This window comes from Rhinolophus sinicus, chromosome 14 (genome assembly GCF_057876585.1).
Source record: "Rhinolophus sinicus isolate RSI-liver-muscle chromosome 14, RSI-T2T, whole genome shotgun sequence".
Classification (NCBI taxonomy): domain Eukaryota; kingdom Metazoa; phylum Chordata; class Mammalia; order Chiroptera; family Rhinolophidae; genus Rhinolophus; species Rhinolophus sinicus.
Window position 1 is genome coordinate 73,195,900 of NC_142514.1, and position 72,089 is coordinate 73,267,988.

A 72,089-nucleotide genomic window follows, 5' to 3' on the forward strand; every position below is an offset into this window, starting at 1 on the left:
TTTCAAAATGAAAACAACTTTACAGTTTTTTTTGTAATGATGGTAATGGTGATTTTTTTAATAGAAATTCAAACAACAAAAGTCACACAGAAGACTATCCAACATGTTACATTTTTAATGGATAAGGAAACATCAAAAAGCCATAAAAATAGCCATTATTCTCCATAAATCTAGAAAATCATCCATTTCCAAATTATGTGGGGGTAAAGGAAAACTAGGGCACATCAGTGTGTAGGAAGAAAAGAGGGACTAGAAAATTAAATGAATTCTATTCATAAGTCTATATGAACTTCACCATCCATTAAAAATATCTATCACATATGGCTGTTAAAAGAATTAATTGATGAAGAATATGTAAAGTTCTTACAAACTGAGAGGCACTAAGGAAACATTAGTTCTTTTTTCTCACCTTCTTTTTCACAACCAAGAAACAGACATTCTACCCAAGATTCTTGAGTAACTTTTCAAGCCGAACTTCCAAATCTTGTATTTTAAAAAAGGTTAGGGCAACAAGCATATGCGAAAATGCTCAACATAATTATTCATCAGAAAAATACAAATGAAGATGAGGTATCACTAACAACCAGCAGAATAACTAAAATTAAGAACACAGAGTGTTAAGGAGAATACAAACTCATTTGAATTGTTAGTGGGACTGTTAATTGGTACAATGACCTTGAAAAATATTTAGCAGCACCTGTATTCTTCATATGCTATGATCTGCAACTCCACTGCTGAGTAAATCAGGTATAAAAACATAAATTCCATATATTTCAGTTATATAAAATTCAAAAAAGAGGTAAAACAGAATAATGGCTCACCTCGGGGTACATACTGAATGCAGGGTGGGGTGGGAGCCTTCTAGAAATATTCTACATCTTAATATGTGTAGTGGTGAATGAAGTGCATACAATTTGTAAAAATTCATTCAGATCTTCACTTAATATCTGTGCATGCTGATATATATATATATATATATATATAGAGAGAGAGAGAGAGAGAGATAGATAGATAGATATATACATACATACATACATACATATATATGTATCTATATATATGCTATAACTCAATTAACACAATAAAGCAGTTTATTTTTCAGTGTTTCTATCATAATATATGTTTATTTTTATCAGAATTCTCAATATTAATATTGTATTTGATCCATTTTTTTAAGTGTTTGCTCTGTATTTAGCAACTTTTTCTTTCTTAAAAGTTTCAGTACATAAGTATTATTTTCAAGGGACATTTAGTACCATACTTGCAAAGCGTACTTGTAAGTGGTAATTTTTCACATAGGCCAGACAAACAAGGGTGAGATCCTTCATAGTGCTAAGAGCCAAGGTTGCTGAAATTTAAATTAAACCAGAGAGTTATTTCTACTAAGACTTCACCTGGACCACCAATAACAAAGTCAGACAGATCACAGGAAGTACTCAGTGGAACCAGAGTTGACATAAAGAGTTTTCCATTTTCTATTTAATGAATATGACAGTATTTTTCTCCTCCTTCAATCTCACTTTTCACTTTCAAATGATTCTTTTTTTTTTTTTTTTTTTTTAAGACTTGATGTTTTTAAAGCAGTGTTAGGTTTATAACCAAATTGAAAGAAGGTAGAGATTTCCCATATACCACCCTGCCTCTCACATACACAGCCTTCCCCATTCCCCACCAGAGTGGGACATGCATTACAATTCATGAACCTACATTGACACATCATCACCCGAAGTCCATAGTTTACATTACAGTTCACTCTTGTTTTTATACATTCTATGGGTTTGGACAAATTTGTAATAACACATATCCATTATTATAATATTATACATTTTCACTGCCCTAAAAACCCTCTATGCTACTCTATTCATCTCTCTCTCCCCACCCCACCCTGCCCATGACCTCTGGCTACCACCGATCTTTTATGTCGCCATCATGTGGCCTTTTCTAGAATGTCATAGAGATTGAATCATACAGTATTTTGTCTTTTCAGATTGGCTTCTTTCACTTAGAAACTTACACTTAACTTTCCTCTATGTCTTTTCATACCTTGGTAGTTCATTTCCTTTTAGTGCTGAATAATATTCTATTGTCTGGATGGACCACAGTTTATTTATCCATGCACCTGCTGAAGCGTATCTTGGTTCCCTCCAAGTTTGGAGAATTATGAATAAAAGCTGTTATAAGCATCTGTGTACTAGTTTGGGTGTAGACATAAGTTTTCAACTCCTTTGGTTTAGTTGTGTAAGAAACAGCCAAATTGTTTTCCAAAGTGACTGCACTATTCTGCATTCCCACCGGCATGTTTGCTCCGCTCTGATTGAGCTCTGGTGGCTCCGCTAAATGATTCTTAATCGGAGGAAATTTATATATATTTTACATCTTCTTAAATAACCTGGATCTCTTTTTAAAAATACATTTTGTTCCTTTTTGCTTTGCTTTTCTAATCAGTAAAGCATGAACTTCACTAGTATTGATCATGATTTGAGGACCATGTTTATTTTTACCCTGCAATCATTTCATGTCCCCCCTCCTACCCCCCCAGGGAATCAATTCAATATGAAGATTATAAAGAGAGGGCAATCTCACTTTTGTCAAAAACAACATTTAAGAAAAATGAAAAAGGAAATAAAACAAATAATTCAGAAATAAAGCATTAAGGGAGACCATCTCTTTTCCTGACTTTTATAGTTCTAACGCCTTGGATTTGAACATTAACTCAGCAGGGGCGTTCTCTGCGGATGGCACATGCTGTCATTCTCCACAACAAATACTAGACATCCAGGAGGAAGGAATGATTGCAGCCTAACTTAAGAAAGAGAGATAGAGACTCATACAGCACAAACAAAGCCAATCGATACTACTTGGAATTAAAAAGAGCTGTTAGTTTTATTTTTGAAGCACAGTCTCTGGATCCTGGTAAATTCTGACCACGGCCAATCAACACAGCAGCTTGCTAAGGGAATAGTGTTTTTCCTGTCCAGACTCTCATTCTACTCTGAATCTCCAATTAATTCAAGGTCAAATGTCAGGACTCTATTTTCTCAAACACCCAGAATCATAAACAGCTTTAGCCTCGGATGGTTAGAAGACTCCTGAAAGTTTTGAAGAATGAGAACACATGGTCATTTAGGTTTCAAAGGTAGCTTGGACTCTTGCTCACCTTATTTTATTGTTGTGTTTTGTGGGTTTTTTTGTGTGTTTTTTTTCCTTTAACTAGTCTGTATCTGCCGAACACATTAGCCCACTGAGCTCTTCAGATTGAACTGTGACCTGAGACCTCACTCCACTTTAAAACAGACCACTCTCATGTGAGGGAAGTCCAGATCTGCCTCTAGCTTGCAAACGATATACGCTCGCCTCCTTCTCACTCTTTGCCTACTACTGTTCATGTGCAAGTTACAAAAGCCAGAGCAATCTCCAGCCTCCATCAAGGGCAGAGCTCCAATTTAGGAGTAATGGCTAGAGTAGGTGTTATTTGTACCCCATGTCAAGCAGTGATTGTTCACATCTGGCTGCAAGCTGAATAGGGCTTTAGATTATTCAGAGCAGTTCAGAAAAAAACTGGTGGTAAAGGGAGTGGGGGATGAGGATGGTGGTTGTGACTTATCTTGTGGTTTTCAGGCAAGTAATGAAGTCACCTTATTAATAATAAAAAAAAACACAATCAAATATGTTCCCTTTAATACAAAGTGGTCACGTGGACATATACCCATACATACCCAGGCCCTAAATTCAAAAGAATTAGCCTGTTAAAGTATCAAAGTAGAATAGGCATTCTTGCCTGTAAGCTTTTCTGAGAATGGTATTGATTATGATTCAACAAAGAGGCTGCCACTCACGCATGTGCACATACGGTCACAGACGTTAATTTCAGCTATGATTTTGCCCTCCATCTATTTTTTTAGGGAAGCAATCATATGAAAAATCTTATTTTTCCACTCTTTTTTCGCCTTTTCTTCTTCTTTGGCTATTTTGTGTAATATAAACAAAGAGTGCATGTTTAGGACTCCAATTCTTATTTATACAGGAGAATTAGAATGAAGCTGCAAATAAAAGCTGTGTGAATACTGATGGAGAGACTCTGAGACATCCTGGCTACTTCTTTTTCTTGAAAGAAATCTCCTGGGGTGAAAAGCACACACAACATCAGCTGCTATTCAAATATTTCATCTCATGCACTGCTGCAGAGCTGCATAAAAATGTATGCTGAGTACCTACCATCCATGTGACAGAGATATAGAAATTTGGATTACAATTATTAATAGAAAGAACCTAAAAAATATTCACACATGGGAGGTTAGACACAAACATGAAAAATTAAAGTAACATATAAAATATAATTTAAAACTAACAAAACAGTTTGTTCTCCAATGAACATAAACATCTGTTTAGGGTTTTTGTTTTCCCTGTAATGTTCCCTGCTACCTCTTCCAATATTAATTTGCAAAACTGAGTCAGTCCTAGAGCAAAATATACCAAAAAAAAAGTGTGAATTGCCCTGTCATTCCTTTAATATCATACAATGAGATAATGTAAATTAATCAGATAAGGAGATGATTAAACATGTCTTTAAAAAAAAAAAAACTACACAACTGAACATCAAAGAAACAATGCAGAAAAGATTATTTTTAAGCTGTCATCTTGGCAGCTGCACTTTAATTCATTCTCAGGTAGGACCTTGCACAATACATAAGAAAACACATGAACAAAAGATGTAAATGGTGGTGTTCTGATGTACAAGATTGCTTTGGATACTTGTCATCTCCTGCAAAGCAGCAGCCCTCAGCTAAAACACAAAAGATTCAGTTAGCGTAGTAGGCCCTTTATTTCCTTTTAGTCTATTTTATTTTATTTTATTTCATTTTATTTATGAGCAATCAGCACTAAGAATAAGGATTTTACAGGAACACACACAGTCCTGAACTAGAGATTATTTCCATATTCAGTGTCTGACTTTTTTAGATGCTATTCACAGCAGTATGGTAAAATTAATCTGTTCTCTGATATTGAAAAAAAAAAACGATTTCAATCAAAACAATTAATCTTTAAGATGACAACTGGAATAGTCCTTCATTCCCCAGGGCACTTTTTTTCTTTTAACTTTAGTGCGTCTTTTGGAGATCAGCATCAGTCATTATGCGGTGATCTCCCTTTCTTGCCATCTGCATGTTTTGCAGAAGCCAAATGAGTGTTTTGCTCTAAAACTTGGTTTTTAGATTTGTGAGTCCAGGTGATAAGCCTACAAAATGTACTTTGTATTCCATTACATTGGAGTGCCACAGTAGATCATGACTTCTGGTGCTCACACCTTTGGATAGTGCCTTCTCCTTAAATCTGGGCTGAGTCTGAAATTTGCTTTAACCAACAGAATACTGTGGAAGTGGTGCTGTCCCAATTTCAGGTCTGGCAGCTTCTGCTTTGCATTTCTGAGAGCCCCGGGTGCATGTAAGAAGTATGGCTACTCTGCTAGAGAGACTGAGTGGTGAGGCCATGTGGAGAGGACACACAGAGAAGCAGAAAGGGTAAGACTACCGGAAGAGAAATGATAAACCCAACTGTCAGAGAAAACGGAAGTCCGAGACATATGACCCTGGCTGAGCCATTTTGAGCCACAAAATACCCGAGGCATGTGACTGAACAATCCATTTGTATACTGCAACCCCAACATACTGTTTCCCTGTTCCACCATGAGAAATAACAAAATGGTTGTTTCAAGCCAATAAGTTTTAGAGTAGTTTGTTCATAGCAGTTCATAACCAAATATTTCTATTGCCTTGACTATGTTTGTGTTTTTAAAAATTAAATAAAATGTTTCACAACTAATTACACACAGGACTCTTTCCAATTACGATACTCTGTCTTTCTATAGCATTCCCAGTTTCTGCTTGCTCTCCTTGATTGAGAGTCACTAAGAGGCAGATTAGAGTAAAATGAGGGGAAAGAACTCTTTAATGGCTTCATGTCTTTAAAAGAAAATGAGTTCATGTGATTAGCTGGAGAAGCTTCCTATTTTCTTTCTAAGTAAAGATACTTTTAATATTTGTTCTTTTATTTTTACTTTTAGGCAAAGGAGAATAATTTCCTGATTGTGAAAATCCCTAAATGAGACTGGGAGAAAGAAAAACAAAAAAGACCTGAACTCAATAAAATGCATCCCGATCTAGAAAACAGAAATTCCCTAGATGTCTTTGATCTTCCTGAGTTTCGAGTGAGCACCTAGATGATATTTTATTTATTCATTTCATCTATTCATTCATTATGCATTAAACAAACTTGCAAACAAGTCCACAATGTGTTAGAAATACTATTTTTCTATCAGCTTCCTTTTTTAAAACCTCTTAATAAGTAGTAAATTTAGGGTGATAAAGTTCAAGAATAATCTACTTCTCCTAGATCTCTTGAAATCAGTTAGATTTTTAAAAAATTCATCAGAATTAAGACATTAATTTCTATTTTTTTTGTTTTTATTTTAGTATTTAATATAGAACTATTCAGAAAAAATAAGCATAAAAAACTGATGTATAGATGGATACATAAGTGAACTTATGAATAAATGATGGTGAATTAACCAGAGCATAGGAAGGTTCAATGCAACACATATATTTCATATTCAATATTTATTCAGGTTTCTCTTTAGAAGATAAAGTAGAACCATATTTGGAAGGCAAGAAGAATGTTAATTAAGTTCTGGAATTTTCAAAAGGTCAAGAATTTCTTGCGCTTCTGTGAACAACTTACAACTGCTCAAAAATAAAATCCTGACTTGGTGTTGAATTTAGTTCTCCCAAGTAAAATAATGATGACTCAATCTCTTGATTTTAAAAGAGAACTGGAATTTGAGTAGACTTGAAAATAAAGTAAGAAGAGCCAAAATTATTCCTAGTTGTCTGGGAAGGGAGATGGTTGCAGAGATGCCCGAAGTACTCCTTCCCTTTTAGGTACTGCATAGTCACTGCTGAGTATGATTCATGCACCCTTTGAATGCAGGAAACTTGAGTGCAGGAAAGTACCATATTTTGCCATGTATAATTCCCACCCATGCTTTTGGCCCAAATTTTCAGGTGAAAAAACAAAATATTTTGCTTTATTATTTTTTAATTCAAAATTTTATTTGTCTACATTTAGGTACTTGCTTTTTGTATTATAAAGGAATTTTAGCATTTATTTTTTAACATATTATGGTACAAGAAATTTTACGTAACAAATAATTACAAAACACAAGAACAAATACAAGGTACAAGAAATTTTGTGTACCAGTAACAAATTTATGATACTTATGCATCATAGAAGGCCAAGAACTCTTCGTCATTGTAAGTTCATCATAAGTTCAACAAAACCAATGATCATATTCCAGGGTGTTATTTTGCATACAGATATTGTTATTGATTTCTTGAGTTATACTTTTAACTCATAAGCATAAATCAAAGAATTAAAAACATTTATATACATAAGCAATTAGTACTGCCCATGTATCATGTGCATCCTTCTTTTTCCCCTCACAAATTTTGGCAAAAAAGGGCACATTATACATGGCAAAATATGGTAAGTAGAGACAACTCAGACTAAGAAGCTTGTCAGCCCTATCTCTACCTGACAGATTCTAGCACTTCTCATTAGGGTCCATTTTACTAGTTTCTATGAAAATTAGACATTGATGGCAGTACATAGAAGCAGGAAAAAATTAATTAATGACTGTAAATGTGTCCCATCCACATTCAAAATAAATTTACTCTCTCCAAAAACCCACAAAACTTCATCTCATCAGCATATAGTCTTAGGCTTGAAGTCCAGATTCTCATCACCTATATCAGACCCAGGTGTAGATGAGGTTCACCAGGCATAGGTCTTCTTGATTTTAAGATATGTGAACAAATGAGATGAATTATCTCTCCCTCATAGGCCCAACACAGAATTGTAAACCAGGGACAGGACAATCATAATTGACACCCTCATTCAAAACTAGGGAATATGGGAGGCACACAGAAATTATTGGTCCAAAGAAATTCTGAAATCTAGTAGGGTAAACATAAATAGTTCCTTGAAAGGGCTCAGTTATGCTGCCTGGAAGAATTTCTCTATGGCTATTGATTCCACCCTCTAATCTGTCCTATTTGCATATGGGTAGCTTTCTTAACCTACTTCCCTACAATAGAAAGCTGAACATACAAAGGTCTCTGTTAATTTTGAACTGTGTTTTTCCTTTTCAATCCATATTGGCAATGCTTCTGTTAGTACAATTATCTTAAAAGCTTTGTAGGTTCCCAATGCATTTTATTGGAGTCCATCCCATTACTAGATAAAATAGATAAAAGATACAACAAGAAATCACTTCAGTGAAATCACATGGTGTCACAAATGTTCCTATATCATCTTTTCTTACCGCCAAATAGTATTCCATTGTGTATATATACCACAAGTGATATGTGGTATATAAACCAAAAACAACAAAAAAACAAGACAAACAAATGTGAAACAGAAACTCATAGACACAAACAATAGTTTATTGGTTACCAGAGGGTAAGGGTGGTGGGGGGTGGGAGATGAGGGTAAGGGGGTCAAATATATGGTGATGGAAGGAGAACTGACTCTGGGTGGTGAACACACAATGGGATTTATAGATGATGTAATACAGAATTGTACACCTGAAATCTATGTAATTTTACTAACAATTGTCACCCCAATAAATTAAAAAAAAAAAAAAATCTCCAAAAACACTTCCTCTGCAATTTTGGCTGTGGGATAATATTCTAGGATTATTAAAAGTCCTCTTTTTCTACCTGAGGAGTTATATAGGGTACATCCTTAAGAGTCTCAGAAACCTCATTGTCCAACGGACAGGGTCTAGGAAACATGCCCTAAAGTACTAAGGACCTAACAAAGGGTTTTAAGACATGACCTTAACCCAGATGCCACATTTTCCTGGCAGCAACCTGATTTGACCTTTGCCCTCAGGCCATTTATTATTTTGAGAATTATTCAACAGTTGAAAAAGCTGAGAATGAGAAACAGCTTTATATTTGAATGAAACAAATCCAGGCTTCCTTATACTTATTTTTAAGTTTGCTTGAAAACTAAAATTTCCTTCTTAATGGATATGATTCCTCCTATCTTTATCAGAGTTGAGTAAAGAAGCAAGTTTTCCCTTTGAACATTCCACCTGGAAATCTCTATAGCCAAGATCCACGAGTTTCTTAAGTATCCTTTTTATCATCGACCTCACTACATAGATGGAAGACTCCTTTTTCTGCCAATCCCATTTTCTCCAACCATCAACAGCAATTCCCTCCCTAATTTTCCCAGCCTACAGTAAAAGTCTCCACTTGAAGCCTTTCAGAGTTCTGCCTGTCACTTAATTCCAAAACCAATTAATGCCACATGATCTCGTTTTTTGTTATAGCAACACTCCACTTACAGGTACCAATTTTTGTTTTCAATTTCTATTGTTGCCTGAAAAACAACCCCAAAAGTTAACAACAGTTTATTATTTCTCACAATTGTCAGTTGATTTAATAGTTTTTCTGTTTTCCCTCATGTTGACTGATGCAGGTTTAAAATGCCCTCACTTGTAAGACAAGTTGATGATGGCTGGCTGTTGGCTGCCCAGCAGAGGCGGTCTGCTGGAGGCCTTCGGTCTCTTCACTGACTGGGTTCCTTAGTTTCTTCCAGGTACTCCATGTGCTTACCTTGAATTTGCTCACACATGTGGGTGTCAGGATAGTTAGACTTCTTGTATAGTGGCTGGTTTCCAAGAACACAAATTAAAAGTTGCAAGACCATCTTAAGACTCAGGTCCAGAACTGACTCAACATCATTCTCTTCTCATTCTATTGTTTAAAACAAGTCACAAGTCCAGCCCACATTCATGCAAAGGAAATTCATACCAGGAGGTATAATTCGCAGGGGGCCAAGAAATTGAGTCTACCACAATGAAATTCAGTTACCTTGTTACAAGAGAACTATAGGACAGTGGTCTTTAAAGAGTGGTCCCTGGAGCAGTATCATCAGCATGACTGAGGAACTTTTTCCAAACATAAATTCTAGGGCTGCTCCCCTGATCTACTGAATCAGAAATTTGGGGAATAGGCTCACAAATCTTTGTTCATCAAGCCTTCCAGGTGATACTGACCCAGACAAAAGTTTGAGAATTCAAGGGTGAATTTTATATATATATATATATATATATATATATATATATATATATATATAGAGAGAGAGAGAGAGAGAGAGAGAGAGAGAGAGAGAGAGAGAGAGAGACAGACAGACAGACAGACAGACATATAGATAGATAGATAGATGATAGATAGAGATAGATAGATAGCTGATAGATAGATAGATGATAGATAGATGATAGATAGATGATAGATAGATAGATAGATAGATAGATAGATAGATAGATAGATAGATAGATAGATAGATCACACACACACACACACACACACACACACGGTGCCAAAAAATGTATACACATTTTAAGAAAGGGAAAAACTGTGTTAATTGTAATACTCAACATACACCAATAACAAAAGATGAACAGAAGTCACATTTGACTTCTGCAATTACAAGAGGTGCTCAAAGTGGTTACCATCAGCCGCCAGACACTTCTGATTACAGAAAAGTACTGCTCAAGCATAGATAACATCTCGTCAAATGTGTATACATTTTTTGGCACCCCCAGTATATGTATATGTATGTACATATGTGTGTATGTTTGTGTATATATGTATGTATGTATACCCTTGTGTGTGTGTATCTGTATTTTTGTCTTATGTGGAAAATGTTAAAGCATAACCAACTGGTTAACTCTGAATGTGAATTAGTTAACTCAAGTTTTTAATATAATATCAGTTATAAAAAGGTCAGTTTTGCTAACAGTATTCTGTGACTGTTAGTATAAACCATCCTCTGTAATTTGAAAATGGCAGAGAATTTATTGCAATTATCCTTGTCTCTACCCACAAACACACATGTATTTCCTTCGTTTATGGCTTTTTGCTCTTTTGTTGTGGTTGCTGGTTTTTTGTAATAATACTTTATGTTTGAATGATAAATATTGTCATAAACAGTTATTTATTCCCAGGGATACAAGGAAGGAGGCAGACAGGGTAAAGAAGGAAACTAGTATACATAATAAATGCTGTCAAAGCCAAGAACAATTTTTCTGCAAAATTATTTTTGAAAACAATCTGGAATTGTACACTTAAGATAAAGATACTGAGTCAGTAGGGAATTTGAATCTTGTCCAAGGACATTTGGTAGAGAAAAGATTATACTTATGTATTGATCATTCTCTATACAGTCCACTGAGATGTAGCACGTGCTATAACTCCAGGCTGCTCCATAATTTTCCAGAGTATTCAGGTGTTTGCAAAATGAGCCTCTCAAAATATCACAACTGGAAATGGCCTATTGAACTCCATTAATTGATTAAATTCTACATGCCATTAGAGCAGCACATGTTGGATTGCCAATAAAAATGAATCATGGGAAGTGGGTGGTTGGGGATGAGAAGGCAAAAATAGAAAGGATTCAGATACCTTACTGGAACCATAAGAAACTCGTAGTGCTGATCTCTGAGCAAAAGTTCTAAGATCAAGTGATATTTGTAGCCTTAGATATTTAATTAGAATATTAATGAGAACAGTGGTGATAATAAAAGCCTTGACTATATTTTATTACAGCAAATGCTTATAGAGTATATTATATGTTCCAAGCACTGTTCTACATAACAGAATTCCAATATCAATCTTGTGCTGTGGGTAATATCATTATCCAGATTTTACAAACAGGGAAACAAAGTCAAATAGCAAAGCTAGAATCTGAACTCTGACAGACTTGCTGCAGAATTTGTAATCCTCTCCACAGCACAAAATGGACTCTTTACATTCAATTTATACTCTCACTTAGAAAATATTTGGTTATGTACCAATGTGGTAAAATTTTAAAGAAGTTATAGTTTCACCCTTTGAAATTGAAGTAAGGGCTAACACCATAGATCAAATAATAAACTTCTCTAAGCACAACTGCTTACTTTTAAAAGGTCTTGAACACACTCCATCTTATTTGATTCACTAAATCCTCAGAATGAATCTAATTTTACCATATTAAAAAAAAAATAATCAAGGTGTAGAAAGGTTAAATAACTTCGACACTTCATACAATCGTTAGGCCATAGCCAGAACCTTTTACTGGTATACTAAAGTCAAGTCCTGTATGTTTCCTGGAAACCCCAGAAATTCTCAAAAGTCAAGTAACAATTCACAAAGAAAGAGAAGCAATGGGATTATAACCAAATCCTCAGCCTTACTTATACATCTGAACAGCAAAATTCCCATGACATATAGTTATTATAATAAGTGGATGGGGGAGGGGGATTCACATAGTGTGAGGGATATAAATGATAAACGTCTAAGTTTTGCTTTGTCTTGTGCACCTGAAACTAATTAAAAAAAAAATAAAATAAAAAAAATGCAGCATGAATTTTTATTTTACTTTATTTTTAAATAAATTTCCAAGTTATACTTCAAATACAACTCTTGCTCTTGCATTTTGATCTCTTTCTTTGAGTAGGAGAGACAGAAATGGCGTTAGAGCTGGACAGGTCCTGCTGTGTGGGTACACACAGGCAAGCATGCAATTTTAAATTTCCCAAGCATGTCTCAGCAGACAAGTGGTTGATAGTCATACCTATGGAGAATGGCATAGTTTTTCTTTCTTCAGAATGTGTGGATATGCACCTACCTAATGATAGGTAACCCTTGGTGGCTTTGCCTCCTGGGTTGTCCATACTTCTAATAAATCCCTAAGTTCCACGGCCCCATTCCCATTCTGCCTCTCTTCAACATACTTTCTAAACAGTCATTAAGTGTAAGAAAACTTAGAGCAAAAAGACAGAAGGAAGAGAAGCGTGCACACAAATAAAAGACTGAGTGTTCAGAGAAAGCATACAGCAGAAGGAAAAACTGAAAATCAGGAAGCAAGGCAGGAGATAGATAAGTAAAACTTGGTGGATGGGGCTGGAAGAAATGACAGAGCTTGAGAAGATTCATATTACATGGCAGCAAAGGAGACAGACCGAAGTGCCTACTCTCACTGGACTCAACCCACTGTTTATTGGTAAGACCCACCATGGTCAGCTTAACCCTTAGCTGGAGGTAAGTGGAGACTTACTACCATTTGTTTTGTGAATGCATGTCTGTAATTTCTGTGACCTAGGCATTCAGGGCAAAAATTGCTTCCATTTTTTTTCCCATTTCATGCATCATTTCAGAGCTGTGTAATCACTATGTAGAAACTGTGGGTGCCAATTTTAACAAGTAGAAAAACAAGAATCATAAAGCCTGTATTGCCTTCATCTGCTACTCTCATTTCCAAACTAGGGACTGGAAGGTAACAAGAACAACTAAAGTACAACAGTGGATCCTGTGTTTGCATAAGTGTCCTGTTTTAACTGTGTCCTGTTTTAACTAAGAGGCAACTGCATAATCCCTTCAGAGAATCAGATTGCGGGTTGGCAGGCCTCCGGAGCCAGAACACCTGCGTGGTGGAGACGAACGATGCTCTGTGAAGGGTGCCAGCCATGGCCTTTCCACATCACATGCTGAGCATCTGACTAAGAATATCAGTTGTTTCTGAGGGACAGTTGCTTACAGAAAATGACTACAGCTCTGTTGAGACCATTTCTCTCTGCTTTTCTCTCTGAGTCTGACTACCCTCTTTCATACTTTACCCTAGCTTGTGTGGCTTTTGGGCAAAGCCTCAGACAATTTATAAATGTTAAATCAGAAGGCATAATCTATTAGTCCCTGAAACATTAGGAGGGCTGTATGAATAATAGATATTGGACGGCACTCCAATATCTATTGGAGTCATTTTGCTGAGAGTCAAATATTCCTAAGCATGCTAAGCATACGGTGTTTCCTGTGGTTTCAAACCATTGCCTTATGTGGTGGGGGTCTTTTCTATCCTTCTTCTCTTAGCTCTTAGTACACGCCTGGCAGAACTAACAAATGAACTGACAAAGAACTGAATCTAATTTATGCAAATATGACTAGATCTGGACTTTCATTTTGCTTTTAAAATTCACCTCATTAGATAACTTTCAGAATGTATACTATTCTTAAGTCCTTCCTTCCTTCCTTCCTTCCTTCCTTCCTTCCTTCCTTCCTTCTTTCCTTCCTTCCTTTTTTCCTTCTTTCCTTTCTCTTTAATGTAGTATAAGAAGACAAATTCTTAGGTAATGGACTTGATTCTGCTTATGAGAATATAGTACTTACTTTTCGAAGGCACATTAGGCCATTGTGTCCTAACTGACACATATCTTTAAAAAATGTGCATTGCCTTAAAAAATAAGGAAATCTTGCTATTTCAGACAACATGGATGCAATTGGATGTGTTATGCTTAGTGAAATAAGCCAGAAAAACAAATAGTACTATCTGGTATAACTGATCTGTGGAATCGAAAAAAAAGTTGAACTCATAGAAACAGTGTAGAATGGTGGTTGCCAGGGGCTGGAAGTGAGGGAAATATGGAAAGGATGTAAAGGGTACATACTTTCAGTTACTAGAATAGGTCTGAAGAGCTAATGTAAAACATGGTGACTATAGCTGATAATACTGTATTGTATAATTGAAATTTACTGAGAGAGTAAAATTTAAATGTGTTCACTGAAAAAACGATAAATACATCAGTGATTAATGTGTTATTTAACTTGATTGTGAGAATCCTTTCATAATGTGTGTATATATATATATATATATATATATATATATATATATATACACACACACACACATATCAAATCATCACATTGTATACTTTAAATATCTTACAATTTTATTTGTCAATTATATCTCAATAATGCTGAAAAATTTTTAAATAAAATAACAAAAACTGTGCATTTTCTTCCTAGTGGCAATTTATCTTCACCTTATTGACCTTATGGAAAAAGATGATTATATCATGCTGATTCTCCACTCGGGGTCTAAACCAAAATTTTAGTTTTGAGAGGGTCTTGCATAAGTAATTTTTCAGAAGTTTTAGAGTCTTCCAACTATAAATCAGCCTGAGATAAGAATCTAAACAAAACAATACCCATGAAGATTGCTAAAGCTAGCACCCACTGTTAAACATTAACTGGGTGTCGTTAGTTGTCCAATCAGCTATGCATCCTCACAGCTCCTAACAAACTTATCCTTGAACCTGAGTATTAGAAAAGAACATCCTACTAGATATTGTATGCCAAACTGAATTAAATGTATTCCTTTATGGAAAATTCTCAATTAGGGAAAGAAAATTCATTAGATCTGATAAATAGCTCAATTGACATACATTATATCAATTGAGTTTCAAGATATTCTCTTAGTTGCAGGTGATCTCAAACTGGAGTTTATCATTTATCCACCTCAAAATATTAGTGTTAAATTAATTAAGAATAAAATTTTTCTTCTTTCAAATAAATTTTTAAGCCCATACAACAGTGAAATTACCCCCACATTTTATGCAGAATATAATATTCAAAAATTTTTTTAAAATCTAATTTCATAGTTTTGGGCTGATCTTTAGAAGTTGTGACAGAAATTCATGTGACCTACCTTTTGTTGCATTATCATTCCTTGTGGAAATGTTCATGTCCATCACTACCCCCCCACAGCATTTCCATTTTCCTTCCAACCACTTCACTGAATTTCATTTACCTTATTATGCTTCCATACTTAACATTTATCATAAGACTTAAGATGAATCAAAATGAGGAAATGATGAGGGGAAATGGTGAAGCTTCTTGTTTTTGGAAACACTGGTCAATTATCGCTGTAAAGAGAGAGGTTGGGAAGTTAAGGAGATTTGGGACTGAAACTCAAATGATTATGTTACTTTCACAAGAATATATAGAAAAATTTACCAGTGGCTTATACAACATTACCTTCAACTATTTTCCACTCAGTGGGAGCTTTAAATGGTTGGTTGTGTATGATAAAAATAGCAAAAAAAAATTGAATCATAAGAACTGAAACTCGTAACACTGCATCAGTGTTTTGAAACTCCAGCTTGTCTTCTTTCTGGTGCAAAGCAAGATTTTATTTTACAGTTTTGAATATGAGATTAATGCTAGGAGATTATGCTTTTAATCTCACCAGCTTTTACTTGTCATGAAAATCCTTTAAGACACACTGGTTCAAAGGACATTTCTTTAGAAACACCAGCGACCAGATCAATCATAGCTTATTTAATGATACGATAAGTATTATTTTGATGTTTTAAATATAGATAGGAAGAAATAAAATCTTTAATGTCTATGGCACTTTCTATTCTGGATAGAATTCAGTAAATTTGGTATCTGGAATACTAATCAGAATATTTGCTACCCATGAAAACATCAAGTCAGCCATGGAAATGCCTGTCTTATTAACTGTGAAAACTGAAACACAGAGGGAAAATATAATCTGTTTTAAATATATTCTAGCATGCAGAGAAGTGGAATGTATTTGGAAGGTCATAACTGGCATATCCCCTTGCTGTTTTCTAGGACGTGTTTATGTAGAATTAACAGCTGCAAGATGAGGCACAGAAAGAACTAGTGACCTGGTATTCTTGTTTGGAGAGCCTGGAAGATAGATATTTAAATACAACATTTTATTTGTATTGCTAGGTACTAAGGCAATATCTTTTTTTTTTTTTAATAGTTTTTCTCCAGAAATATGCAAAAGGTTACAATTAACCTTTCTCACTAGAGAAGTGTGTAAAATTTTCCACTCTTGAACCTACAGCATATGTATGTCTCAAAGATTTAAAAAAAATAAAATAAAATAAAAAAATTAGCAAACCACAAACACATGTGCATACACTGGGAAAATTGGATTGCTTCTCTAAATTGAATGAATAGATGCATTTATTGACTTCTGAGTCCCCATTTGAATATAAACGTATGAGAAGTAATCATTAAAAAACAAACAAACAAAGAAAAAAAAAAAAAAAACCCTGCAAAAATGGAATTGGGTTGAATTTAAGACCACCAAGCAGTCAGGTCCTGCTACTGCTGTGGAACTTAATTGGGGAAACTCATTTTTTGGTCTTTTTTTAAGCCCTAAAACTCTATAATGTACACCCTCTCACTGACTGACATAGCTGTCTTTCTGGAGTAAGTTATTCCACTCTATCAATCAGAAAAGGAATATTTGAGATTTTGAAATTTTATCACAATTTTTCATAAAAATAAGTATGTCAGAAAAAATGTTGGCTCTCTGCAGTCTTTCTGGTTTTACATTTGGGTGTCCATTGAGATACAAATCATCCAGTGAAGATGACCCAAAGCTTTGAACTCCCGTAATACTATATGATCCATTAACATTAAGAGTGAACTGCTACATGCCTCTATAATATTTGAGAGTCACATTTTGTCAGTGCTTTTTCTTTTTAAATGTTTTACAGCTTCTTGATGACAGAAACTTTAATTCCTCTATGAACATCAGGAAAGCTCTGTTGTAGATATATTTGGCAATTTCCCATTTCCCCTGTTTGTGGTCACGCGCTTGTCAGTTTCTTTTTCCTTTTTCTCCCTTCATCAAAGTTAGGCCTTCTGAGACTCCATCCAACTATGCCGATGCTTAATCTCACCTACCAAGGGCACATACTTGTTGAAGTAGTTTATGTGAAAGTGCTAGTGGGTACAAGCATTTCCCTCCCAAAGTTATATTTGCAAGGAATATAGAGCTCCCCATGCTGAAAGTAAAGAAATGATGCTTTAATGATAGAAGAGCACAGCAAATACAAATTACTCTGAAAAAGAGTTCTCAGAAACCTAAAATCATTGAGCAATTAAGTGTAAAGTAGGCCAGGAGCATGGTCAGAGTTACAAGTATGTTATAGAAGTAAGTTGAGTGCTATAAGGAGTGAAACTGCCAGGTGGGCAGTTAGAATCCAGGCTGACATTTGACAAAACAGATGTTCAGACAATCAGATTATGAATTATCTAACTGTAGAAATTTGACTTACCCAAGATGACATGGTGTGTTTTGGACCCAGTGAGATTGTAGGTCTACTAGTACCAATCCAGAACTCATTTTTCAAGGTTCTATTTCTTGAGGCCACAGTTTTCTGTCATGTAGACAAAGATATTCAGTCAATACATACTTATTGACTAAACAATCAATTTTATTATCACTAATTTTATTCTACATACTGTTCCAGATATATGAATTTCTCCACACTGAGAATATATCATATAGTATTATAGCAGGCCAGTCTGTCTCAGTGATTGTTTAGAGAGGAATAGATACATAGATAGATAGATAGATAGATAGATAGATAGATAGATAGATAGATAGATAGATACAGTATTTTTAAAACAGATAATATACTTTATCCTAAACTAAACTCTATATGGGACAGGGACATATAAAACATGCAAGAGTAGAGCTTGTACGATAAAAAGAAGAAAGGTGTGCAGGACACATAGTCTCTTCAATTAGTACTTCCTACACAGCTTTTAGAATTAGATGGCCCAAAATTGGGCCATCCATTGTTTTGGCCAATCAACCCCATTTACAAATAAAGGGCACTAAAGTTCTTACTATTTACAGATGCAAAAGTTGGACAGTGAAGAAGGCTGATAAAAAAAAGTTGATTCATTTGAAATATAGAATTGCAAGAGAGCTCTACAGATACCCTGGACCACTGGAAATACAAACAAGTGGAGCCTAGAGAAAAGTACACCTAAAACATTGCTGGAGGCCAAAATGACAAAACTGAAGCTGTCCTACTTTGGGTACATGATAAGAAAGCAGGATTCTTTGAAAAAGACAAAATGCTAGGGAAAAGAAAAGGGAGCAGAAAAGAGAAAAAGCAAATATGACATGGATTGACTTCACACAAGAAGCCACAGGCAGGAGTCTACAGGAGCTGAGCAGGGCTATTGAGGACAGGATATTATAGATGTCACTCATTCGTAGAGTCACCAGGAATTAGGGAAGACTCACTAGCAGGTAGCAAATGCAAGGCCTTGGACTGACCTACCTAAATCCTCACAGGAACTTCTAAACCTGGGGTAGAAAGTCACCTCCCCTGACTTTGACCTAGTGTTCTTTCCAGTTCTTTATTCTGCTTGTTCACATACCTCTGAATTTAGCTCTTTTTTTTCCCCCTTTTTGTTTATTTACGTACTTGCTTTTGGTTTAGGTGTTTACTAGACATTGATAAGCTACAACACTATAATTTTTTATTTAGTACTTTTTCCAGTCTTTATTATTGTCTCTAAAATCTAGTTCATGCTGTTACTAAGAAACATGTGATCAAATATAGAACAAAATAAATTCACCAAGTTTAGTTGATTTGATCAAAAGTTCAAACTAATGTGGCTTAATTAATCACAACAAACCATGGAGTCACAGTCAATTTTGAAGATAAAAATGTTAGAAAAGCAATTTACTTAAAATGCTCTATACCTGATTTCATTGTTTTATAAGATTATGGTCAATAATGGCAAAGGGGTTTTTTGTTTGTTTGTTTTTGACTAATTAAAAGCTGCAATACGTTGGTGGTTTTCTAATGCAGGATCCACTAACAATAAAAATACAGAAGGACCTGCTATATCTTAAGTAAATTTTAAAGAAAGAAAATGGTGGACATAGGTGGAAAACATAGAACTTTTTTAACTACAGTAGTAATTAAAAGAACAAAAAGGCCTGGTCTTTTTTTGTTGCTAGAAACAAAACAAAACAAAACAAAAATACTTTTTAATTACTAGAAGTAGCCTCCAAAAGAGTTGATGTTCACCTTTCCAAAATAAAGGTTTGAGTTAAAATCCTCTCCTCTCACCTGAATGAATTCAGATTTGATACTCGCATTTTAGGTGTTGTTGTGAAACATCAAAGACGTAAGCACAGCATTACTTTAAATTATTAGCACATATAATTTATCACTAAGCTTTTGTTATGTCATTATAATCAAGAAGTTGGTTACCTTTTTCGGTCATTAGAAAAGAAGTAATAGGATTCATCATAATACACAATAATAGATATTTGAGAATTAAAAGTTCAGTAAAATAAATTGAAATTTTACCATTTTCAGAAAGCCGCTATATATACCAGGGGTGCTAAAAAAAAATGTATATACATGACATGTATTCATCTTTTGTTATTGGTATATATTGAGTATTACAATTTTAATACAGTTTTTTTCCTTTCTTAAAATGTGTATACATTTTTTTGGCACCCTCTCTGTGTGTGCATGGGTGTGTGAACACATATACATATATCCATATATGTGTATATATTTGCTATAAACTATGTTCTTCAAGTGGCAACTAATCAAAATAATTAAGTTGGAATCAAATGAACTAAATGCAGTTCTTGGACTCAATGAGTCAATCATTAATGAGTACAAGATGATACTAGTAGGCTCAGGGGTATAAGAGGTTGGTCTTAGATCTCAGCTCTATTGGTGTGACTCTGGACTAGTTACTGAATTCTCTAACTCATGGTTTCCTCACTTATATAGGTGAAGACACTATTAACTAATTCATAAAGTCACTATGAGTGTATGAAGTGCATTCTTGATGTAATAAGGGATATTGATATTCATCACCACAATTTACAAAGAATTTTGTTTCAAAAGTAATGACTACTACCTCTAAAGTAGACTACAAGATACTAAGTACTTTACTCAATCATTTAATTTGAATTTCAAAACAACCCATGAAGTAGTATGATAGAGTATATACCGTGTTTCCCATGAAAATAAGACCTAGTATTATATTATATTATATTATATTATATTATATTATATCATATTATTATATTATACTGGTCTTATTTTAATATAAGACCTTATAAAGGTTTGAGTTAAAATAAGATCAGGTCTTATATTAATTTTTGCTCCAAAAGACACATTAGAGCTGATGGTCTGGCTGGGTCTTATTTTCGGGGAAACACGGTATAATTTTATGTATTTTATTTTTACAAATTAAAGATCTTGATTACTATGAATAGCAAAACTAAATACATACTGAATCACCCATAGTGAAAGGCCTGCCCAAAGGCCTTTTCTTGTTGTTCCTGGTGTGCTCACATGCATATACATGTGTGTAGGAAAAATTACAGAAAATCCAGAGAAACAAAAAAACACATTGACCTAAATCCCACTACCCTCACATAACCAACCATCTATAATGTTATTGCATTAAATTTCATCCCTTTCCCTATGCATATCATTATTACAACTAGTTGTCATACTAAGGTTAGGTGGTAACAATGCTTTCATCTTATAGAATGTGGAGGCTCAAAGAAGATAAAGGACTTGCTGAAGCGCATGGCATTACTTGGCAGTCTTCTGTGGTCCTGTTTCTATGCACTTAACCACACTCCATCATCCACCCAAGACCAAGTGATAGCCAAGTCAGAGGGTCAAGGCCAAGGGCCAGGCACAGTGACACACATTAACTGAGCTGGCAAGGAAGCACTCTGCTAGAATAAGTTTTCTTCCACACCCCAACCCATTAGACATTTCTCCAATAAATACTGGAATGGGATCAATTCCCACAGGCTTAGAAATGGAGTGTGTCTCCCAGTACTTTTGCCCAACAGCAGGAGTACAGCGTGAATATAGCTGGTCACAGTCTAAGGCCATTACACATGCAGTCTGACCACCAATCACTGAGGCAACATTTTTTAAAAGGCCACTGCTGTGAAATGGAACATGAGAGCAGTAACACTTTGATTCTCATGGAAAACAACTCAGTAAACACCCCATCATATTTCACAGCAAATATGTTCCACCCACTCGCACAGAACCCCTGTCTGCTCTCCCCGGGTTACTTACTGGCTTTGAAGAAATTAAATAAAAATAACAACAAACTTTCTTTCTGTCCTTCTTTCTTTCTTTCCTTCTTTTGAAATCCCCGTATGACTAGGGTTTCTTTTAATATCTCTAGCCCCATTAAACCTAGTAATATTTAATGGAAAAACAGCCACTCCCATTTCTGGAAAAGGTAAAACTCAATTCACTAAATAATGCTTTCAAGCCACCAGGGGGAAAAAAATCAAGGTTATTACTAGAAAGTCAGGCAAGTCCCTTTGTATTTATTCCAACAGCTGCTTAACAGGAATGGAGGCCAAGTAAGAAACGTTAAGGTAAATATTCCAATTTAGTAGAGTTATCCTGGGGTCAGAAATGGGTTACGCACTTTGGGGGATGGTGTTACATCTACCCTTAGAAGGCAATTTTTAATGTAAAAAGTTAAGCCCCTGGTTTTACAGACCTGAATATGTTTTAGACACAGAAAAATGTGACCATTTTATGTTTGCATTACACCAGCTACATTAAGAATCTTACTCAGTGTCCCATGAAAATCAGGGGCCTGGACCCTTTGCTAACTGCTTACTCCTGACTCCCTGTACCTCTAAGCCCACTTGCAGGCTGAAAGTCTATGTCACTAAATAATATGTTTACCATCACGGCGAGTCTATGCTGATTGCACAGATGATCTATAGTTATTTATCCTTCTCCATTTAAAAATCATCCTACCGGTCTATTTAAGAATTGTATTTTGAAGACACAGAAGTGGTGTCTGAACATAACAATGGATTTCTTCCTCCCTCACCTCAATAAATACAATTGTAAACAACCAAAGCAATCATTACTAGAAAAAGGGTTGTTTTTGGCAGAAAAAAAAATCAATTTAATTATACGAGATGTGTCTTGTGTTTTAATTGTTGTTAAGTATAGTGCATTATTGACAGTCCCCTGGATCTCAGTTTATGAGCTTTTACATTACTCAGATAACTTGCTGGGGAGAAAAGAAAAAAAAAAAATCCATCATGTTACTTGAAAGAACTGAAGCGGCATTGTGCCCGAGTCATTAGGCCCTTGACTGCGCTCATAATGATGAATGCATCATTTTTCTTGCTTGAAACTTTGGTAACAAGTAGCACAGCCAAGTCTTTTCCAGCACTGTTATTCTGTTTTAAAAAACACTGACATTTTCTTAAACAGACATAATTTACAATTTTAAGGAGCACAACAGGGCCTTGGTGTTTGAGGGCCAGAAGGCAAACAACACTCCTTTCAGTTCTATTTTTTTTCAAAAGGGGATCTCGTGCTTAGTGAGTTCACTATAGCTTAAGGCCAGAGAGACAGAGCAGAGGGAGAACAGAGCACCTCTGCAGCATGTGAAGGTCATGACTAACCGGTCACATTACAGTAAGGGTCAGAGCAAGACAGAGAGGAGGAGGAGAGAACAGGGCGCACCCAGCACCACAGCCGGGAGGCATCACCGCTGCACCATTCCCTCCAGGATAGACGGGGCGGCAAGTCCTTCGTACCAGCCCTGCGAGGGAAGCAGCGGTCCTGCAGATAGATGCTTCTGCATTTCAGAACTCTAACAGGCTCTTCTATACATTTCACACAAAGGGAGTCATGCCAGGGCCCATGTGCCGGGATCAATAGCAGTAGCCATGTTCGATTTCCAGCGGGGTCAGCTCAGCCCAAGGAGATAAATGGAAGCATACGCAGGATGCGGCAGGTCTGTTGTTCGGATGAGCCCTTAGAACCTAAGGTTACGTGTAAAGATTAAAACTCCCAAGGAGTTATTTCTGAGATGATCCATGTGTTTCAGTGCCCTTGGTGAAGCTTCTCTTTCTGTATTTCCTAATAATCCTTTATTAAACAGCTGTGTTTTATGGCTGGAGAAAATGACATCTGTGAAGGCATAAGTATATGCTTGTGTGTGTCCCTGGCATATGTACAAGCTATCTGTGTGTGCGTATCATATATGTGTATATGCATGTGTGTCTATACATGTATATTTGCAAATATATACACACACATTCCCGTGCCTCATTTCCCTATGACAGCATTTTTACATTTTTCTTGATGTATACATGCTATTAATTTACAATATCCCAACAAACAGAAATTCAGAATCCAGAATGATGCTTCCACCACACGGTATGTGGCCCTTCATCCGTTCTTCAAATATCTCTTAAACTCCTACCATATTCCAGGCGTTATTCTGAAAACTGATACACAGAGTAGACACCTTCCACTGAGTCACTCAGAGCCTTTTAAATGCATTAGATCCACAAACAATTATAAACCAGCATATGAATTCAACCAAAATGTAAATGAAGGGAACAAGACGTAGTGGTAGAATTAAGGAGAGAGTGAGCACCTTTGTTGGGTAAGAATCAGGGAAGAATTCCCCTTGTGGTGGGGAGACATCTGTTTTGGGTTGTGGAAGGAAAGCTCACCAGCAACAAGGGGAAGAAAACCAGTCTAGGCAGCAGGATGGGCAAATGAAGGGCACAGACATAGGTGACCCTGTGTACCTTGTCCAGTTAGCATATGAAAGGGCAAGGCATTTTAGGCTGGATAGGGAGATAGGAAATAACATGTCATGATGTGCCCTGTACTACAAGTTTAAAAGCATGGCTTTTGTCCTGAAAACCATTACCCAAATGTCTCTGTGGAAACCAGTACTATAGATATTTAGTAGGTAAAACTTGTAGTAGGTAAAACTTGTAAAGGGATTTCACGGTGATATACATTTTTAAAAATTCTGGATTGAACAAGTTTCTTCACTGCAGAGTTCTTCAGAATCATTACTGCTCTGAACTATGAATGCATATGGACTGTCCAAGAGGAGATTTTGGTATCAACTTTTAAAGATATATTTGGCCATTTATTTATTGGTTAATGTTTCTTTTTGATTCCATGTCCTTTAGGAAATACTAATGTAAATGCTGTATAGGCAGTAAAATGTTTTAAACAACAGAGCAAGAGAGAGATCTTATCAGTCTTGTATTCTGACATTTTTGACATCCTCTGGTGACAATGTGAAAGGACTAGCCCCGGCAGCAAGGGGATTAATGAAGAGGTTAGTAATCAAGAATAATTTCCTCATCTAAGGCAGCAAGGGAATAGAGACAGGAAGCAAAGATTAGTGTCAGGAATAATCGTTTCTAGAATCATCTTTACCTGTGGCTTCGTATCATACATATTTATTTAGATATGAATCTTATGGGAAATGAATCGCAACTCAGAAAACTATAGTGTGTTCTACACGTATCCTGAAGATCAGTGATATAATTAACTCATTGTTAGTTTCTGTTGTATCAACCTATTTTTTTCTAAAAAACTGGATTCGGGTCAAGAAACCTATCCTGTAGTAGAGTATCAGGGAACAAAAGGGGAATGACCACCCTTCCCAATCTCAGTGGAGAGATCAGTGAGCCCCGACAACGCAGAATCCCAGAGCTAGAGTCCACTGAGTCCAAAGAACGGGTCAGTATACCTGAGAGGTGAGCCGAGAAGCCTTCTAGTGCAGACAGAGTCGCCAGAGGTCACCAAACCCAGAGTGGAGTGGATTAGGAAACAGAGGGGTAGGACAGCTCCATATAAAACCAGGAGCACCCAAGTTGTGGAATAAAAAAGGCAAATGGGGCCAGAGGTGAGAGGCAAAAAACAGATTTCATATTTCTTATGTAATATCCTTGAAAAAATGTGAATCTGCTGTCACTGTATATAAATTCCAAACATCTTCCTGTATTTCTCATGTAGGTATAATTCCTCAAATGATCAAAGGCAAGGAGAGGTTTTTGAGTGTGAAATTGGAAGAAGCTGTGGGGAGAGAGGTAGAAAAGGAAAAAAATAAACAATAGATTTTAGCAATGTCCATAAAATGAACCCAAGCAAGTGACGTGTCCTGTTGCACACACTGCTCACCCCATCAGGCCTTTTATTTCCATTTTAAACCAAAAATGTAGCTTAACAAATTCATAAATCTTGCAAGACAGCCTGATATTTAGAAATTTATAGCTCCTTTTCTCTGATTTGCAAGATTATGAGAATCTTCATAAATACATTGCGGGTTTATCTGAACCAAGTGTCAGAAGCCCTGCTCTACACACTAAGTATTTTGCTATTTTCTTCAGGGATTTTGCTCCTTTCCTGCTGCCTAGATGGGTCTGTTTGATCTGAAGGCCTTGTGGACACATGAGAAGCATCTCGCTTTTCCTTTCTTGCTCTTGGTCTATCTCTTGCCTGTTAAGATTTGGGGGAATTTGAATTTAAATGAGAATTTAAGAAGTGGCTGAAGCTGGTGCGAGCTGGAGTTATTCATGGGAATGTCAGTACTGAATAAGTTCACCGGATCAAAGCCACGGTCTGTTCCACCGGAGCTTTTGAAAACTATTTAGAACAAAACAAGTGGAAGAAAAATCCGCCTTGTGCCAGACAGCAGGCTGCTGCTTAAACACACATCAAGGCAAAGCCGTAATGCTTACAGTTGCCCAGATACTGGGCCAAGAGCCGCAGACTCTTTCTGAATAATTTTTTATCCTTTCCTTCCCAAAAGGAATGAGGTCGCCAACCAAAAAGTTACACCTGATCCTCTCAGTTTCCTTTGAAGATGCTCGCTTACCCCATTTATGTTGTCATCCATGAAAGCTGCAGAGTGGAGCAGTTTAGGATGGGGGTGGGGGGGATTAGGAATGTATTTGAACTGGGAGCAAAAGGCTTGATAACTGAGTTTTGTTTTCATCAATGAAGGCAGCACAATAGAATGGAAGCTGTAAGGGAGATTCAACCAAGAGCATCTGTGACTGGCTGGCTATTCACTCTGCCGCTTTGCTTTTATTTGTCAAGTGTTTGCAAATGGTTTTCTCTGCCACAGTAATCTGGGGAGTCTTCTGGTCACCTGGTTAGCAGAAAATCCAAGAAGGTTATAGAAGGTGTTCCTTCTCGGTGTCTTGCAGGTTAAATGTAGACTATAAAACCCCATACGTTGTGTTCTGCTGCGATGCAGCTTTGGGTAAGTAAAATTAATAACTAGTTCTATAATGCAACAGTGGCTGGAATGAAGTCAGTGAAATGTAGAAGTCAACTTGGTTTATATGTGATTCCTGCCTTCCCACCCCCGGGTATGGTTGGGTGTAAAATAATAGAAGTGGAATTACAATCTTTAGGAGGAAAGGAGAAAAACAAACAAACAAACAAACAAACAAAACAAAACAGAAAAACAGCAGTTCAGCTGTTGTGATCTTAGCAGGAGCCTTTTCAACTGTATTTGAGAAGCTCTGCCACCCTTTGGGCATTTAACTCAAGCTGCCTTGCACTGCGCACCTCCCTCGCCCATCTTAATGGCAGTCCTACCATCCCAGACCTCTAATGTCTCTTTAATTAAAGTGTTGCCATATTCTTACTGTAATCTCTTTTGCTTATTTTTAACATCCACTGTGGAAGCTTCTAGCAATGCTGAGCTATCTGCCTGGGCCATCTGAATTAACTCCACAGATACAAATCATTACTTTGTTTTGTTAGTGCTTTGATTACAAAAATTGTTAGACTAATCTGTTTCCCTAAACTCCATTATTTTTAATGTGCAATTTTTTAAGGAAACCATATTGCATTATGAAAAAATGCAATATGCTGTATTCTTATTCCACTTAATGTGTTACCACCTTTACATTCATTGTCATTAAAATAATCAAAAAACGTAACTTTGGAGTGAATGCTGTATCTCAGGTACTATGCTAAGCACTTTACACACATTATTTTATTTAATCTTTGTAGATCAACATCATGAAAGAACCAGAAATCTTAAGGAATTTCTCCAAGATCACTCTGTTTGAGTAAATGGTAAAGCCAGGATTCAGAACAGGCCAGGGGACTATGTTATAAATGATCTACGAAGAAAAGTGTCAACTTTGGATTTGGTTAAAGTAAAACTCATGATAAAACAAATTTTGAATGTGGAAAATACTTCATTGCTCTTCAAAATATGATCTGCATATTAGCAGCATCAGCATCACCTCAGAATCTGTTAAAAATGCAATTTCTCAGGCCTTGCCCAGACCTACTGAACCATACATAATTTTATCACTATCTTGTTCACTTCTCAACCTTGGAAACATGAAAGGACATGAAGTTATTCATAGGAGTTGTGAATTCAAAGGAGCAGCAGGCACTGTCTGTAGAATAAATATGTGTGTTGAGAATTTAATTTTTGTAAAAATGTGAAGATACTTTTGAGGCATTTCAGTACAAAGCTATATGACAATAGTTCAGGATCTAAACAAATGTTTTTATATTACTCTTTATACTTTCTCATAAAACAGCTGCTAGCAGTATTAGTGTATGAAGACACATGGAATTTTTTTTTTTATTAAAAAGAATCTTTATAGTTATAAAGTTAGAAAAAAGAAAAAAAAAAAAAAAACTGATTAGTTCAAACTCCCACCTAAAGCTGAAATTTCCTTTTCAATATCCCTGACGAGTGGTCCCTCAGTTTGTATTAGAGGATTGTTACTGAGAAGAACCTTATTTCTCCTCAGTCCACTCATTCATATATTTTAGAAGATCTAACGTTTACAAGTTCTTTCAATATTGAAAAATCGTACCTCATTATATTAATTTCAGCTTCTAGAGCTAAAGAAAGTGAGGAGCCCAATCTCACATCATTTCTTCAAATATTTGAAGACATAGCATGTTTTCTCTGACCTAAACATTATAATTAGCTCCTTCAACTTTTACTGGTTTGACGTAATTTCCAGATCCTGAGAGTTTCCTTTCTTTTCATTTTTGTGCTATAAACTATTGTACCAAAAAACAACTCAGTACTTGAAATAGGATCTTTGCCAGCACAGGTAAAGCTGTTTCCATCCTTGTTTGGGTGATACATGTCTATGAAGGCAAAATAAGTCACAATGCAGAGTATTTCTTTTAAAATTAAAATCAACCAAATATGCCTTTAACTGCTGCAAAGTTGGATCCTCAGTTTCCTCCCAATTGCATAGTTGATTTGATATTTTTTAAACCTAAACATGGGAATTTCCATTCGTCCCAATATATTTCACCTTGTGAGGGTCTATTATTTCAAAACTGAAATATTCCTTCCATTTTGATCATGTCCCCATGTATTAGCTTTCTCTAAACGTTTTGCTCCCTAAAAAATAAAAATAAAAATGAAATGACTTCCTGCTCATGCATTTTTTATTAAATCCTTCAAATGACTGACTATTCTCTGAACACTCACAAACAAATCATCTGAGAGTCCATTCTAGAATTTGTCAGGAATCAAAGAGGAGATTGCCAACCTGCGATCTCCTGATCCGTATGTCCTTACTGTTTAGATGCCAGTCTTCTGGCACTTTACCAGTTCTTCATAACTCTGCAGAGATTATAAGTAACGGCTCTGTGATAACATCTGGAAATTATTTCAATATTCTGGAATAATCTAAACCTGAAGACAGGAACTCTTTTAAAGCAAAGAGATGTTCTTTAAGTATCTCTCTCATCTATCTTTAGAAGCAATTCCCTTTGTACCATCTTTATTATACCCATTTTCAATTTGAGGATCACTCTTTTGTGAAGACACAAGAAAATCACAGTAAACTTTGCTTTTAAAATATCATTTGTTAATATGATGTAACATGTTCTTTCCTTACATCCTCTTTGCTCTAAATATACATTACAGAGTGCTTGTAGTTATCCTTAACATTTTTATACATGTCTTGAATTTTTCCTTCTTGACATTATTCACACTGCTCTGTGCCATGTCTCCTTACCCATCTGTGGTCATGGGCCCCTTTTGTATACATCACCTCATTCCTGAAGAACCTCTTCATCTCAGAACACTAAGATTACACTTTGGGGCGGGGGGGGGGGGCTGGTATTTTAACTTGAAAATCAACCAAATATCCTTTAATTACTATAAAAATGAATTCTCAACATTCTCCCACAGGAACTTAAAGTCGACATATCCAAGATGGAAGTGAGTATCTTTTTCTCCATCACTACTTACTGTCTTGTAATTCTCATCCTGGTTAATGGCACCACAGTCTAAGCAGTTAACCAAGGCAGAAACCAGGAGTGATCTCTTCGTTCATTTTCCCCCTGGTGCTCTACATTCAATCATTCAGCAAATCCTTCTAATTATCCCTTAGCATTTCTCTCAAATTCATCTCTTTCCCTCCATCAACTCTGCCACTGTTAGTTTAAGCCTGTAGCACCCTTTTCCAGAGAATATTGCAATCATCTCTTTGGTGATGTGTTCAATTGCAAATGAATTATTCTGTAAACTTTCCTCCACATTGTCAATATGGTAATCTTCCTAACAGACATTGAATATGGTATCTACACCGCTCAGAATCCGTAAAGGGCATCTCATTGCATACAGAATAAAATCCAAATTGGATTTTATCTTTGCCTTGAATCTCCACCCACCTGATATCTTTGCAAAAAGTTTCTTTTCATTCTTCAAAGTTTAGTTAAATCAACCTATCTCTCTCAATGATGTTTTTTATGATTCAACAAAACTGAATTTTTTTTCTCCTTCCTTTGCACCATCAGTGAGCCATGCAGATACTTCTGTTATACTACTTATTAAACTGTATGATAAGTATTTGTTTTCACTTAATCACAGAAGGTAGGATCATGGCTTGTTCATATCTGAATCCAGTCCCCATACACATATACCAGTGCGGTAGGTAGAATAATGGCCTCACAAATATATACATGTCCTAATCCCCAGAACCTGTGGATACCGTGTATTATATAGCAAATGGGAATTAAGGCTGCTAATCATCCAACCCTGAGAAAAGGGAGATCTGCTTATTTACTTGGTGGGCCAAAGTAATCACAGGGGTCTTTAAAAGTGGAAGATAGAAGCAGAAGAAGAGGTCAGAGGATGCCATGCGAGAAGGACTCAGCCTGCTCTTGTTGTCTTGGAAGAAAGAGGAAGGGGCCACAAGTCCAGGAATACAGGTGGATCTAGAAGCTGGAAAAGTTGAGGATGTAGATCATTTTCTGTAGCCTTCAGAAAGAAACACAGCCCTGCCAACACCTTGGTTTTAGTTAGTGAGACCTGTGTAGGACTATTGAACTGCAGAACTGTAAGATAATAAATTTGAGTTGCTTTAAGCACTAGGTTTTGGGTAATTTGTTACAGCAGCAATAGGAAACTAATACATGTAGCACCTGCCACAGAGCCAGAGTTTGAGACATATTTATACCATGTTTCCCCGAAAATAAGACTGGGTCTTATATTAATTTTTGCTCCAAAAGATGCATTAGGGCGTATTTTCAGGGGATGTCTCATTTTTTCATGTACAACAATCTACGTTTATTCAAATACAGTCATGTCATCATCTTCTGGAACATCATCATAATGTACTAAATGCATCCATCTGGCTGACGATCTTAACTGGGGCTTATTTTTGGGGTAGGTCTTATTTTCGAGGAAACATGGTAGAGTGACTGCAAGTTTTCCTAAAAACCTCAGGTCACTAAACCTAATCATGTAGAATGTAGAGTTAGGGATCTTCTCAGATTTCAAAGAATACTCTGATGTTTTTCTTTTCTTTCTTCTTTTAAAAATATGTTTTAATCTTGATGGTTTTTTTTTTTTATTAGTTTCAGGTGTACAAAGCAATGTAATAGTTAGACATTTCACCCCTCACAAAGTGATAACCCCTCTTCCCCAATCTATTCTGATGTTTTTCTTAATAAAGACATATATTCCAAATGTACTACTGCTCTTCCAGGCCCTGGAAGATCTTCAAGGAGAGCTAATGCATGCCTTTAATTTTTGCAGGTCAAATAATTAGCCTTCCTTAGCCTACATCATTGGTTCTCAAAGTGTGGATCCTGGAAGAGCAGTATCACCTGGAAATTTATTAGAAACAAACATTCTCAAGGCCCCATACAGACCTATTGATTTCATCAGAAATTCTGGGAGTGGGGTCAAGTACTCTTAGGTTGAACAAGTCCTCTAGATGATTCTAACACAGTCTAAAGTTTGGGACCCACTATCCTATATGTAAGCTATATCATTGTTTTATTTTGTTGCTGCTTGGTTTGGTTTTTATTTTAGGCTTTTTTTGTTTGTTTGTTTGTTTTTGCGTTTAGTTTTGTTTCAAATAATGATATATGATACATGAAGAATTCATGAAATATCAACCCACATTATTGCAGAGATGTTAAATCTTTACCCAGCAGCCTGGAAAGCCTCAACTACATAAACTTTACAAGTAAGTTGGCAAACTGATTTTAGATGGATTTTTTGCCAACGTGGGTAATTTTCAGCCTGAGAAAGTATTATTTTGTATGATAGATCAAAAGCATTTTAGATATTAAATTACTATTAACATATTGAATATACATACATAACTTTTTAGTTAGAATAAGGAAAATAAGTATTTTTTATGCATATTTTACATCAACTTTGGGCTCTTATAAATCTCATTTCAGTTTTACTTCTTCATTTCCTTAGAATTTCTTGAGTTAGAAAAGTAAAGATGTGTTCCATGTTTTGAGTTCACTATAAGAAAGAATACTCTATATTAAGGTTGCCTTTCTGGAAGAAATAGTTAATTACATTTCCCAGGAACGCTGAGAATTCTTGGCTCTGGTTACCCAAGTTTTCTATGTGGCTGAGGGCTGAACCCCACTACCACAGTGGGGGGCACTTATAATAAGAGCCATGTTAAGTGGGCATGACACTTCCAAAATTTCTAGAGAGATTAGTGTTTGTTTTCCTTCGGGCTAAAGACTTAATTTATTTAGTTATGCACTAACTTCATGGATCTACAACTTGGAGTAGAAAAGCTAAAAGTGATTACATTCAGTGAAATGGACAAATATACCAGAATAAGAAATCCTATTAAAATTTTGTGTGTATTCCCCAAGGCATGAAATGGTATAATTATCATAATATACTACCTCTCTCATATTGCTGTGAAGTATAAAACACAGCAACTTACCTAACTTTAATTAGCTGTATTTAGTATTTTTTATGGCCCCTGAACATGGTGCTCAGATTACCATATATTAGCATATAATTTGCATACACACCTCAAGGTATTTGGTTTTATTGCTATTACCTTTTGTGGGGCCCTATTTCAGTAATGACTTTAATGGAATATAAAAAAGAGATTTCTGACTCAATTCACGTTACAATCTTGGGAGTTTTAGAATGGAGAGTTCCATGTTTAATATAAAATTCTTCAAAAAAAAATTGCTGTTCTTTCATAATGTAGTCAATCGGCCTAGGTACTTATCTGGCAAGTTCCTGATAGGTGCCCCAATGAAAGCATTTACTTTCATTCTCAGCTCAATAAATATATATTTTATAAGTAAGGTTTGGGGTATAAATCGCTTCATGTTTGCTTTAAAGAAAGTTGCACACGTGATTTAATGAATCTTACCAGTCTATCAGCAGCTAAAGGCCCAGAGAAAGAAAAATAACAGCTGCAGCTAGAGAATTTGAAGAAAGGTCAGAGGTCAGTGCCTGCATCTGCATTCACTGGGAGACAGAGAGGAAAAATAAAGGGTCTCTCTTTGTTGCAAGTCAGCACTATTTTAGAAAGTGCAGATACTGACTTAATTACCAATGTTCCCGTTTGCTCTGGGGTGCTTTGGCGGGCTATAAATCAATACCTAAGGTCACATTGCTAAAAGCATGAAAAAAATCATCAGCCTTTCTCATGCTTGGGAGCGTTGTTTTGTGCTTCTTCATCAGCTTTACTACAGTTCGATATCGCATGGAAACAGGTCTGGAGTCGTTACAGAGGGAACCAGAATTATGAAAACTGATGTGTAAAGCAGGCCTTTTGGACTCCAGGCAACCCTTCAACTGTGTCAAATCTCCTGCCATTACTTGATTGTTGATTTAGTTTATTTTTAATCCTTCTACCCAATTCTTAAGACTGATTGCATAAATAAATTGTGCTGTGAATTATATGCCAATTTGGAAAAAAGCTAACAATTGTTGTTTTTCAATTCCAAAATAATTTCAGTGTAATGTGTTGGGTGTTCTTATACATTTTTATTCATTTTTCTGTCAACATGCTCTAAAAATTCCTACATCTGATTTTGACAAGTAGGGGGGAATGTTGCTCTGTTTGTTTAAAATGGAGGTTAGTTCTTTTATTAACTGTCTTTGTTAAACAAGAGAGAGTACAACACCTGGCAGAGAAAACATGCTATTTCTATGTAATATGCAAAGTAAAAATAGTTGTTTCAAGGTAAGATGGTCTTAAAATAACTCACTTTGATGGTCTACAAGAGTCAAAAAGAAATCCCTTTTCAATTTGTATGCATCAAAGGAACTCTATCTGAGAGGTAGCTAAGGTTGGTTCACAGTCTAGCTGTATTTGCTTGGGATGATGACATCATGATTTTGACCATTCAGTAACAGGATCCATCATGGATCAGATCATCCACGCAGCAGGGTGATTTGGTTATTAAGATAAATGAAATAAACACATGATTTTACTGGGTACAAATGAACCACATAATAGATGTAACATCTTTAAATATTGAAGTTTTATGGCGTGGTCCATACATTTAGAGTATCTATAATGGTTTAATTTTCAATGTGCATTATATTTCTTAAATATTGGTTGGAAGTAGGTAAGGTGCAGATTATGGATATATGAAAATAATGCCAATAATTCCTGCAAACCATCCCCATTGCTCTACGGTTTTCTTCACAATAAAAAAATTAAAATTAAAAATAATTCTGATTTTTTTTTCAGAACTGTTTAACTTGATCCAAATTTCTATTTAACTTATAGCATCTAGACTGGCCCTTATGAAGTTTCTTGCTTCTAAAGATCTCCAATTTAAAGAGTTGTACAATACGTATAAATGTCATCTGATCAGTATTTCATTGAATCATATAATTTTGAGCAGGCATATCCCTTAGAAGTCATGTAGTTGAACTTCCTTTTTTAACTAGAGACAAAAGAAAGGGGCCATTTCATTTTGCTGTGAGGACTCAGCTGAAAAGAATAGTACTATTTGTAGTAATTTGTTAGCAAGGAAATTTTCCAAAAAGTAAGAAGTACTAAGGTGTAGGGTGGCAAGTGTTTACTTATCTAATTATCTCTACAAAGTGTTCCACTGATCATGTAAAATCTGCTACCATTCCCAGAGTGGACAAAAGGAGATTTAACTTAAAATGAAATGGTAGCATACACTGTAATAGCAACTTTTATTTTCCCAGACTTCACCATCAGAGAAATGTGAAGTTGAAAGAAGAGTTTCATTTGCTATTCTCATGAAAATGGGAAATAGATGGAAAAGGCTGTTCATTCTATTGCCACAGAGAATTCTCCAGAATGAGTACACATATTATTATAACTGCTCAGATTGTAAAACCCAAGTCATAATTGAAGGTAGTGTCTGCCCTAAATACTGAGGGCAATCTGCCCCTGGCATCTAACTACCCATCCTGCCTTTAGGGATCCATTGAGCATATGCACATTCCATCAGCCAGAGTCTGCCAGCACATAATGCCTCTCTAGGGTTTCACCATTACCTGATTTGAATGCTGAGAAGATGCTCATAATTGCTTATTATGACATTAGACAAGAAATTCAAGTCCCATTTGATTGTAATGAGTTTGTAGAGTCTCTGCCTTTTGTGGGTCCAATCACATACAGAATTGAACTTAAGGCATCTATATTGAAACAGAATTACACTTGAACAATTGAGCATGAGGCTTGGACCTTGTTCATTTAAATTTTATTCTATTACTTTCTCCAGTCTGTTGATAGAAACAAAAATAATATCAATTATAAAATCTTTCAGCAGAGACACTCAAACTTCTCTCCAAACTGGCATTCATTTTCCAAGATTACCTCTGAAGCAATTCAGACTTACTGCCTTCGCTTTGCAGAGAACCAAATGAAATGGTAAAAAAAGATAAAAAATACTTCTTTAAAATGACATGAGGGTAAATGGCAGAATCGCTCAATTTTACATGTAGTTTAAAACTTCATAGAAAAAAGTAAATATGTTATGTCATGAGCAGGTGTGTGCATTGAAAACACCTATTTAAAGTTAGGTGAAACACCTCTGGTTATTTGAGTGTAGAAAAGTGTTAAAGAAATTGCCAGTAAACAGCCTCTATCCTCTTTTTGCAGGAGGAAATTCAAAGAAGCTCTATCAAGATAATCCAGAGCATGGCTACAAGAAAACTGACACACAAAACAAAATGTAACAGGATCACATGTGATTTCCAAGTGAAAAACTAGGAACCATTTGAAGTGCCTAGGATTTCATCGTTCTGTGCTTTGATAAAGTGTCAGCACTTCCCATTTACTCACAGTTGTAACCAGATGGCTGAAGGAAGGAAACACGATGAATTGGATTCTAATGGAAGCACATTGAGACCCCAGGGCTTTCCATTCAAAACCAAAGCTGAAACTATCCAGAACGTTTCAAGGTTAGATGTCACAGGGAAACAACTAGCAACGTGCAGGTACATTTGCGATCTTAAAGTATGCAGGCAGAAGTAGTATTCATTGTTTGCCCAGTAGAATGGATTTTTTAAATATACATTTTAAAATGCTACTGTGGCTATTCTGAAAATGACACTAACTTCTATTAATCTCAAACTGGCTCTGAGTTATTAAATAAACATCTGATTGCCAGAAAAACTATGAGTCGGGGTTCTCTTTTTGAGGAAACTCTAATAAGCATTTTTACAAAATACGTGTTTCTCTATCTCTCCTACAAACTTTAGCTGGTCATTTCACTCTTAAATGGAATGCTTTGGTGTAAAAAGTAAAGTAATTGGACCAGAAATGGAATACAGTTCTAGTTTTTTATCTGTCTCCAATTAACTTATAACCTTAGGCAAACCGTTCAATCTCTTAATTTGGTTTGATTTACACACATATGAAGCACCCAGCTTTCAAGTTCAGTGAAATGTTTACCAATATGCTCCGTGTAACTTGGCTAGCTTTGCAATGCCAGGTTGAATATATGCAAAGTTACTTTTCTAGTACCACCACTTTTTTAAATTTAATAACAATGATTCAAACCAACCAGCATCAAGTCAATAGTGTATTGAGTACCAACTCTTTGCCATCCACCAAGCTAAAATGCTAGAAATACAAAGATAAATAAATGGAGCTGCCATGTAGGAATTCAAAGCTTGACAAGGGAACTACCCACTCCCCAACCCTAACAAATACAGAGCACCTGCAATACTCATTTCACAAAGCTGTTTTGCAAGCAAAGGGACTGGACCACACTCTTGTTTTCTCCACTTTCATCAGTCACGAACTTGGCAAGTCAATGCACATCTCTTAAACCTGTTTTCTCACCAGCACAAGAGTAATAATAGCAGTACGTAGCTCATGTTGTTGATATGAGGCTTAAAGGTCACAATTCAAATAAAATAATGGGTTCCACACCTGACAGCAAGCACTAAATAAACGTTAAATATTAATTATTATAACAATCAAAGAGATACGTGTAAAACGTTTACATAATGTAGAGAGGAATATCTAAAATGTTGTTTGATAATAATATAAAAGGGTTCACATGTTATGCTGTTATAAATAAGACAATGAAAATTGTTATGGGCTGAATTGTATTCCCCTGCCCAAATTTGTAAGTTGAAACTGTAATCCTCAGTACTTAGAATGTGACTATATTTGAAGACAGGGCCTATAAAGAGGTATTTTAAGGTTAAATGAGGTCATATGGGTGGGTCCTAATCAAATCTGACTGGTGTCCTTAGAAGACGAAGAAATTAGGACACACAGACACCAGGGATGTGCACACCCAGCAAAGAGACCCTATGAGGACACAGAGAGAAGATGGCCATCTGCAAGCCAAGGAGGGAGGCCTCAGGGGACACCAAACATGCCAACACCTTGATCTTGGACTTCCCAGAACTCCAGAACTGTGAGGAAATAAATTTATGTTGTTTAAGCCACCCAGTTTGTGGTACTTTGTTATGGCAGTCAGAGTAAACTAATACAAAAAAGAAAGCATGTTAAATAATATAAATAAGTGCTCACACAACACTGATTAAAATGATATGTACATGTTGTCTTAAATATATTAGCTTCTGACCACGTTTGCTTTTTAAAATTAGTTTTTTAAATAAAAATAGTAAATGTACAGGGTAAGAAACACCCAAACAACTAAAGAGTGTAAGATAAAAAGTTGCCTGTCCCTCTTTACTTCTATTTGAAATGGATAATTAATGTCATCAGTATATTTCTGGCCTGTATGTATGTGTGTGTGTGTGTGTGTGTGTGTGTGTGTGTATACATATATAACATATGTATGTATGTGTACATATACACATAGCAGGAATGTTTTATGAGATATATAAATGACCAATAGTTCATATACTCTCAAGTGTGTACCACACTTAATCCAGGGTCCTCTTTCATCCATCACCACCAAAGAAGAAAAATATCCACATCATTCCAGAAACCTGAGCCAATTATAAGCAGGACATCCACAGTGGTTTTTCAGATGGAACATGTGATACAACACCCAATACAGAGTCTCATGAACAGTTGAGCTCAACAAGTATCTGTTCATATGCTTGATTAATGATGCCACATATAATAAATTTTATAAAACTCCATGTACATGGTTTCATTGAATATAATGAATTCTAAGTTTTGATCAGATCTATCTGTAAGCAGTTAGAACTTGAAATGATATTTATAGTATCAGGGATTTGGCTAAACACTCCTTCTGGTCACCTCATTTAGTTCATTTGACATATATTCATTCCTTCATTAACTCAGCAACAAAAACAAACAAACAAACAAACAAAAAAGCTTGCCTTTAATTTTGTGCTGCTCCACAAGTGTCGGAGAATCTAAAAGTGAAAATGAACTTTACCTGACAGACAAAATCTTTGAACCAAAAGAATAATCCAGATTCAATTACAGGTTTCCTCCATTTCCAGAAGATTCTCTTCAGATTCCTAAGAAATAGCAGAAAGGTACAAGAATTATGGAGATTTTGTTTAATATATATAACTCCTGCATGAAGTGACTGTATTACATTGGGCGACTCCTTTATTCTGTCTTCCTTCTATGTTTGTAAGTGGGAATAATACTGTCTCAGGTTCCTAGTAATAAGTGATCTCTTACAAGTCTGTGTATTAGCTGGCTGATTCTTTTGCTCATTCTGCCTGAGTTCTCTCAGGAGGCTACATTCAGCTGATGTGTCCTCTGGGGACTGGCCTCACCTGACCTCACCTGGGCTCACTTGAGTCACCTGGACCTTCCTCTCTCTGTCTGACAGTTGATTGGGGCTTTCAAATCTGTGATTCTCTTTTTTTCCTTGTGGCTTCTCATCCTCCAGTACCTGGTGGCAAAACTCTTCCATGAAGGTGAAGGTTTTATTTAAAAATGTCTTATTTGATATTTTGATAATTGTTCCTTATGATTTGGCTTTGCCTTTTAATTTTATGGGTAAATAGTTGGGGCAGGTCTGGTTATTGAAATACCTTAAGTAAGTTATCGAAATATCTTAAGCATGATCAATAGACTCCCTTCAGGAAGGGTGAAAGAACAAAGTTAAATACATAGGAATATATAGGAAGGACGAAAGCCTGTTAGCAAATTACCACAAAGACTTATTTTATAATACGACATGAAGTTCAAGAAAGTCATTCAGAATATTACGGTGCCAGCCTCCTCTAACTGTATGCCCCAGTGTAGATACTTCAAGAGGAACTGTCAGTTAGTGAAAATAGACATGCTATGGGTCGACCGTAACTCTAAAATAATCACCAACTATCCATGCATTTCTTGGCCATTGTTTTCATTTAAACCAGCACAAATTACAAACAGCAGTACTTGATAATAAGCCAAAAATAACATTTCCTGAATTTCCATCAGCTTTCAGTAGGCATGCATGCAATTACAACAGGTCTTACTTCATGTTGGTACACCATTCCATAGTTTACCAATATCGGACTAATATGCTGGGCAGGCTGATTCTTTTATTAAGTGATAACTACCAAAGTTTGACTACCTGGGATTGTTGGTGACATCTCATAAATATTTGCAAGTGGCTATTTTGCTCAATTTATATTTTTATCTGAAATAGGCATATGTAGCTCATTTGATGACCATGTTTCTAAGAAACTGAATCATTATAAATCATGATGACACAGCCCTTTTTATGGAGAGGGGACATATCTTTTTGTGGAGTTGCTATCTCTCTGTTAGGTGAGCTGGAAATTTAAAATGAGAGATATAGAAAAAAAATTACATTAAAAAAAGTTACATAACACATACTTACATTCAAAAATTATTTGTTGTTTATTTAAAATTCAAGTTTAAATAGGCACTGTGTTCCTATCTGGACACTTACCATCTATAAACTTGAAGATAGAAGATTATATATATATATATATATATATATATATATATATATATATATATATATATATATATAAACCAGCACTTCTTTATTGCCCAGGACATTCTTGGTTTTAGCCCTGAAAGTTCCACATCCAGAGGACCCCACTCCCCAGCCTTTTAAATCAGGATGGTCCGTCACTTTATCATCTATCTGATAAACTTTGACTCTTCAAAGACAGTGCCTGTGTTTCTATTATTATATTTTTGTATCCCCAGTGTTAGCCCCGCATCTGTACATACATAGTAAATACATAGTAAAAGCTTCTTGAATGAATGAATGAATGAATGAATGAATGAATGAATGAGAGCATAAGATAAGTTTATCAGAGGGCAAAGAAAGAGGGAAGAAGAGAAGGTCAACTCAATGGCTAAAATAAACAGCAGATCTTTGGCAGAGCAGAGTAATGGAACTGGTTAGTCAGATCACAGAGGGGTAACTTCTACCCCGCTGCACCTCAAAATCCTCTAGAAAGCATTTTAAAAATACTGATTCTTAGGCTTTACCAATTGAACGAAGTGGCTAGAGATATGGACCTGGCATAATATTTTTTTTTAAAACCTCCTCCAGGTAGTTCTAAAGTTAAGTCAGGGTTTAGAATCACTGGTTTAGAATCACAAGGCAGGCAAAAACCTGCGGTGGAAGGAATCTGGAAAAAACAAACTATACAATTAAAAGATGTTGAGAGGTAGTGTGATTCTAACATGCTTCTTAATAACCTCACTTGGATAAGTATCTTACTTTTATGGTTGTTCCTGCTGCTGCTTCTGATACATAATTATCCTCCCACTTATGTGAGTTCTTGGCTAATTTCTAGGGGAGAAGAAGCTGGGAGTCAGAATAATGTTGTGGCTGAAAGTCTCTACGATCTAATGGGGATGGCGAATCTGTCTTCATACAGTTGTTGAGAAAAATAAATAGCATCCAAGGCCAGGTAAAGAAAATAGTGAACGTTAGAAATTTTGCTAACATATCCAGGATACAGACTTGCTACTGGCAGGCTAAATAAATGTGTACCGCACGTGACCTTCAAAACCATTGATCTTAGAGGTTATAAACAATACCCAACTGACCCATTGGTCTGTGTCTTCAGATTAAGAGATCCTGCCATGCATATTCCCTTTTGTAGTGCATTGCTGCCAATAAGGAAGACTACTTTGAAAATATATATATTGAACCAGGTTATATGTGATCATTAATCATAGGCTCGCCACAGGACTATTGTCATAAATACTGCATCTGCATAAAATTCCCTGCTGAAATTACCTTGCCATCTTTCCAGCCTTCTGTGGAAAAGCAGACATATTTGGAGGAAAAGGGAAATACAAAGGCACAGAGAAAGGAAACAAAGAACAGGAAGTGTGCTGCCTTTTACATTTTATATTAAATTACTTCAATTTTTAACAATTATTTAAAATTATTTTAAATTTTATTCACAACCATTTAAAATGCTTTTAAATATGCTAGCACTATTTGATGATGATATTACACATGATACTTTCACTTAATTTTTTTATATTTTTGTATTTTTCTGCTGCTATGTATGTCTTCATAGGGCAATTCCATATTTTATGACTCTGGTAACATACAAAACAACAAATAGAAAATTAAGTACAGGTTCTGGGCAGGGGACCAGAAGCTGAAGCTTCATTAAAATATCACAGTAAATTTACTCGGGTCCACCAGCATCATATTTGGAGATGTAAACATTATTTCTTTCTTCCTGTTTATTGTTTTTAAAATGGCATTAAATTATATAGGAATATAAAATTCCAATAATACAGAATGGCAAAAATAAAAATTGAAAGGATTTTGTCATTGCCGCACATGTTATTCTCTGAGGTTATTGCTTTCAGCACTTAGTACATGAAATGTACCCATTTCTAAGTGCTTTCACATAGTACTTTGAAATTTATTTTCTTTTTAAGCTCTCATATATACACATATTTTTTTCAAGTGTTCAGATAAGTACATGCATGCTGTTAACCCTTGATTATCAAAGGATGTCATTTCAGTTGGTGGGTTCCCTGGGTCTTTCCCTTATTTATCTTCTCCTTTAAACGCGTCCTTGATTCGGGGAACTAAAGTCTGTTAATACCACTAAACAATGATAAAAATGGGCAACTCAGGAATCAGAGCTAAGTTTGAATCCCTGCTCAGCAATTTAATAATTATATAACTTAATGATTAACTATCTATATTAAACTATTTTGAATTCCCCTTAACTACTTAACAATTTTCACGTTCTCAATTCAAAACCAGGATAATGAGAACCAGCTAACGAGGTTATGGCAAGAATGAAATGAGATGGTACATGCAAACAGCTCAGCGCATCCTGGAACATCACATGTGCGATAAACATGGAAAACTGTTATTACAGCCCCTGCCAGGTCATCCTTACCATAGCCGGGTTCGTTTTCATTATCAGGGAGTGGCTAAAGAATGGGAGGTTATACAAAACTAAATATGATTTTTCACTATTTACTAGTAACTAGCCCTGTGCCTTTTGATGGAAAAGTTAAAAATTATTGACTATGGTAAAACTTAGGGTGCCCTGTGGAAAATTGTCTGCCAGGTAACCTCCAAGTACACCAGCTTGCATGATGCTGTCCTCAGGGTCACAGAACAGAGAGGCTCATAGACTAAATGATCACACAGCTTATTAAATCAATTTAAAACATACAGTAAGAGCAAAGGGAAGCAACAGGGTGTTGATAATTTCGGGAGAGTGTGCATGTGGGACAGAAGGGCCGCCCTACCTGAATCCTACTGTGTTTCCCCAAAAAGACCAGGTCTTATATTAAGATTTGCTCCAAAGATGCAGTCGGCCTATGTTCAGGAGATGTCATCCTGAAAACTCGTGCTAGAGCTTATTTTCCGGTTAGATTTTTTTTTCGGGGAAACACGGTAGGTAGGCGATATTCATATGTCCTGTTTCTCTACCACATCAGCCTTCTTTGTGGACATAGCTGCAAGGAGTAGAGCAGAGGTTTGTGCCAAGGGGCTCAGCAGATGGAAGATGCCTGGAGCCAATACACACTTGTATTTCCAAAAGACACAGGGCAAGTCTATCTGGCCAATAGCTGTATCTTGCCAATTAGCCTAATGATCAGCTATAATGTATCTGTATTTCTCAGACAGAGGACACTTGGGGCCAGAATGCGTGTCACCCACGGGTGGTTGATTTAAGACCTCATGAATATTTATCGCCTCCTTGGCTCTCCCATCCCTTCCTGTCCTCCTTCAGCACACATGAGCTTACTGACTTTATCTGTCTAATGTATCTTCCAAGTTACTTTCTCCTTTCCATATTTATTTACCCTTCTAACTTGTTTTCCTTATTTTCTACAGAAGAATTGACTATTCTTAAATCACAGAGAAACCCTCATTTACAGGATTAATACTATTGCAGTAGAGTGGAGTTGTAACTGCTCTCAAACCAGTTCACCTGGATTCAAATCCCAGCTCCGTCACTTATTAGCTGTGTAAACATAAGTTTCTTCATCTTTCTGTGCTTCAGTTTTCTTCTTTGGAAAATGTGGATGATGACGATGACGATACTAATAATATCTACCTGATAAGGTGGTTGTATTAATTAAATGAGTTATTCAACTAAAGTGTTTGGAAGAGTGCCTGGCACTTAGTGAAGACTCAGTAAGTATCAGCTCTTGTGATTTCTAGCCCTTTGGACAGAATGTTCTTGGCTGAAGGCCTGACCTGAGGGATGGGAGGCAATGTGTTTACGAGGGGAAAAAAAATAAGTCTTTCCACTTACAGAGAGCTTGCAAATTACAAAGAATGTTCAAGTAAATGAGCATTTTAAGATTTCAAAACAACTCTATAAACAGGTACCATGAGCTCCATTTTACAGACCATGAACCTGAAGTTCAGGGGGTGAATGGCTTACTCAGAGGCACATGGTTATGTTCTATGAATAAATGGTCATGATTTGAATCCAGGTCTCCCAAGTCTGCTTTTAGCACTCTGTCCACCTCAAGTCAGCACTCTGTCCACCCAAGGGGCCGGCAATAATCTCCCCTGCCTGAAAAGTAAAGGTCCTCCCTTCCCACTACTTCATTCCTCCACATACATAGGCTAAGGTATGTAAACTACCCAGTCAATGGGAAAACTTAAAAATTGCTTTTCCTCAACTCATAACATAGTGATTGATTTACATTATTGCATAAATGCCTTATAACTAGTTATCTAAAATCATGTCCTGGGGTAAATTATCAATAGTTGATACAGTTGGGAGGTTATAAGGGTGGAGAAGATGGGTTCCAGAAAGGGCAGTCTGATTTTATCATTTGTCCTAGGATTGCTATAAATGGTTTTATGTAAAAAGGTATCAATGTCTTATTTTTAGGTGTAATGTATAACACCGTGCACTGTCATATTTAAAACTTGATTGTAATTCAATCTCTTTATTTAAAAATAGTTTAACAAATTAAACAAAATATAGGCACAACAGAGAAAATATTTATATATCTCTTTAATCCACTTGCACAGATACAAGCGTAGGCCTGGGAAAAACTTCAAGTTTTCACCTTGTCTCTCCCCTTGCCCTCTGTAGAGACATTGTATTGAGTCAATTGTCAGCAACTGCAATTAGTGGGGAAAATATATTAACATAAAGAAATGCTGAGCAAGTAAAAGAAAACCAAGTGGAAGATAATAAAATGACTGTTGACAGAGGACAGAATTCAGTGTGCACACCAGCCCCACCCCATCCCTCAGCTCAACACCCACCCCGACACACAAAGAGCAAAGCAAAATTAAACTACCTACCAAACCGTACTCCCATTCTCTGACATTTGACCAACTTGGAAAATGTCTGCATATCAGAAGGATTGTCTTTTCTGTACTTACAAAGTGCATTCTTTTAAATGCCCTGGTGGATTCAAGGATTATTTATTTTAAAATTTCAAATTGTTAAACGCACCCTGACAGACAGAGCCCCATGTTAACTGGGCTCCTGTACCATCCATATTCCAGTCATTAAGTATTTGTGTGAGGAAGTGAAATGGACTTATCTCCTCAGGAATTTTAAGGTCTTTACAATTTAATAAGTTACGTTAAATGGAAAAATAAATGGACACTTTAATTTGTAGAAAACTGCCCCACTTTCTTTTAGTCATAACAATAGCGCTGAGGGTGTTGTGAGGAACAATGCATCATTTCCAGAGGACCTCTATTGTGGGAAGGGCGAGTCCAGTTGAGGCTAGCACTGACTGACGGCAATGGGGTCTTCCTGGGTCTTGTAGCGAGGTGAGAATTTAGGAATTTAGGAACTTGGTCATCAACTTCTCTCAGCATCCTGAAACTACTTGCCCTTCAAATATTTTTGATGTGTTTTCCTATTCCTGAATTCCTGAGCAAACTTTAGGTCGTACTTTCTCTTCTGTCAATATTAATAAACCTCTAACCTAAAATAATCATGTTTCTTTGTTTATTTACTTTTTTTTTTTTTTTTTTTTTTTTTAGTGCTTTATGTTATGGTGCTATATATGCATATCAGTAAGGGTTCAATCAGAGAAGCAGAACCAATAGAAGATATATATTAAGAGATTTATTGCAAGGAATTGGCTCACGTAATTGTGTGCCCTGAAATCCATAGGGCATGCCACTGGAAAGGGCAGATTTGAACTCTTGGGCATGTACAGAAGGTGAAATTCCACAGGTAGAATTTCTCCCTCACTTCTGCTTTTGAGGCCTATACTGATTGAATCAGGCCCATCTGATTATCTCCCTTAATTAAAATCAACTGATTATGGACCTTAATCATATCTACCAAGGACCTTCACAACAATAACTAGATTAGTTTTTAGTTGAATAACTGACAACTATAGCCTAGCCAAGTAGACACATCAAATAGACCATCACAAAATATATGTGCCAGGCACTATTCTAAGGAGTTCATATATTAACTCATTTATTAACCTCACAGCAATCCAGGAGGAAATTGAAGCACAGAGTAGTGGAGTAAATTGTTCAAGATTAGGTATAACAATACTGAACCCATGTTCGAGCCCAGGTGGTCTGCTTCCAGAGACTATGTGTCAACCACGCCTTTACTAATTTTCTTTGGAGTAAATCTTCCCAGGTACTTTTAACAATATTTTCTAGAATGTTCAATGTTGTTGGTCAAGGGCAAATTGTTTTTCCTATCAAAATTTCTCTTATCATACTCCAGAATACATTTCAATTCTTTTGTTTGCAATGTTATTTTTCTTTAGGGTCATAATGTTTCTGAGAATTAGGGTTGTAATTACCCTCATAATTTTTAATTATATATATATATATAATTATTAATTATATATACATATTTATACATATAAATTTATCTAGTAATAAGTAATTTTGTTTAACCCTCATTGACTATCAGGGTTATCTATTGTATAATGTTTATATCTATTGTATAAGCCATTTCATAGATGGCACCACAAAGCCTCAATTAATTAAAAGGTGTTCCGAAACTGTCAGACTTAGCAGCAGAGCTAGAAATGTTACTTAATCTGCTCAAAAACAATTGATTCTATGAATCAGATCAAGTTTCTGTTTGTTGCTCGGGAATGGAAGTGGGCAGAGGAAACAACGAGAATTTAGAAAGAAAAAAAGAAAGAAAAAGAGAGGCAACTGGGACCTAAGTTCACAAATGGTCTGTAAATTATTTGAGAATGTAATCATTTTATAAAGAATTTTTTTTCCATGACTAATTGCTCAGAAGAAAAATCTTTCAAGGTTCAGTGGCAGTTTGAAGAAAATGTTGATAGCCATGCTTGCCATGCTTTTCCAAGCTGTCCAGGGTGTGAGGGGATGGGCTATACTTGTCTGTCCTGCTAAACTTCACAAGCCCACAAGGAAAAGACCTGAGCAGGCAGGTGTGAGCACTCCTGAATATGCTTACCAACCAGAGAGAAATGCTTTTACACACTGCCGCGTTGACGGCTGTTGAAAATCCCGGCAACCTCCCAGCTGTCTCACCCTGGGGTGCACACACAACTGAGGAGTCTTGTTTGCGGGAAGACTTGCCACCTCCTCTGCCGCTCACTGAATCCTCACCAAGGAACACTTCATTCTTTGGATTGCTGCTTTAGGAGATTGAAGAATAAAATAAAACTGCCACGGTGAAGGGACGGGTTGTTACTTACAAAATTCCTACCACTAAATAGCCTCTTGCTTGCTTTTTATTTCTTTCTTTCAAAATTACTTCATATTGTTAAATAGTTTAAATAGAAAAATCTAAAGTAACATATCTATATAACTACCACTGAGTTTAAACAAATGTTAGCATATTTTGGCTTATTTGCTTTAAAATGTTTGAAAGATATAAACAATTACAGAATCAGCTAAAGACTTACTCCCTATCTTTTCCTATCTATGTTCCCTAGACATTACTATTACCTTGAAGTTGCTGTGTATCATTCTTTCCCACATTTCTGTGCTCATACTATCGCTCAATCTGTCAGTTAGTCTATCCATCTATCATCTATCTGTTCACATGATTCTGAGTTTTAACTCTTTATATTTTCCATTTAAAGTTTTCATTATGTTGAGTTAAATGAAAAAAAACTTAGTAATCTAATAGAAAAGGCATCAAATTTATAGCTTAATTACAGGAGAATTCCTTTTTTATGATGACATTGAAACTTCCCCTCTTCAAACAGTACACCCTCTGTTATGTAGGCTTTCTCTTCTGACCCTCAATAAAGTCTCATAACTAATTGTTATGAACTTGTATATCTACTGTTGGATTTATTTCCATATGCTTCTATGTTTTTCTATTTAACAATTACCTTTTAACTGGTTATTTTATGGTTATTTTGAAATAACCATAGATTTACAAGAAGTTGCAAAAATAGTTCAGAGAGGTCTTGTGTACCCACCACCCAGTTGCCCACACTAGTAATATCTTCCACGACTATCAACCAATAGCGAAACCAGGAAATTGACATTTGTTCAATTGCAGACCTCATTTAGATTTCGCCAGTTGCACATCATGCACTCCTCTGTGTGTGTGTGTGTGTGTGTGTGTGTGTGTGTGTTCCTCTATGCAATATTATCACTTGTGTAGATTCATGTAACCACCACCACCGCAGTGAAGATGTGAGTTTAGAACTGTTCTATTACCAAATAGATCCATTGTTCTATCCCTTTGTAATGATAAACTATTCCCCTATCCTAACAACTGACAATCACTACTGTGTTTTCTATAAAATTTTGTCATTTTTAATGTATGCAATCATTTGGAGATTGGTTTTGTTCACCAGTGTAATTCCCTTGAAATCTAGTTTTCATGTATATCAATACTTTATCCCTTTTTATTGTTAAGTAGTATTTCATGGTGAGAATGTACCACCGTTTGTTTAACCATTCACACACTGCAGGACATTTGTGTTGTTTCCAGTTTAAAGTTATTATGAATAAAGCCACTATGAATATTTGAGTACATGTTTTTGTATGAACATAAGTTTTATTCCTCTGAAAGAAATGCTCAGGAGTACAATGCTACGTTACGTGGTAGTCACACATATAATTTTTAAGAAACTTCCATTCTCTTTGAAGTGACTGTTCCATTTACCATCTCACCAACAAGTCATGAGAGACTCGGTTTCTCCACATCCTCACCAGCATTTGCTTTTTTCACTTTTTCTTTTATTTCAGCCATTCTGACAGGTGTGAGGTTATCTCATTGTGGTTTTAATTTGCATTTCTCCAACAGTTAATGATGTTGAACATCCTTTCATGTGCTTAGTTACCACTGTACATCCTCTTAAGTGAAATAATTTATCCATAGATTTTATGCTTTCTAGTTAGATTGTTTGTTTTAGTGATTAGTTTTCAGATTTTAAAAATGTATTTAGATATAGGCCATTTGTCAGATATGTGGTTTGCAAGTATTTTCTGTAGCTTGTCTTTTCATTCTCCTCACAGGGTCTTTTACAATGAAAAAAGGTTTTTTATTGTTTAAATTTGGGTGGGATTCAACTTATCAATTTCTCCTCTTATGGAGGCGAACAACACTCTGTCTAGCTCTAGTTCTCAAAAATTTTCTCCTATTTTTTTCTAACCATTTCATAGTTTTATATTTTAAATTTAATAAGGTGTGAGGTTTAGGCGGAAGTTCGTTTTTGTTGTTGTTGTTCTGGATGTCCAATAGCTCTAGAATCATTTATTGAGAAAGCTATCTTTTGTCCATTGAATATCTTTTGAATTTTTGTCAAAAATTAGCTAAGTACATTTTTCTGTGGGCCTATTTCTGGGCTACCTAGTTCCATTGCCAGATGGGTCTATCCCTTTATTAATACTACAGTGTCTTGATTACTGTAGCTATGTAGTAAGCCTTAACATTGCATAGGTGATTCTTCCCACTTTGTTCTTCTTTTTCAAAATAATGTTAGCTCTTCTAGGTTCTGTGCCTTTCCACATAAAGTTTAAAAATAAGGTTCTCTATGTTCACAACAACCTTGCAGGGATATTGAGAGGAACTGTGTTCAATCTATAAAACATGCTGGGAAGAACTGACATGTTTACCATGTTGAGTCTTCCAGTCCATTAACGCCATATGCCTCTCCATTTCTTTAGGTCTTCTTTAATTTCTTTCATAATCTTTTTTCTTTTTTGACAGACTGGCTGTACTAAAATTGACTGTTTTTGTCCTATTCTTCTGACAGACATTGGGCACCCAAGATCTTCTACCTATATTACAGGCAGGCAGTGTGTTTATGGTGGAAGAGTCACAAAAACAATGCAAATTTTTAGGATGGTGGCAGCAATTATTATTTATTTTGAACTCCATCTTGAGCAAGTTACATAATCTGTTTTTTCATTTCCTCTTTTGTAAAGTGGAGGTCATAATAAAGTTTCCCACCAAGGATTGTTGTGAAGATTAAATGAGACTATACATTTAACACTTAAAACAGTGCTTGATGCACAGTAAACAATCAATCTCATAATTTTATTTATTCACTTATTATTCCAATTATAATTGTTATTGTTATTTTCCAAGCATTTTTACATAGGTTACACCACAGCAAACTCATGAGGTAAACCATGCTATCACTGTTGAAAAAACTGAGACCTAGACATGGAAGTGGAAAGTGGGAGACCAAGTTTCCAACCTGGCAGGCTTGAAAGCCCATTCTCTCCCTCAGCATTCTCAGTCCCAGTTTTCTAACCTATATATCGAAGAGTCATAACTTGTACTTGGTATCTCTAAAGTCCTTCAAAGCTCCAAACCAGGAGATGAGATGGCAAGGTCTCTAAGGATGAAAGTGGTTCCTTCTCTGTGCTGTACAAAATAGTCAGGAACAGGAAGCTATTCTATGATGCCTCACTCTGGTGTCTGCAATTGAACTTTAAATCCCTTTCCCTTTGTTTGGTTCTTGAAGATAGCTTATTAGCACTCTCAAAGTAATTTCCTATCATTTGCTGTGGAAGTTGTAATGTCTTTTATAGTAGGCCTTAAATCACTTGTCATTTGAGGACAAATGGAAAGGCAGTAAGAAACAAATGAGAGAGACTGGTGTGAAAGTGCGAGACAGTACATATGCAAGAAAGAGGATGAGAGTGTGACATTTTTAAAATTAAAGATGATTCATATTTTACATTAGGAAGATTGCAATTTGAGCAAGATGTACCCTGCATTCTCTTTCATTCTCAAGATGCTGAATCAGGTACACCTTAGAAAAAAGCCTGGCACTTTAGTTTCTGGAATATTTACTAGAAGTTGGTCCAAAGTATGCTTCAAACCATGCATGGAACAAAATATCAGTGTGTGGAATCTCTATTCCTGCTATCTTCTCATATCCTGAGACTGTGGACACTCGCCAACAGCCTCTAAGTTCGCAGACCCTCTGCCTCTAATATCTGCTATTCATTAATTCTGAATTCAAAAGATACAGAGACATTTGGGCCGCAGAAAGTACTTTGGAAGCAGTATTATAGAATATTTAGTCAGAATAGAAGTGAGCACACAGAGTGTGTATATGGTAAAAGAAAATGCAGTAGCTGTATTAGCTTAGCTGGTAGCAGCTGCTGATTTAAAAGGTACTCAGTGGCTTAACCAAAGGGAAGTTGCTTATTTACTCATTTATAGTCAAAAATAAGTATTTTTGAATAGCAGATCACCATGCATATGGCTGTTTAGGTATCCAGGCACTGTCTACTTAGTGGATCCACCCCCTTTTAGGTCCTTGAAATCCTATGAATTCTGACAACAGAGGATTCCGTAACTCCGTGCACATCCTCTTAAAAGCGAACTAGTCAAATCACAATAGTTCACTGCAGAAGAAGTAGAGAAATATAATCTATTATGTACCCAGGAAGAAGAGGAATGGGTTTTGGTATTTACCCTATTGTTTCTGCCACAGTTATCTGGAAGTTAGACTGAATGCTTGGCAGTTACACAAACCCATTCTCTAGGACACCAAGAGGTCAGAATTCAATCCAGGAGGTACACGGAAGGTCCCACTGTGAGTCACAGAAAGATTCCAGACCTGAACATGGTGTTTTATTAAAATATTCCTACTTTTTATATCTGTGAAACACATTGAAGTCTCAGATTTCACAGTGTTAACTCCAAGTATCTTTGGATGTTGGCTTCTCACTTTAAATGCAGTAACCTCAAAGAAGCCTTCTTTCACATTACTTTTTATAGAAGATTTTCCTACTACCCACTCAAACTCTAAAACATTACCCTATTTTATTCCCTTTATAGAATTATCTGGATATGAGATTATTGTATCTGTGATATTTATTTTCTTCCTTTCCTACTGGGATATAATTTCCATGAAAGTGTAGGCCTTCTATGTTTTATATACTGGTACTAGTATTTCCTCAATAAATAATTGTTAAATGAATTAATAAACTATATTTGTCTATCTATATAACTAGAAAAACTCCATTTTTTATGAGTATAGAAGTAAGCAGAAAGCTACACATATAGTTTTAGTCATTCCAACTCCTAAGAAATATCAGTGGCATATTAATTCATCAATGCTTTAAAAAATACATTTTCCATTTAACTGTTTCACCATTATTCATTCCATTCTAAAGCAATTCAAAGAGAGTCCTTTAGAATTCTCTATGTCCAATATGTCACCTGAGGTCAGAAAAGTGACAACATTCAAATAATTGAAGAACATATCCAAAAAGGTTATACTGTAAGTAATATAGTGTAACTATAGTAAAGTTAAAAAGAATACGGAATAAAATAAGCAAGATTTGTTCTTTCCAAATTAAGTCAATAACAAACAACCAAGCATGTCAATATCCATTCTATTAATACAAAATCTGTGAATAATAATAATATTACAATCTTTATTGCAAGGCTGCCAATGTAACATTTTTAACAGAAATAAAATGAAGATAGAGCATTGTATGTATGTGGCAATCAACAAAGATAACTAACAATAACAAATTTAAATCTGAATATTCAGATTATTATATCTTTAACTTAAGAAACAAACAGATTTTACTGATGGCTTCATTCCAGGATTGGAAAAAAATTCCAGGATTGGAAAAAAAAACTACAACTGTACTCTATTTAATCTAGAATTAGTTTAGCTCATTGCCTTTGGGTGATGCACAATCTAAGGTTATAGAATCTCCTCTTTCTTTAAGACATGTAAGCATCTAATGTAATTTTTATTTTATCTAATGAACAAAGGTACTGTGTAAATGGATAACCTCTTATATTTGCCCCCAACGCCAAGATTCCTCTTTCTCTCAATACTTGATAATTCAATAAATGCCTAGTACAGGCTTTACGTTGTCACTTTATTTACATTTTTCTGCTGGTAAAGCTTACTAATCATCCCAAATAGTATTGGCAGGTACCTATGTGTTACGGAGTACCTGAAGTAAATCTTGGATTGTAGCTTCTTTACGCCTGTGTGACATCCATTTTATCAGCTCAAAGGACTGAGTTCAAGATGAGTAATGGTATGTTACTGAGGATTCTCTTCCACAAACTTGGTTCTACTGTTTCCACAGACACCAAACGCAGCACATTCTCCTGGCTTATCATCAGATTTCCTTTCCCAGTGGAATGTTTCAGCAGCACAACTACGGCCCTGCTTTTCAAAGCCAAGCATTGAATTCAGGTTCCACTAGCCTGCCAACTCAATGCCTCATTGATTTTCCTTTATTGTTTCCAAATATATTGTGTAGATAAATGACTGGTGGACAGGATATTTAAAGTTTGTGTAAGGATTTAGCGAAGATTAAAATAAAATGTTTGGGTATTCATACATTGCTTATCTACTTTCTTTGGAAGCCAGTGTGAAACCATCCAACAAGAGTTTTATATCCTTGCCCACACTTTCTGCTCTAAGATGGATGAAAATAGTATGTAGTCCTACCGTAATACTTACATGTTTTCAGTTTTGATCATAGTCAGAAACTGCTTTAACAAGCAATGTTGGGAAACAAACAGGTAAATCAAACTCAATTTGGAATTTTGAAAAACTTGTGCTCTGGATTATAAATATTGGTATGCTCCACTTTGTCCAAAGTCGTCTGTATGACCAAAGTGGACAGAGTGAGACTGAAAGCAATGGTTCAGAAATTGTGAGTCTTGGTTTTACAATGATTTGTTTTGAAAATCTGAGTGGATGCCCTGGTACTTTCAATAGTTCTTTCATTGGCAAAATGTACATATTCTAGCTAACAATTCTCTCAAAAAAATTGTGTTTTATGAATATGAAAGAACATTAGAAAATTGGTAGTAGTAGGTGACTTTTTCCGGGACCTCCCATGGTATGCAGAAAGATTATAAGAGATTCACATTATAAATACATATTATCTATAAGAAGCCATCATCCATATGAATCAAATTCCTAAGCATCTAATTTGACTGAGTAATGACATAGCACAAAAGAAAATTAGGTCCATTATACCAGAAAATGGGTCTATATTATCTTTGTGGAAACTTCTCAGATAATTTGAGTTTCTTACTCTTCACTCTCCTGAATTCTACTGATCATCAAACAATACTCAGAAATGTCTTCCTCAAACCCTGTATTATTATAACATTCCTTGATCACACACCTATAGCGAGTCCTCTAATATGTTTGGTATCAAACTTACATTTATAGGTTCAATGTCAGCAGCATTCCCTCTTTCTTAATGCCTAGTAACTGGATTTTATATATAATGGTGAGGTATGTTGTTGGTTATGTTTCCCTACAGTTCAGCCACGTGTGATTTTCATAAGATTTTGCTAAAGGTCAATGAGGTGTTATTTATTGGCTGATTCCTCAATAATAAATGTGTTGGCATCTAATAATCACATAAGATCATGTCGAGCTAAGCCTTGGATATACATACCACTAAATAAATATATAAATACTTTATATAGCCTATGTAGGCAAATATAAGTAGTTATAAGATAGCAGTTACCATTTATTGAGCCCTTAGTCTATAAAAGACATGGAGCTAAACGTTTATAAGCATAAGTCCATTTTACTCTTACAGTAACCCTAAGAGCAAAGGCCATTATGATTTCTGTTTGAAAGATGAGAAAAACCAGATTCAGAGTGGTTAAGTGCCTTGCCTCAAGTTGCCAAACCTATAAAGATGGACTCAAGCTTAGGCTCTTATTTCCAGAGACCATTTCCACTTAGCTGTGTGTCACCGACAGCCCTTACTATGAAAAGCCAGGATTTTGGAGATGGATGTTCAACATCCTGAATATCCCTGATCAGACCCCAGCTACCCAACCCCCTGAATGTCTTTATACACACTGACATTCCAGACTGACAAGACATGTTTAATGGATCTAGACATACCAACTACTATGGACACAAGCCATTGCTCTCAGAACCTGAGAGTGTCCTACTCCCACACAGGAAACAGGAGAGTGTTGAGTTTTTTAGGGATTTGGAAGGCCATCTTTACCTTTCATCAATCAACACAAAATCCTTTGGTTGCTTCTCTCAAAAGTCCAGCTATCTATGTTTTTCCCAAAATTACTCCAATAATTTAATGCCTAAACATCGAGATATAATATGAAAAACCATATGGATTAATTTCCAAGCAGTCACAGGAATAATTGAAACAGTCAGTGATTGTTTATCTTTTTACAAAGTATACATTCCTGAGAATTTCTTACTTTAAATATGTTACTCAAAAATTTTAAGTAATTTCTATAATGAAGGTGTTTTTTGTTTTGTTTTGTTTTGATGCTACAATATAAATTTGTGCTAATTTTTTTAGAACTTAAGGCCACAGAGTAATTTATGAAGTATGTATATGCTTTTGAGTTTGTTATAGGGATAACTTTTGGTAGCATCTGCTTATGATTTTCAAAATTTTTATTTAGTTCTGGACAAAGCCATGTTGGTTTCCCAGAATCCAAACAATGAATTGTTTTATCTGAGAATAATGAGGATGCTATTGTGTTTACAATAACATATATGCATAAATATATAACATGTATTAACAAGTTAATAATAAATATATGATTAAAATTTGCTAGATTCTGGGTAGAGCCAGTTTTTCATTATTAACTTATTGTAAGCTATTCACACCAACAAGCCAACAGACAAACTTCATTTTATTCACGACTTGGCACGACTTGGGCTATTTGTCCTGTTGGATATAAACTTTCTCTTCCTTAGAAAAACCTTGGAAGTTAGTCACCTATTCAAATTTCATATGGCAAAAACTCATTGGATATTATTTTTAGTTTTGATAGTATAAATGTGTTTTCTCCTTATAATACCAATTGGTTATCAAGGAGAGGAACTTATCTTTATATTATTTTGTAGGAACCCACTCAACAGTTTTCATGCTGTTCCTAATTTTAACTAGGACATGCAAAATCATGTAGTGCAAACTAAGCTGTATTTAGCTAAAATGCTAAAAATTATATGTGTGCAAAACTAAAGAGTTTGGTTTGGTTGTTATTGGTCATGAATTTCATACAGTCTGCAGCCTTTTAAGGAATTTGTATTACAGACTTTGTTCATGCTCACTTTACCCTGAAACTTACTTATTATAAATGTTGGACTGCGCAAGACTGAAACATGATGACACTTGGGTGTTTGTTACAAGGGTCTTTCCTCAGTTTTATGGATTTAAGTTTCCTATTTACACACAGCATGCATGTGATAGTTTTCTTTCACGAGTCCAAACAGCACTCAGAGAGGGTACAGAACTAGGGAAAATATTTCTTCACTACCTCTCTTTACCTATTTTTACTTCATTGTTCTCTGGCCAGTGGTGGTCCAAGGACATACATAGTCCTTTCTCCATCCTATATCTAATCAGAGAACTAAATGGCATCTTTTAGGGCAGTTCACAGATTATAGCATATAATCGGCAAAATTGGCTTACTTCAATTTTTTTTAATGTGCCAATAATAACAAAGAATAACTTTAGAAATGATTGCATTTTGTTCTTTTTCTTTCCATTTTTGCTCATGTGCACTCTTACTAATTTTGATTTTAAAGAAAAATGTTAATTGTACATATATTTATATATATATATATATATATATATATATATATATATATATATATATGTTTATTATTTTAAACTGCCACAGATGACTTCGAAAGAAAAGCAGTTTAAACTGACAATGTTCTCACATACCAATATGTCAGGAACTCTCAAAAGAGAGTTCTGGTTAAAGTTTTCTAAGAACTATTTCAACATACTGAAGAATGGAAGCACAGGCACATATTGAAAGGGGAATACCAAGCAACGATTCACTTTTATTTTACTCTAGCAAATGTCATGGGAAAACATCAACTTATTCTCAGACAATAAAGTCTGGTGTACCAAAGTGCTGAAAAAATTAAAACTATAATGTTACAAATTTGCAAAACAACTTAGAGCAAAATAACTGCTCAAACGATTAAGTTACATGGGAGAAAATGTCAAAGACCAGTTTATTATGTGTATCAAGCAGCAATTTGAAATTATTGGGTCCAAAATATATTTCTGAGATAAAAGCATCCAGTTTCTAAAAGAAGATTTTGAGAACACATGAAAAGGCACATTTCCTGCTGTGTTATGCTTTGCAAAATACAAAACCAAATTGCAGAAGCAATTCATAAATTTAACAAATTTAAGCAACAGTGGATTTTTCACCCAAAGTAAATTTTTCCTGAAGAACTATTTTGAATTACTTCACTAAGGTTTGAAGTCCTAGTCCACTCCTCATAGAATACCTCTTTTCAAAAAATGGTTCAACAATGAAATGAGTAAATGATGAATGAGCATGGGGTTCTGTATACACTGCAAGATACACCCCACACATGACACACTTACCGCAATGGAGGAAAAGTGTGCTGTAATGTTAGTGATGATCAGAGTGCCACCAAGAAGGCAGTCATTATTTTGTGACTGACCTGCAGTATATCCTCCAGAGTGTGAAAATGTGCAACATTTGCATCATGAGCTAAAGTAGATCATATCCTAAAACTTCACAAAATATACAAGGACAAGGGGGAAAATCAATTGTGTCTATTGAATCAGTCTTTCTATCTCTATGTGATTAAATGGCACAGTATTCTTGTGTGTATGTGGAGTAAATTTCAATTTCCTCTATGATATAAATAAATGCCCTGCTAATTGCAGAGCACTGCAAAATATAGAATCAAATATTTCAAACTGGCACAAATAAGAATGAAAATAACAAAGCTATGGTTGAATAAACACACTGGAGTCCAGAGTGTGGTGTATTTCATTCTCTGTCAGAATATCTGTATATATATTCCCATGATATTTTACTGTTTCTTTCCTTGTAATGCAAGGCAGATACCTATAGTTTATGACACACAGCAATTGTTTCATCAGTTGCATTTCCTTTCAAACTGAAGTTAAATTTGTGAAGGGGGAAAGCTTGACAAGTTCCTGGTTGGGTCCTATCTTCACTTTAAATATTGCAAGAATAAATTAATGGCTAAATAAAAGTTGCAAAAAACATGAATATATGAGTGTAAGAGCACGGAAGGTGTGTGTTTTAGAACTGGGGATTTTTGACCACATTAAAGATCCATGTTCTTACAAAGAAGAGTTCCACTGTAAAGAACCCTAATTCAAGGGATAAAGAAAACCTATTGCGGGTGTGTGGGGGGGAATATTGACTTAAAGACTTTAAATCAGAAATAAATTCTCCAACAGAATTCCCAGTAAATTTCCAAGGAAAGAGAATTTCCAAGGAAAAAGTTACATTTTCTGGTGTAACCAAGGGAACTGGAAAATTGATTATAAATGAAAATATTTATGCCAAGAGAATCTTGTAACTTAGAGCAAGAGTCTACCATCAGAACTCTACTTCTGTTGAAGTAGAAGCAGGGGTGCAACCCAGAACATTGTGCCAGCAGCCAGAGTTGTCTGAGGACGTGGGCCATGGGTTTCAGAGCATGGACCAAAAGAAAATGAAAATGTTCTAGAAAAGGGGTTATCAAAAACCTAGCAGAGGGTCCAAATGAAGCACCAAGATAAGAGGTTAAGGGATAAGGCAGAAGCGAGTTACAAGGCAACAGGATGCAAACCACAAGCACCAGAGTAAATCTACCAGGTGCCAAAGATGCTTACTTTTATCCTCACGTGTGGGTGGGAGGAAGATATTAAGGCCAAGCACTGATGTGGTTCATCCAACATGTTGATCACATCATCTGATCTTTTCTTCAGTTTTATGTATCGGGAAAAAAGGAATAAAATAGATAAAAGCTGCGTCCGAGTGTGTGTGTGTGTGTGTGTGTGTGTGTGTGTGTGTGTGTGTGTGTATGCGCGCGCATGCACATTTCCAACCAGAGTTAAAATAATAGCCAAAAGGGACCTAACTACAAGCCCCTGTAGGGCAGGTTCTATGGCGTATTTTTTGTTTTTTTGTTTTCTTATTAATCTTTCTATTTCCAGCAACTACCACATTTTATGTATTACAATGAATGTTTGTGTAATAAATGAATGAATGAGAAAAAAGTTTGGTCTCATCTGTGCTTTGCAGTTCTATTTATCAGGGATGAACACTCGTATTTTAAAGTTTGATGCCAAAATAATAAAATGAATAACAATATCTTATCAGAGAGGTATCACTATCTTTTGAAACTTAAATTTGCTGTTATCAAAAAAATAAATGACTAACAATTAAAGTGGAAAGTGTAAGTGCTGGGAGGGGGATCTGAGAGGTGTTTTGGGGTGCCAGCAAAGTTCCACATCCTGATCTGAGTGGGTGTTGTATGGATTCAGTCATAAATACTATTATTCACATTGCCCATATAAGATCTGTCCACTTGACTGTCTGTAAGTTATACCTCCAACAACAACACTATATAAGCCAAATAAAATATCTTTAGGCCAGATATGGAATAACATCTGCATTTATCAGAAGAATTTACTGCACACATAATTTGGCTTAGCTGAAAGAGCATTGCAGAGGTAGATTTCTGATGAGGCATTTGGTAATGGGAGGCAGAAAGGGGCTTTGGTTCTGAAGCCTTCATTGCATTCCACATAAGCACCAAAATAATGAGCTCATCATCGAATAGTTCATTTGCAAAAGAGCAATCAGTACATTTTCTCAAATCTTCACTGACGTAACATGAATTCATTACATTCTTACAAACTCACCTCCTTGGTGTTTACCCATGTCTTCTCTTCACTGCCTGACAGGGCAGAATTTCAGAGAGATCAATTCACAGTGGTTAAACACAAAAGGATGGTGCCTGGCTTGTATGGAAGCTGGCCCTCTGCATCCACTTATCAGCCTCAATACATTGCTGCTTGTTTATTTTTTGTTAGCGTGCTCCCTAGTACTTCAGATTCCCCACACGCAATCTGGAACCCGGGTCTTGAGGACTAACACCTAACTCCAAGTTTGTGTTAGAGAACTCAGCACAGTTCCTGTGATCCAGCAGGCCTGGGGCCAAAACGCTGTTTAGCATCTTTCACTGCCTCACGTAGGAATGGGAGATGACTTGGTTAGCGTCCAAATGAGTCATATAATACTAGCAGCAAAGAAAGTTATTTTAGTTTATATATTTTTTAAGATTAGTTGTAAAACAGTAAGGGAAAATAAATTAAATAAAAATATGGATTATTTTTTATAATGAATGCAATCTTCTTTTAGATTAATAGCCAGCGAAAAGCTATGATTGTTATATGTCAAAAAATCCCAAATGGCAAAATATAATTAAAGTTAGAATTGTTGAACAAATAAACCTGTTCAATACAGAATATTACCAGGCAAAATAGCTATGTGTTTATCACTTTGCCACTGTAATTACGTGCACTGCAACTCTTCATGCATATATTAATATCTTGCTAGCGTTAGAGAGGCTAAAACATAAATCGTAGAGCACCGAGTACAGTTTCAACCAGAAAGAGCATGGGAAAAATGCTTGTTATTAAAAAAAAAATTTTTTTTTAAAGACTTTTGGACTCAATGTTACTGCTACTAATTGCTTTACTGAGAAGTAAAAGATTCCTCTAACACATGCATACTCAGATGAATAACCATTATGTAACTCCACATGGATATCTGGTTGGAAAAGTCATCAAATTATCTATTACAGGGCTCTGCAAGCATGAAGCACAGAAATTGTTCAATTTAACCTGAAGAAGGAAACACCAGAAAATGAGCCTAGGTTGCTATTCCCATGTAAATAGAAGACAAATACTTTTAAGTAATTTTAACTAATTTCCAAGGATTATGGATAAACTGTGATTGGATAGATGTGGGTTAGAGTGGGTGTGTTAGTTATTAGCAGCAAGAAGAGGTCAGGAAATTAATTCCCTTGGGGTGAAACTCTGTATCCAAAAATAAGCAAGAAGAGACTTTGAAATGATTTCGGAAGGCTTGACAGAATCAATGCCAAAGACTGCCTGGGAAAAGAAAAAAAGGAGTACTTGTAATGCATAGCAAAATAAGAAGGAGGTAGAGGAAGAGGAGGGGAGGAAAAGGAGAAATAAATCTAAGTATCTATGTGTACAGAGCACATAATGAGTTTTTATTGCCTGGGTTGATAATATACTGTCAATACCACCAAGAAGTTACAGACACTGGAATTGGAAAATTTTATTGAAAATTACAAGCCTTTTAAAACAACAACAACTGAAACATCTCCCCTTGCAAACTTACTAATCTTAATTGATTTACATTAATTTAGATGTAAATTAATTTTCATAAATTAATTTTTACTATTAGAATATCTAAGAAATATGGAGACTTAGAAACAGATAGAGCAGAGTCAAGAAAGTGACTAAAGTAATATGATGTTTCACAATCTTCATCATGGTTAATAGCTAAACCATAATAATAATAATAATCTTTTGGAGGGTAATTATTGTGGCAATAATTTTTTTCACCACAATGGCTACATTTTATTTTGAAGTTGTTTAAGAGAATTAGACATTTGTAAAGAAAAAATTAACATGTCTTTACTTATGACCAAGTGAATCGTTACCAATTTTTTTTCAACTTTTCTTCAGTTCTTTTAAAATAAAAACCATGAAATGACAGTTTAAGTCAGTCACCATATCTATTTTGTTCATGACGTAATGACTGCAACTGCCCTAACAAGTCCAATTTAATGGACATTGTTCTTGTGCTTTTAGAGTGTGAAGTTCTATTTCCTCACATTTGGATTTTAATCAAATCAGTCATTCAAGTCAGGCTGCTGAACACCTACCAATGTTTAGCAACTCAAATTGCTCCCATTTTGTGATGGATTAAAATTTAAATTATTTCGAAGGACATCACTTAACCAGTTAAATTATATATATGTGGGGGTAGGGGGTTGCAAATCTAGATGATCTCAAAATGGAAACTATTATATAGCAATTGGTCCCCACCCCCACGCTCCACACATCTGCACACATCCATGACAGAGATTTGGGCTCTCTTTAAACAACAGCAACGGTTCACTGTTTGCTCATGCCATGGATAAAGACCACGATTCTTAGTATGATTTGAAAGGGCCCTCACCACCATTCTAGCCTCATGTCCTGCCCTCTCTCCCCCACTCACATTGTGCGGCTGTAATACTGAGAGGAATTGAAACCCTTCTTTATCCATGAACATTTGTACACACGATTCTATTTTAGTGGAGGTACGTTTCCTCACTCCTTCAACTTGCTACCTCCTACAGTTTTTCGTTCAACCATCATTTGAAGTATCACCGCATGCAGGAAGTCTTCCCTGATGACAAAAGCCCATTTGGATGCTTTTGTTGGGGTTTTCAAAGGGCAGTGGTTGGTTTGGTGTGTCTCCCCTATGGGGTTATAAGCTATTTAAAGATAGAGACCTGTATTAGTAATCTCTCAAACCCGAGGACCTATCACAGTACTTGATACATACTTTGAATTCACTAATTCAAGCAAATTGAATAAATAGCTGAGCCAACAAAAACAAAAAATAAAGAAGAGGCCAAAAAAAGGACAAAATGATAAACAGTGATGGTTCTATACCTGTAAAACTGCTCTATATTTCTACTGGTTTGGCCTTTAAATTTTGTTCCAAACTCTCTTACATATATTGCCCACATGGTACATAAGAGATATCCTCAGCTTCATATCAGGAAAATATGTTTTAAAGAAATTGTAAAGATTTGCCTAAATAAAAACAGATAACTAATTACCTGGCTGGAACTAGACTTTCTCACACTTAGTCAGTTTCCTTCCCGTACATTGTCATATGTTGTGTGCTTCAGAAGTGACACTTCAGGAGGGCGGAGCAGGTCAGAAGAAAGTGTCTCCCAGAACTATTCTTTGGACATAAAACCTTTCATTTAATAAATATAGAGAGAAACATCTCATTCTAGTTTGAGTACAGTTAACCTCAGAATACAATTAGACAACTTCGCTAAACTAGTTGGGGCACCAGTTTTCAGGGAAGAGGAAAGACAGACATATACCCCTCGGTTGAAGAAGCCAGGATCCTGTGTAGAAATATCAATAGAATACTGTTGAGTGAGAGTTATACCAAACCTGTGGAATTCCCTGTGGTATTTTAGGGTGCAAAAACTGACCATCAGAATAGGTTTAACTTTATCAGCAAAGAATGAGTTCAGGCATGGAAAAAATATCCTAGCCAGATCCCTTGGCTGCTATCACAGAGAGGTCCTGTAAACTCAGGCTGTCATTGAAAAGATATGGTTTGAAGTCTTTCCAAGGCATTGGCAGTTACTAACAAGCCATATCCAGAGGTAAGGACGGAAAGTCCTGTGAGGTCATCTGGTGCAGAGAGACTCAAGTATTTTCAGTTATTCTTTAAGCATAAGACCCAGACTCCCAGCTCCCTTTGACATGGTACTACATTATTCTCTCTTCAGGAGACACGTGGAAATAGAAATTCTCTTCTCAGTTTGGAAGAATGGATTTTTTTTATTTTTTTTTAATGGAGAAAAAAAAAGTTTCCCACGCCTTTTGGAGGAAAACCCAAGCGGCATATGGGTCCAACTGACCCTGAAGGAGCTGTATCAACTTGAGCAGTATCATGCGATACGCACAAATTCTCAGATTTGACCTCGGATCTGACTCCAATCAGTGACTAACTGATATGCTACTGACAACCCTGTTTTATCTCCCTGACCCCCACCCCCCGCCACAAATCTCATCGTTCAACTCACATATGACATTCTATAGCACTACAGAATTGGGACTTTGATGTAAATAGTCTGAGGTATTTATTTAAAGATCATTCAGAGAATCAGTAGGGGAAGCAGGTGAACACAAGCAACTAGGAGAAACAGAGCTATGTTGGGGCCAAGGACAAATCCTGGTGACCTCTAATCAGAAAGAAATAAAAATTAAAAAAGAGAGAGAAAGAAATCAGAATGTTTCTGCTGTTCCTGTGTTTAGGCCTATAAATATTTTATCACCTGACTATAAACCTACCTTGAAATCTGATGAGCATCAATTCCAGCCAAAGATAGTGTTTTGATAGGCTGCTCTATCCAATATCAACCTTATTTTGGTATATTTAGGGACATAGAATTATCATTCTTCAGAATGCGAATGAGAAATGTTTGAACCATGTTACCCCTTAATTAATTTTTCTAATTGAAATTAATTAAATTCATGTTATTGTTTTTTCCCTCTACAGAGGCACAAGTACCCAAAAAGTCAAAATAATTCCCTACTTACTTGTTATTTCTAAGGTCCTAATGTGAAATGTTGCAAGTATAGAGTACCCTGGAAAAATGCTGTTAGTTATCTGGATACCATATGCTAGATGAATCTTGCAAATAAATGAATAAACAATGTAATAATGTCCTGGTTCCTTTTCACCAGATTTATACAGCACAAAAGTAATATGGAGGACTGCCAGTCACTGTACTATATGTAAATATGTAAATTGAATAATTCAGGCACAAAAATATATTGTAGTTTGGTGCTTATTATTTTAAATTTATATTTGGTGCATTTCCATTGTATGAGTTAATGTATTTATTGGTTTCTACATTCTTGTATCTTCTAGGCTGCCCTGTCTTTAAAGCATTATTGCACAAAATATCAAGAAAGCATTAATCCACAAAGTTTACATATTTTGTTTGTTTATACCACCACACCAAAGCACACTTCCTCCCCATAATGAGGTGTTTCTGAAAAGCATGATAGAGTATTTTAAAATCAGCTTTGACAAGCTTATTCCAAGTCCGACTTCTCCCATGTGCGTACTCATCTATCTCCCCACACGCTGTGGACACCACTGTGAGCTCCGGATGAAATTCTTTAAATTTCCTTTTGTTGGATATCAATGACCTGAGCTACTGAAAAAAAAACATTTTTTTAAGTTCTCAGAGGAGAGGTATTGTTGATTTCTTTGGTTGGCATGTTCTATTTTTTCATGCAATGTGGAGGGATGAGCGATGAAGCATCTTTGTTTAGGTCTACAGTGAATAATCTTCAGCCACTTTGATGCATTCTGTCTTGAAAAGAGTCCTGGAAATCATTTCTTGCTATATTTATAAACTGCTTTGTATTTTCAGCTATTATTAATTTCATCTTCATCATCATCATCATCACCATTCAATGCAGCTCTAGAATTAAAATGTGCGCACTCATTTTCCAAACGCAAATATAAAAACTTCCATCTTGATCATTGAAACAATTTCTCTTTTATGCAGGCAATCGACCAGGGTCAGGTTTATGATCATGTGGCAAGTGTTTGACTAATGAAAAACATGGAATCTTTCTAGTCCCTTAAGTTTGAGGAGTTTGTGCTATTGTCTGAAAACCTATTGGCTCTAATTTACTTGACTCTTTCTGCCTCCTTTACTATGGTAAGGGTGAATTTGTTTTAGTTATTTCAACTTCTGTGGAAATGGTCTAGCTTATATTTTGAAAGAATTTTTTTTGGATCGTTTACTTATCAATTTCCGTTTTGCTTCTGACTATATCTGATGATCATTTCGTTTTCTCTTCTCTTCCTTTATCCTCAGTTTCCCCTTATACATGCCGGACCATGTCCCTGTCCCATATATATTAAGAGGAGTCGGGGATTTAGGTAGTCCATGGCGAAATACAAGAGAATTGTTTTTTGTTTTGTTCTGTTTTAATCCAGGAATGCTATTTACATTTATTTTGTTAGGACCACTCCTGCGACTACCTCTGTAGCTAACAATTTACTGGTTTGTGCAAGAGCAAGTAAAATCAGAGCAGCTGCATGGAATGGGCAGTTGTATAAAGAAGAAATATTGAACCAAAGAAAATGGAAGGAACTGAATGGTAAATGTGACAATAATGAAATGCATAATCAATTCCACAGGTGGAGAGCAGTGAAGCAGAAATAGTGTTTTTTCCTTTGTAACTATGTTTCATATTTAATTGAATCAAAATAACATATAGGATATATTCCTAAGGCTCACAATTTCAATCCAACAGAGAGATAGGAGAGTCACACACATAAAAAGGTGAGAATAAAGGAGTGGGGGTAGAGGATGGGAGAAAGGGAAAAAAACACAGGATCTAAGGTGGGTGAGTCATTGGAGACCATTGTTAAGAGGGGCTGATTTGGAATATTTCACTTGTTCCCTGCACCGTTCAGACAGGCTTTTGCAATTCCTGTCATCCAGCTAATCAATCTGTTGTTTTTCCCTTTATCGTCATACCTAGCTTTCTGCTTTCCTTGTAGCTTATCGAGTGTGCATTCAGTGTTGATTAATTATGCTTATATACAAGGCTGTGAAGGCCTGTCAGAACGCCATGTAGGTTGCTTGTCTTGGACTCATCCACACCTGGCAGGTTTGTTCTTCTATCCTCTGGTGTGATCCAGGCAAATCTTTGAGGCGGAGAGGCGGGCTCCATGTCAATAACCAGGAGCAAAGGTAGACCCACGGGTGTCATTGTGGTGTGATTTGCAGGTAGCAGGGGAAAGGAGAATGCCAATTAAGTGCAATACAAGTATGCTGTGTGGATGTCTTCCTAGCATGGGTTGTAATTCCCAGGGCTTTTAGATTGTGAATAATTGACACCCCGTAAGGTGGATCAGTATAATTGTCCCCATTTCACTGAGGAGGAAATTGTCTTCCACTCCGGAAAAGCTTGTTTATGCTCTGTATCTTTACTGCATACCCCGGTACTTCCCAGGGGTGCTATGAGGACCAATTACTAATTATCAGGAAGAGCTCTTAGTTTCTGATGGCATCCTTTGGAATGTAGGCCTCTATGAAACAATGATGATATCTTCTTCATGTTTTCCATAACAGTTGGCAAAAGGCCAGGCACCTTGGGTCAGCTAATCAACGCTCTCCTAACCAAACAGAGAAAGTAAAGGGAGGATCATAAAGAGAAAGATGCAGGAGAGAGAATGCCCACCCATGATTCAGAGGTCAAGATTATATCAGCAGAGAAACGAAGCTTATGTGACCTTCCCATTAAAATGACCCAAAATATAGGATGTTAAAAGATTTTAGAATTTTATGGGTCCTTAAGTCCACTGGGTATTAAACCAAGGATACTAAAGAGTTGGTACAATATCCACATAAAAATGGAACTAGGAACACTGTATTGTAATATCTAATGAAAACAATGCAAATGACTCAAAGGAAGCATAATAACTTCCACAATAAGGTAGATTTAGTGCCCTGGGGTGTTCGGAGTTAATTAAGGAAGAATTTCAAGAAAAAGTTCTTGATCAAAGTTTAAAGAAGAACTGACAATGGGCAGAAAGACATCCTCTAATTCTGGTTTCCTGCCAGTAGCATGGTGGTGATGAGAGTGTGTTTTACTGGCCTGACGTAACTATGTGACTCTAGGTAGGAACTTACCTGTGAGTCTCAGTTTTTCTCACTGGTAAAGATTTGGAAAAGGTTAAATGAGATAATACCTGTCAAAAAGTGAGAAGAGTGATTGACGTAATAAACTATCAATAAATCCACTATTTTATTGTTGCCGCACCTGTTGCTTAGCTCCTGTCATAAATTTGGTGTTCAATTACTATCTATTGAATGAATGAAAAATTAATCTTTTCAGTAGGTTACTTTTCTGCTTTGCTGTAATAGTATGAGACAGTGAACAACAGAAATATGAGTTCTAGAGACGTGCTGGTATCGAATATTTAAAGTCAAACACAAAATGAAAATGCCAACTGCTCTCATATGCTACACTGTACCTTCCTGTTCTAAGAGCATTATCTTCATTCACTTCCCAACAGCCAGTTCTCTTTAAAGCATCTTCAAGCTTTGTTAGTTCTCCCACCATTGCACCTTGGTTTTCATCCTCACAGCTGTGCTCATCAGGGTCCTCAGAGCTGCGTCCATTGCCTGTTTCAATAGCCAATCTTCAGCCCTCCCTTTCCTTGATTTCCCGCTGCACTGGACACCTGGTTGGCCCCTTTCACAAAGTGAATTCTCTCCCTCGATGCCTTTTATGACATTACCTATTCCTGGGTTTTGTCCTGTATTTGTGACTGCTCTTTCTCAGCCCCCTTGTTGTCTGTCTACCACTGATACTGTAAGTCTTCAGGACACTGATGGTCCTTTATCCCCTAATCCACCCTGCAGAGAAGACCCTGGATTCTCCATTCTCATACTCTGCCACCCTTCCCCTCCCAAACAAGCATGGTCTGAACTTCTTTTAGTTCCGTGACCTGCCCTGAGGCCACTGTGCCTCTGCTTTAGACCTACCCTGCTTTCTGCTGAAATGCCCTCCCTCCTTTCCATTGGGCTGATTCCGGGTCATCCGTCAGGTCTCAGCCAAGAATCACTATTCCGGTGAACGTCTCTGATCTTTACACAACTGAGCCCCATTGCATGAACTTTTTCCATTATAATACTCAGCCGATTTTCTTTAATTACTTGTAAATGTATTCCCTGCGGAGTCTCCACTAGTGATGTGGTGCAGTTTGTTCTATGCAAACGTTCAGAGCAGAAGAGGTGAACAAGCATAGAAATCTGTTCTGTGCTCTGTGATCCCTGGAGTGGCACAGCTCTGCCCAGAGGCTGTGTCCTTATCTAATTTGCACAAAAAGAACTTTTAGGCCAGCAGAAGCCCTATTCTCTAATAACTTGTAAGTTTAATGAAGGAGAAACGACATCTGTATTGTTCACCACTGAATTTTCAGCTCCTATCACAGGCCTGGAATCTCTCAACTCATAATTGTTAAATAAATGAATTCTATCCATTACCAAGTTCTAAAACTACACTGTCCTGTGTGGTAATTCCTGATTCACATGTAGCTACTGAGCACTTGAAATGTGGCTTGAGATGTGCGTCACGTAAAATACACACCAAGTTTGAGACTTAGCAGGAAAAAAAAAAAATGCAGTGTATCTTGCTAATGATTTTGTATTGATTACAAAATAAAATAACATTTTAGCTATATTGTGTTACATAAGATGTATAATTAAGATTAATGTCACCTGTTTCTTTACACTTTTCTTCCATGTTTCACTACTAGTTAATTTGCATTTGAGGTTCACATTATGTTCCTGTTGGACGGCACTATTCTAGACTTTCTTCTGAGACACACTTCTGTGTCCAAGCATTCGTTGGACATCTCCAGCTGATGTCCCCCAGATACTTCAAATGCAACAAAACTGGATTTATCATGTTTCCCAATGACTCTCACCTCTTCCTCAGATGTTAACGGCCACGTGTCACCAAGTCACCTAAACCAGAACATTGGACCATTCATGGCTCTTTTTTTTTTCATAAAATGATTCTTTTCCTCCAATTTGCCCTTTTTCTAATCTGCCCTTCACAATTCTATGAAAATGGCCACCAGACTCTCTAGCATAAATCCTGGAATGACTCCCCATCAACTGCATCGTATAAGAGAAACTTTTTGGGTAAAGGATATGTGAAACAGCCTTTCATTGTTATCAGATCACTGTCTCTCTCTCTTCAGTTTCTCCTCTCTCTATTGTCTCACTAACCCGCTCTACTTAATGCTAATAAAAATAGTCATTTACTGAATATCTTCCACAACCAAATTTTTTCAGTACCTTATTATTCTCATTTTACAGATAAAGAAACTGAAGCAGGGAGGTTAAATAATTTGCCCAGCCTTTCACCTAGATAGGTGACAGAGCTGACATTTGAACACAGACCATCTGAAAATGAAGTCTGGCCTCGTAGCCAATGTACTCACTTTTACTTTTACAATAATGAAGTCATTTCTATTCTCTGAAGTCATCAAGATTTCTCATATCTTTGTATCTTTACAAATGTTGTTTCCCATGCCTGGGAACTTCTACCACTCTTTCATTACCTTAGTCACCAGATCAAGCCTTTGACATCCTTTAAAACACATATATATCCAAGACATTTTGTGGACAGTTGCGAGACCTTGCTAGGAACATGTAGTCATTTTTCTTTGTGTTTTTCTAGCATTTAATATAATGGAATATTATGTGTCTTCCTCATTAGGAGAATATATTTTTGTATCTCAGTTTTCCAGCATCAAGCACAATGCTTGACAAATAGTTGGTTCCCAGTGTATATCTATTGATTTTGGGCCCACTGTGGGGTGGAGGGGGCAGCACTTCTGAACAGGACAACCTTGGCAAGGAGGTAGTGAGGTTGCTGATTGGGTTGACATTGTCTGAACTCTTGAGATTTCCAATACTAATTTGAAAAACACTGGACTGGAGAAGAGTGAAGTTCATCCTAGTCAGTCTCTTATTGTAGAGGTTTTCATTCATAAAACTCTTTTGACAGAGTCATAGAATTTCAGGACACTGGTGAAACTCAGACAGTATAACAGCTAAAGCCCTCATTGTACAAAGAATTAAACTGAAACTACAAAGACTAAGTAATTCATCCATAAAGACACTGCAAATTAGTATTAGACCCTGTCCTTAAACCTGAGTCTCTTGCCTTTTAACCCACAGCTCTTGGTTCTTTCTCATGGACACATAAATACCAAGATGATTTTATTACACACACACACACACACACAAACACACACACACACACACACCTTTTACTGCTAAGGAACTGATTCAATAACTGCACATGTTTCTTTCATTTGTGGGAATAATTAGGACTAATAGAAATTCAGTGATTTATACAGACTATCTTCTTATTTATTTCTAAACTTTATAAAGAAATGCACTACATCACATTTCCCCAGGACTAGGAAAATCTATCCAGTCAACCGTTTTCAAAACCAACAGTCAGTGCAAAGAAATCAAATTTATAGTTTTGTTGACTTATTTTTCCATAACTATCACCATCATAGTAGCTAACATTTTTGTAATAATTATTCCGTACCATGATTTCTGCAAAATGATTAGCATGCCTTACTTTATCCAATCTATACAACAAACCTATGAGGTAGATCATTATTACAATTTCCAATCTTACAGTGAAGGATACTGAAGCCCATGAAAATTCATAAATTCCACAGGGTCACAGAGCCTTTCAATGGCAGAAACTACAATTCTATTTAAAGTAAATCTGACACCAAAGCTTATGCTCTTAACCACTAATCTAGTCCATGTGTCTTTATTTTCCATTTAGAAATATGGAATCACAAAACCAGAAATTGTGTGAGATTCTGGTTGGTCCCTAAAAGTCATTTGACAGAAACACAAAATAGGATTCTGGAAAATGAATGAATCAAACTCTCTTGGACTTCATGTTCTTAAATGTGTTTCCATATTTTTCTATATCACACTACAAAGTACTTCTCATAATATACACACTCAATAAATACAGATGGCTGACTCTCATGAATTCTTCTACCGGTATACTCGTATAATACCATATAAACACGTGAATATGCCTATATGTATGTGAGTGTCTAGTCTATGTGTCGTCAATAACAAAGACCCTTGGAATAACAACCAGCCTGTCAAAACTTAGTAAAAGGACTACATTTTGGAGGAAATTACAGTATCATTACCATCGACAAGGGTAAAATAGATGAGTGTCCCTTAACTACTGCCTGTCACGGCCTACTGTCAGCACCCAGTTTAAACAGTACTCAGCCAGCTGCCTGTGGATTTAGCCAACATTGCATATTAATGCAAACTTCTGATTGCCCAGATGGTTATTTCTAGGCCCTTAATCAAAAATAGCAACTGAGTGTGTGTCTAAAGCATATCTACCCTACACATAGGCTAGTGGCTTCTTGCTTTCTTTGTAGATCTGCCTCTGTGCTGACTGGGCGTGTAGATGGTGGCAATTTGAATAACTCCCACCTGGGCGGCAATTGTCGAAATCTGTGAAAATCTCCAAAAATCTCCATAATACCTTGTCCTTCATCTCTTAATCATATTCTTCTTTCCTCACTTCTGTCCTCACTGTAGTTATGGAAAGAGTATTCACTCTACCTGTGAACTCCCTTGAGCAAGTGCTTTCCTCTCCTTTATATATCTCATATATCACCAGCACAGTGGTTTTGCACTTACATACAAAGCAAATAAATAAAGAGTTTGTAAACTGAAGCAGCCACAGTTCAAACAGACAGACCAAAGTCCAAGTGCTCCTGGGGAGTGCA

General features: G+C 36.1%; 1 long non-coding RNA gene across 1 annotated transcript; it reads right to left on the reverse strand.

Moving 5' to 3' along the window:
- Positions 1–14,901: 14,901 nt before the first annotated feature.
- On the reverse strand, positions 14,902–38,737 carry LOC148755724 (uncharacterized). The gene is made up of 3 exons (XR_016018477.1): positions 38,651–38,737; positions 17,987–18,088; positions 14,902–15,805 (listed from the first exon to the last, which is right to left on the reverse strand). It is a non-coding gene; the product is annotated as an uncharacterized LOC148755724 (long non-coding RNA).
- Between the last annotated feature and the right edge of the window lie 33,352 nt (positions 38,738–72,089).